We start from the raw sequence: 67,857 nt of genomic DNA on the forward strand, positions 1-67,857 counted from the left end.
AGTTTGAAGTCAAATTGAGAGGAAGGAATATTGACTGCACTGGAGATTTCAAGGAAGGGGTCCTTAAGTGGGGAGACCAGATGTGAATCTAGCTTTACTCTAGATGCTGGGCGTGCATCCTATTATTTAATCTTCACAACCGTGAATGTATTGAATGTATGTGTTCACAGCAACCTTAAAACAGAAATGAAGAAACCTAGGCTTAGAGAGGTGACAACTTGTAAAGGAAGAGATGGGACTTGAATTCTGGTTGTTCTGACACCAAAGCCTTTGCTTGTTACTCTTCATCTGGGCCTAAATGGAAGGAAGTTAAAGGGTAAAGGGAGGAAGGGATTTGGGGATTTTTACAACACTGCCATTGGGAAATCCCCAGAATTAAGTCCACAGCTGTCACTTATATACCTGGTATTGAGAAATAGGCTCAGACCTGAGATAAACTCTGGGGAATTTGAACCTAGTCAGCTAGCGCAGGGTGTCCCCTGCCAAGCCAACCCCACCCCATTTGGGACCAGAGATTTTTTTTCTGCAGTTTGCACATGTGGTAGCCCACATTTCTCCTCTCATCTTTCCCCAAACTCATTACTTTACAAATGATCTATGTGCAAGAAATGGCCTGGCCTCTTCTGAGGTTCCTCTATTAGGATATTTCATCTAAAATACCAAATATAGTGGCATAAAGTTGCTCAATGTCATTTGTTATTCTTTTAATAGCTATAGGAACTGCAGTGATATCCCTTTTGCATTCCTGATACTGACAATTTGTGTCTTCCCACTTTTTTCCTTGGCCAATCTGACTAGAGGCTTATCAATTTTATTTTTTAATGATATTCTGTACTTACCTTTTTTCCATTTCATTTACTTCTGATTTTATCTTTATTCCTTTCTTCTGCTTGCCTTAGATATAATTCGCTCTTCTTCATAAGCTTAGATTTTTGATTCTGTCTTTCTTGTTTTCTATTATAAGTAGTAAATGCCATACATTTTCCTCTGAAAACTGCTCTAGCCACATCCCATAAATTTTGATATGTTGTGTTTTCATTTTCATTTAGTTAATGTTTTAAAATTTCTTTGTAATTTCTTCTTTGATCCATTATTTATTTAAAAATGTTTTGTTTCCAAATATTGGGAGATTTTCAGCTACATTTTTGCTATTGCTTTATAGTTTAATTTTATTTTGATTATAAACATAATTTATATAACCCCAATTCTTTTAAATTTGTTGAGTTGTTTCATGAATAGAATTTTGATGAATTGTCTGTCTTGGCAATTTTTTTTTTTGCCAGTCTTTAAGGGGTACTTTAAAGAAGTGTTATTCTGCTGTGTTTGTGTATAGTGTTCTATAAGAGTCAGTAATAACAAGTTGTTTGATATGATTATTCAGTTATCATATGTCATTCTGATTTTCCATTTGCTTGTTCTATCAACTAATAAATAAAAAGAACATCTAAAGTCTCTTCTCTAATTGTGGATTTGTGTATTTTTTTCTTTCAATTCTCTTGGGTTTTGTTTTGTGTATTTTGAAGATCTGTTATTAAGCTGTGTGAATTTAGATTTATTTTGTCTTCTTGATGAATTGGCTCTTTTAACATCATATAACATTCTTTTTATCATCATATAATATCCTGGTAATACTATTTTGAGACCTACTTTGTCTGATAGTAATACAACCACCCTAATTTTCTTTTGGCCACTGATTATTGATAAGTAGTGTAACTTTTTCCAATCTTTTACTTTCAATCTGTCAATGTTTTTATATTTAAAGTGAAGTTTTCCTAGTCAGCACATGGTTGGTTTTTATTTTTTTTTCTTTTCTTTTTTTTAAAATCCAATCTATCCTCAGGAAGCTGAGGCAGGAGGATCACCAACTTCAAGGTCAACTTAAGCAATTAAGTGAAGCCCTAAGCAACTTAGTGAGACCCTGTCTCAAAATAAAAAACAAAAAGGGATGAGCTCAGTGGTAAAGTACCCTTGGATTAAATCCCCCAAACAAAAAACAAAACCAAAAAAATCCAATCTGCCAATTTCTGCTTTTCATTGTTAATAAAATTATTAATATGGCTGGATCTAAATCTACTACTTTGCAAGTTGTTTTCTGATTTTTTTTTTTTAAAGAGAGAGTGAGAGAGATAGAGGTAGAGAGAGAGATAATTTTTTAATATTTATTTTTTAGTATTTGGCGGACACAACATCTTTCTTTGTATGTGGTGCTGAGGATCGAACCCGGGCCGCACGCATGCCAGGCGAGCGCGCTACCGCTTGAGCCACATCCCAGCCCTGTTTTCTGATTTTTTCATCTCTCATCTTTTGTCTGTTTTCTCTCTTTTCATACCTTCTTTGGATTAACTTAGCATTTTATTATTTCATTTGATACCACTATTTTTGCTTTGGACAGTTGATTATCTTTCGAAGTTATTAAAGATGAGAACAGATATCTTAGTCTATTTTCTGCTGCTATAGCAGAATACCCGACACTGGGTAATTAAAAAAAAAAACAGGTTTATTGTGGCTCATGATTCTGGAGACTGTAAATTCACACAAACTGTTAAGTTTGTGTGGCTCCCTGAGAGAGAGACTTATGCAGCTTTGATTCAAGTCAAAAAGCAGAAGTACAAGCAAATGTGTTTGGAAGAGTGAAAAGGGGGACAAACTCTCATGATAGCTCTCCTATTCTCAGAAGAAAGGCCTTAATCCATTCATGAGGTCCCCACTCCATGACCCAGAGCCCTCCTAACACCACTGCACTGTGGAATTATAGTTCCAACTCAAGAATTCTGAGGGATACAAACAAAACCAACAACCTTTTATATTTTCTTTCTTGAGTGTCCTTTAACATTTCTTGTCATGTAGGGCTGCCAAAAAATTCTCTTATCCTTTATCTGTAAAAGTTTTTCTTCTACCTTAGTTCTTTTTTTTAACCATTCAATTTATTTTTATTTATTTTAGTCATACATGACAGCAGAATGTATTTTGACATATAATACATACATGGAATGTGCATACATCAATCATATTGTCTATTCTATTCTGCTGCCCTTCCTATCCCCCCTACTCCTCCCCTCCTCTCCCATCCTTTCTCTCTATCCAATCTAATGTGACACACTTTTTTTTCCTTTTTCTCATCACAACATCATATATGTATTCTGTATAACAATGAGATTCTCCTTCCATCTTCCGTTATCTTAGTTCTTAAATGGTATTTTCACTGGGGATGGAATTCTGGGATGACAACTTTTTCCTTTCAGTACCTAGAAATCTCTCTCTATTGTCTTATGACTTGCAAAAATTCTGACAAAAATCTAAAGTATTATCTTTGTTCTTTTGTATATAATATTTCAATTTTTTCCTCTGGTTGCCTTTAACGCTGACTTTTTATTTTTGTCTTTGGCCGTTTGTATACTTAGGCATGTCTGTTTTGCATTTATCCTGGTTAGTGTTCTTTGGAATTCTTAGACCTGTGATTTGTTGTCTTTCATTAAATTTAGAAAATTCTCAGCCATTATCTCTGAATATTTTTGCTCTTCCTCCTCTTTTCTCCTCCTGGGATGCCCACTGCATACAACTTGGACTTTGATGTTATCCCACAGTTCTTAGATGCTTCATTTTCCCCTTCCCATATGCATTCTTTTTCTCCTTATGTTTCATTTTGATAATTTCTATTGTGAATATTCACTGATTCTTTCCTCAGCTGTTTCCAACCACTGGTGAGTGCATCAAAGAATTTGTTCACCTTTGATAGGTAGTTTTTTATTTCTGGCATTTCATTTGATTAAAAAAATATATATATATACACACACATATATATACATATGCATCTATGTTTACATAGGTTTATTATTTAGCATAGAGATTTTATATATATATATATATATATATATATATATATAATCTATGAGCCATTGCTCTGGAGTTAGGGGTGAGGACAGAGGCTCACTTCTTTTGGAGTGACAGTCCTGTTCTATTAGGAGACTGCTAGGTGAAGACAGTAGCTCTGGCCATCTCTACCAGCCTGCCCTACCACCATGGAGCCCCCATTATATGTATAATTATATATAATCTCCCCTCAGTTCATATGGTTATCCATCTTTTCTACTGATCCTTTCACTTGTTAATCAGAGTTGTTCTAAAGTCTCTGTCTTACGGTAACTATTTCCTCAACCTCCCCAGCAAAACAGTCCAACTCCATAGACAAGAAGTAAAGGCAGGGATTCCAGAGTTAGGTTGCCTGGGATTGAATTCAGCTCCATCCTGTTCCATCAGTGTGACCCTAGGTGAATTACTTGACTTCTCTGTGCCTCAACTACTTCCTCTGTCCCCAATGTAGATAATAATAAACCAACCTCGTAGAAATGATGTGAAGATTAAATGACACCATGTAAAACTCCCTCCATAATGCCTGGCACATCAGAGTAAAGGTAGTTGTGGTAGGACTGTGCCTTGCTAGTACTTTCCATGTCTCCAAGACTCCAGTGCTAGCTGTTTGAAACATGGTTGAGTTTTTCTTTATTTTGCTAAGAGGTAGGCCAGGTAGTACAGTGACTCACTTGGGAAAGGGAGGGTAGGACTTTGTTTGCTTTGTGACCTTTGGCCCAGTCCCTGGTGAATTCTGCCCATCTATCCATTTCTATAGTGGGAGTTGAACTGACTGTCTGGAGCTGTTTCAATCTGTGGCAGGGAGCAGGGTGGGGAAGGAGTTAAGGGAGGGCTTCAGAGGAGTCAGTCACCAAGATGGTGTCTGACTATCTACAAATCACATAAATTGCCAATCAGAGAACTTGGGGGAGCTCATGTTCATAGAGTGCTTTAATTGTCAAGGTTCAGTCGTATCAGGATCTAATTTAGCTGTGACAGGGTTGTTTGGGTGTGTGAATTGGGGATTGTTCATTCCAAGTGGACAGCAGAGGGAAATCCCAGGAGGGGATTAGGCCAAGGTCACCCAGTGGGATTTCATAGAGTTGCATTGACTCCAGGCTCCTGTTTCCCATGCAGTGCTCTTTTGGGGGCCTCCAGGCTCTGGGGTACCTGCTCCCCAGAGTTTTTGTGGCAGCTGGTACTTCTTTCAGTTAGAGGGTGGGTAGGAGTTGGCTCAGTAGAGAGGCAACGAGGTGGGTGCCCAGGTGGCTGCAGGTGGCTCACACCAGACAGAAGCACCTCCAGAGGGGAAGGGGTGTCTTCCATTGCTACCTCCTGGCCCCATTGGCCTGATAGGGTCATAAGAGATTTGTTGAATGAACAATTTTAAAAATTTCTCTCTCTCTCTCTCTCTCTCTCTCTCTCTCTCTCTCTTCCAGGTTTACTGAATCCTAAACTTTCTGAGGTGGTGATGAGCCTTGAGTATCTGCTGTGTTCCAGGCCTGGCACCGCACAGGCACATAGGAGGCCATTAGTAAATATTTATAAAGGGATCATACTACCAGACTGGGTTCCTACAGGGACCAAAACAAAATGACAACTAGTACCCTCAATGTCTGTGAGACTCCAGTACTAGAGGGGATTGGAGGGAATGGAAGGTTTTTGTCTAATGGGTGCAGAATTTCGTTTTGCAAGAGGAGAGAGTTCTGGAGATGGGTGGTGGGGGTGGTTGCATAACAATGTACTTGAATTGCGCACTTGGTGAAGTTAGGCCGGGGTTATGGCTCAGTGGTAGAGCACTTGCCTAGCACGTGTGAGACAACTGGGTTTGATCTTCAGCACCACATTAAAATAAATAAAATAAAGGTGTTGTGTCTATCTATAACAAAAAAAATTTCAAAAAAGGATGGTAAAGTTTGTGTTACTGTATTTCACCATATTTATCAATGAAAAAGAGACAAGAAAACGGAAGAGAGACCAGGAGATTAGAGGAAGGACCAAGGGAAGGGAGAGAAGATACTGGGGAACAATATTGACCAAATTATATTGTTATATCTTGTGCATGTTGAATATATAACAACGGATCCCACTATTATGTATAATTTTAATGCACCAGTAAAAATATGGGGGAAAAAGAAAAAACATTGGGAAAAGAAATCTGACAAAAGAAATACATTTTCTAACCTGAAGAAATAAAATCAAATAGCAGCAATAAAGCCCTCTGTGAACGAACACTGGTAGGGGAAGACGGGGGCGTGTGGGGGAGGTTAAACCTGCATTATTTCTGTCCACTTCATTAAATAAAGGAACAGGCTGGGCGGTGCCAAACAGTGGGTCCTGTCAGAGACACACACCCACCCCACCCGGGTTAGCTCTCCTGCTCTGAGCACCCACTGGCACCCAACCCTGGGCATTCACTGGAGGCTGGGCAGGAGGGACAAAGAGATGGGAATCCTTTAAGCTCTTCTTCACCCAGGTCTCTTTTGTGCAATGTCCTTTGACTTTCACAAAAGCCTGGGAGTCGTGTCAAGCCAGTGAGGCCACAGGACTGAGCCAGTTATACAACCCTGGGACAGTACATAACAAGAACAAAAATAGCCACAAGCTCTTCAAAGCTCACCGTGTGCCAGGGGCCTGCCAAGTGTGCTACGTGCCTTATCCTGGCTAATCCCCACAGCAATCTGTCAGGTTGTTCCTGTGGCCATGTCTCCATTGACAAATGCAGAAACTAAGTCACAGACGTGATACATAACAGGTTCATTCATTCACAGAGAGTGCCGTGTGCATAGGGCATGGAACTGAAGCTTGAGTCTTGTGCTCTGAGATGCTGCTCTCGCTGGAGTTCCACCGCTGGCCTTCCACAGGTGGGGAATGGAGTCCCCTGGAGCTTCAGCTGACTTCTGAAAGGGACTCAGCCAGGTGATGGGAGAGTTAAAGTTGGCATCCAAATCTCTCAATTTCCAGAACCGTATCTTTCTGCTATGCAAGTTCTTATCTGAGGAGAAGGTCTAGATTTTATCACTTGGAACACTCTGGGCCTCCAAGTTGCCCACCGCTGAAGGCAGCGTGGTGATATGGATCAGATTGGAGAGGAATTCTTGCCTTGCTGACCCCCATTCTGAAAGATTTTTTTTTTTAAATTTCTGATCTCAAGTGCTTCATTTCCCAAAAAGAGATGATAGTTTAAGGATATACCACCAGGATTGGGGGACCCCAGAAGGTTCTAGAACACTTCTTAGCCCAGGGCTGTTGTAGGGTGTTGCAGAGAGAGCCTCAGGCCTTCAGGGGAGGTGAAGGTGAGCAAATAGCATGCAGGAGAGAACCTGAAGGCCTAGCTCCCCTCAGGAGCCTCAGTGTCCTCTTTGGGTTGCAGGAGACAGTCAAGGTAGTGGCTCTAGGCCCAGCCTCCTTGGCCTTTTTGGCAGCATCCCTGAGATGAGAGGTCCCTGTGAGACTGGCTTTTTAGGGAAAAGCCCGAGGAGAATCTGGAAGAGAGCTGGGTAAGCAGAGCAGGGAAGGGCAAGAGGCTAAGCAAACTGCAATTCCAGGTCCAACAGCTTCAGTCCACTCCTCAGGGAGCCCTGGTATGTGACTTGTGCCCTGGAGTTTGTTCAGGCAGCTGCCTTTAACCACTTAGTCTTGACTAAGGGTCACCTGGGGTAGTAGCGGGCAATGTAATTCTCAGGGGTTTATCACTCTTTACAAGTGAGGAAAGTGTCTTCAGTAGTCTGGGGCAAGCTCAAGAGAGGTGTGAGGGCAGGGGGTGACAGAATGGGACACTCAGAAATGGTAAAGCAAGTCTGAGAGCTGGGGTGTGGCTTAGTGGTACAGCACTCACCTAGTCTGCACCAGGCCCTGGGTTCAATGCCCAGCACCATGAGGAAAATTTTAAAAAAGAACCAGGCATGGTGGCACACACGTGTAATCCCAGCAGTTTGGGAGACTGAGGCAGGAGGATAATGAGTTCAAAGCCAATCTCAGCAACTTAGTGAGGCCCTAAGCAACTCAGCAAGACCCTGTCTCTAAATAAAATACAATAAAGGGCTGGGGGTATGGCTCAATGGTTAAGTGCCTCTGGGTTCAATCCCTGGTACCAAAAAAAAAAAAAAGAAAGAAAGAAATAAAAATAAATGAAAAGGGAGTCTGGTGGTTTGGTGGGGCACATCAGTGCCCCTGCACTACCTCAAAATTCACCCTCGTCATTTCAGGATTCTTCTCTCTCCCCCACAGCACTGGATCACTGGGAGAAGGGGTGAGGGTCTGTATAGACTAGGACCCCCACTTTTTTCTGCATGGGAGCTTTGAAATGTGGGGGTACAGTCTGGAAATCCCCAAAGAACTACATGTCACAGTTTGGTAGGGCTGAGGGCACCTGGCTGTCCTCTGCCTTCTCCACTGCTGCCCATGCACAGAGCCTGCACAGCTGTACATACTCTGACACATGGGGGCACAGGTGCCCTAGTGTACACAGACTTGTATTCATGCACAAGCATGTGCAAGCTTTCACACAGTCTTCGTGTACCATGGACACCCTTGCAGAAACATGTCCATAGACCTGCATGCACTTTTGAGTGCATGCACTCCTGAGCATGTAGTCAGAAGCATAGCGGGTCAAGGCACTTTCCCCCCTAACTCTCAGGGAACAGAAGGGAAGGGGGATGGGCAGAAAGGGTCCAGGGCCAGGCCTGTTGCATCTGGTCACTGAGGATTGACCTTTGGCTGGAATGGCCTAGATCACGCCAGTCCCAGAGCCCAGGCTCTTGTTTGTCTAGAGTTGCCTCTGGAGGACTGATAAAGGTGTTGCCCCACAGGACTCCCCACCTTAGAGGCCTTAGAGTCAGCCAGGAACCTCCTGTTCCCCGCCCCTCATTGTACAGATGAGGAACTGCAATCCAGGAGGGAAATGAACTGAGCTTCCTGATACCCAGCTCCAGAACCAGCCCTGATTCCTCTCCAAGTGGTTAGAACCAAAAGGAGCCTTGTTGTTGGGAAGCAGGGACATAGTGCAGAATGGGACAGCTCTGAGGGGCTCCCAGTCTAGTGCAGGCCACAGGTGTTTAAAGAGTGTGATCAGCTGGTCAGTGCTGGGCTGGCAAGAAGCAGGGTCTGAAAAAAAATCTTTTTAAACATTTAAAAAAATGCTGTCATGAATGACAAAAAAAAAAAATAATAATAATAATAAAAAGAAGCAGGGTCTGTGGAAGCCCAGAGGGAGCACCTAACAGCCCGCTCTGAAGGCGGGAGGGATCAGGGAAGGCTTTCTGAAGGTGATTCTGAGATGACTCAAAAGAACAAGGGGAATTAGACTTGGGTGGTAAAAGGCATCTTAGGCAGAGGAAGCATCTTACACAAAATGAGCGTCAGAAGCTAGGAGAAGCAAGGCACCCCAGAGGAAGAATTGCATTCTGGCTAGAGAGGAGGGAGTGACTGGAAAGGAAGACTGGAACCAGAGAGTGAGGATGGTAGACATCCAGGGACCTGGACCATCCAGAAGGCACGTGGGGACCTCAGGAAGTTTGAACCAGGGTCTGGTGTGGTCAGAATTTTTCTGGGAAGCTGCCTCTGGATGCACTGGGGAGGGGAGACAGGAGCCTGGGAGATAGAGCAACTGATTAAATGGGGCCTGGTGGAAGTTTTGCAGGCCAAGGGGGAAAGTTGAGGTTGTCATGAACGGATTCATAGAATAGAGGACACACATTTCCTCAAAATTTTAATTGACAAAATTCAAAATAAATAATCAAGTGTAATTTTTTTTGTAACAGAGGTCTACTCATAAAAAGGATGGAATTCTTTTATGGAGGACAACATTTCACTTAACTGGACTCAAATTTTGTGTTCCCTGTCACCAAATTGATTGCAAATCTAAATCTGTGAAAACCCTCCTTAACTCACTGGTCATTCAAACAGAATTGGTTGCTGAGCCGTGATCTAAACCAATGGAGCCTGGGTAGACATGGGCCAGAAACAAGAGACTGTCCCCTTGTCAATGCCTGAACCTCTGCCATTACTACCATTATCCAGCATTACTCAGTCATTGGGAGGAACAAAACCCTCTTGTCAATAGACAGATATCAGAATGAAATCCTATAATTATGACATCTCAGCATGAGAGGGACTTGGGTCCCTCTCCAGCCCTCACCCAGGGAAAGACTCACATGCATATTCCTCTTGGAATTGTACTGTATGCCAAGTCTGGAGAGTCACTTGCTTAAGGTCATGGTGCACACTGCTAACAGAGCAGGGATTTGAACTCAGGACTCTGGAATCCTCAGTGCTGTCCCTCCCATTCCTTTGCCCATGCCACCATGTCCTCACCATAGATCTTAGCCAACATGGAGGGGAGGAACAAGACACAGAAGGAGTAGCATTATCTCATCTGCCCAGTAGAAGCAGACCTCAGGCTCCTGCCTTCTCCTTTTACCAGTCCAGTGACAGAACTATCTTTCTAACATACTTATATTAGCACATTTAACTTCTCAGTGAGGAATCTGAGGCTCAGAGAGAATAACTCACTTGGTATCTCTGATAGTTGAAAAATGCTTCCCCCAAAGATACCTGTGACTTACTCACTAGAACCTGTGAATGTTATATGGCAAAAAAAAAAAAAAAAGAAAGAAAGAAAGAAAGAAAAAAAAGGCCTTTGCAGATGTGTTAAGGGATGAGGAGATTATCCCGATGGGGTCTAAATGTAGTCATGTCCTTATAGAAGGGAAACGAAGATTTTACCGGACACAGTAGGCAGAAGGTGAGGTCAGGATGTAAGCGGAGGGATTTGAAGATATTACTGATTTTGAAGATAGAGAAAAAGTTCATGTGTGATTCCAGAAGCTGGAAAGGGCAAGGAGGCAGATATTCCCCTAGAGCCTCTGGAAGACAGACAGTTCTGCTGAGACCTTGTGGAGATGACACTGCTACCACTGATTTTAGACTTCTGGCCTGCAGAACTGTAAGAGAATAATTTTTTGTTTTTGTTTTGCTGTACTTGAGTCTGAACCCAGGGCCTAGCATGTGGTAGGCAAGTGCTCATCCCCTGAGCTAGTTGTATGTTAAGCAACTAAGTTTGTGGTACTGTGCTATGGCAGCCTCAGAAAAAAAATACACATCCCACAGCAATTTTCTTAATGTGAATAAACTTCTAATTCTAGAATAGATTTATATTACAGAAAAGTTGCAAATATAGTAGAGAGAGTACCTATATACCCTTCACCCTAAAATGCTGCCCTATGTAGTATTTTATATCACAACTGTACATGTGTCACAACTAAAGAGACAACCTGATAATTTAATATTTTGCTCCTAGTTTTTTCTAATGATTTTCCTCTGTTCTGAGAACCCATCCAGGAGACCATGCTACAGTCAATTGTTACCTCTGAGCCTTCTCTGGTCTGTGACAGTTCTCAGTTTTTCCTTCTTTTTGATGACCTTTAATTTTGAGGGGGACAGGTCAGGTATTTTGTGGAATGTTCCTGAATTTGGATTCATCTAATATTTTCCTGATTGTGCTGTGATTTATGGAGTTTGGCGAAAGACCACAGGAGTGAAGCATTGCCTTCATCACCCCCTATTAAGAGTATGTATTGTCAACTCAACTCACCACTGGTGACATTAACCTTGATCTTTCCATACTCTACCCTTGGAGACAAGTTGCTAAGGGTCTCTCAATTCAACTGGGAGACAGCTCAGCTCCTCCTCCCTGAGGTGAGAATATCTGCATAAATTATTTAGATTTTTTAGGATCTTTCTTTCTTTCTTTTTGTTTTTGGTACCAAGGATTGAACTCAAGGATGCTTTACCACTGCGCCACATCCCAGCCCTATTTATTTTTTTATTTTGAGACAGGGTCTCACTAAGTTTGCTTAGGGTCTTGCTAAATTGCTGGGTTGTTTGTGATCCTACTGCCTCAGCCTCCGCAGCTGCTGGGATTACAGGCATGCACCACCTCACCCAGTTTAGGATTCTTCTGTAAGGGAGATTTGTCTCTCTTCTCCCATTTACTTATTATTTAATCATGTCTACCAGTATATGCCCATGGATGTGTATTTTATACGTTAGATCATAATCCCAATATTATGTCATTAATTTTGTTGCTCAAATTGTCCCTGCCAACATCATTGGGAGCCTTTCAATTCAGCTCTTGTAGGGGATGACCTACCATTCTCAGTTTTAAGCATATCTTTATTTTCTTCAGACTCATCTTGTATTTTCCCAGCCCCCGTTCTAGAATAAGCCATTTTTCCAAGCATTTCAGGAATCCCCCATTTTTAGAGAGTGGTATTAGAAGCCAAGATTTGAAGTTTAGGTGTGCTAGTTGCTACTGGGTGCCATTGCTTCTCTCAGAAGTCAGAGCTAGGAAAAGCATGTATGTGTACTGACTGGGGGTGGGGGTATATACATATTTGTAACTATTTCTGTATCTTCATAAACTAACCATAAGTTTATACTGTTGTATATCCCCACTCTAATGCCTGATCACATGGGCCAAGAGAGCCTTTCTCCCTCTCCAGCAGTGAGAACATGGCTGCCACCATCCAGTCACCTATTTGTTCAACCTCATATGCACGTCCAGTTTCAGAATGGTGAAGTTACAGCCCACGAGAAATTCAACACTACCAACTGTGTTTCAGTGTTTATGTACATTTGTCACGCACTTTCCCATCGAAATACATTTTTCAAAGTTACTTAGGCCCAGCCTTCCTCCTCCCACTCCCTTTAGGATGTTTCCTCATGTGTTTACATGACAATTAATATTCTCTCATCACCATAGTCTGCATCCCACCCTGGGATTCCCCAACATGATTGATCTTTAAAATGTCACTTCTATACTATTGTTCACTTTGGGGTTTGAACCAACACAACATGTCATATAGACAGCACTACAATACCACGTGAATTCATTGAGCCATGGGAGAAGAGATGACTCCAGAGAAAGGTCCAAGGAGTTCCCAGAAGAGAGGGGGAACAACTCTGGACCAGAGGGGTTCTTGGCCTATGTGTCGCAAAAGAATTTCAGCATGAGCCAGACAAAGGCAGAGACAGAGGTTTATTTAGGAAGGTAGATACACATTCAGGGGAGAACGCAGGCTGTCTCCAGAGCAGAAAGCAGCCCTGACTTGTAATTTGTTAATCAGTTGTAATTCACTTTTTAATTTGGGAGATAGACATTTCTGAGATCTTCTGGTGTCATCCCCAAAGTCTGGATTACTTTGTTCCTGTGATGAGTGTGTGTTCAAGGACAGAAAACTAGGATGGGGAAGAAAAGTAATCCTGTTTTCCCTGAGACTGGGGAAGTGGAGAGATTAAGAGAGGGAAGGGGAGAGATTAAAAGATGGAGGGAGAGAAAAAGAGAAACACATTCTTTTGAAAATAAGTCACAGTGGCAGAGCAGCAAGAGCTATATTCAAATCATAAAGAGGACCACTGTTACAAGAACAAGTTAATGAACCTCTCTGAGCCTTACATTAGGACTTTACTCTTTAGATGTGCAGCACATGTCACAGGTTGGGTTTTCCAGGAAACAGATTCAGAGATGGTGTGTAGCCTGCAGGTTGTTTATTAAGGACATCTTGGGATTAACAGTGGTGGAAGAAAGTGGAGGCTGCAGAGTGGCCCGGAGGGAAAAGACGAATTTCAGTGGTCCTTCAGAGCCACCCTGCTATGGGCCGGAGTGACTGCATAATCAGGGGGGCTGAAGGCACTTCCTGTAGCTGAAGCAACAAGTTGTTCCTCATCCTGCCATCCACTGCGCCAGCAGAGTGGAAAGAGCTCCAGGTGAGAGCCAGAAGACCAGTCCTGGCTCTCCCACCTTCCAGCTGTGTGACTTGAGGGGCCTCCTTGACTTACCTGGATGTAAGTGGCTAAGATGACAAGTCCTACCAATCCAATTACCAAGTCATTTTGTGTCCCTCAACTCACAACAACCTTAGAAAGCCAACAATGAGTCACAGAAATGAGTTCCAGGGCAGGGCTACTCCTGTGTGGTCTGGGGCTGGTTCATCCACCAACAGCTTGTCACTGGTTCCTGATAAAATCAGTGCAGAACTGAAGGATTGCTCAGAGGCTTCAGGGAAAGGTGGCAGGGCAATTTTATGGCCAGTGAAACTAATAATAAAAAGCTTATTATAGCTTGGTTTTCTTTTTTCCATTTTTCTTTTGATAGATAGGTAGATAGATAGTAGATAGATAGATAAATAAATACATGCTTGTTTGATTTTTGGTACTGGGCATTGAACCCAGAGGTGCTTAACCATGAACACATCCTCAGTCCTTTTTATTTTATTATTTTGAGATAGGGTCTGGCTGACTTCCTTAGGGCCTCTTTAAGTTGCTGAGGCTAGCCTTGAATTTGTGATCCTCCTCCCTCAGTCTCCCAAGTCACTAGGATTACAGGAATACACCACCATACCTGGCCTTGTGGTTTATATTTTACAAAATGGATAGGCCCGTGAAGGATTAGAAATAGAGAAAAAGTAAATAGCTGGTCTTTGACCACAGATAAAATATTAATGCCCATACATTGGTCTAGGGCACCCCCAAACACAGGCTGCTGACAGCTTTTACTCTTTTTCCTTCAGTTTTGATCCTTTACCTATTGATGTTTCATCGACAGAGTTAGGATTTTCTTGCTGTTTTATATTTTGTTCTGTTCAGTATTTGCTTGCGCTGAAGACTGAACTCAGGGCCTTGCACAAGCTAGGCAAGTGCTCCACCACTGAGCCACATCCCCAACCCATTTCTTGCTTTTTAATTTAGAGACAGGGTCTCTCTAAGTTGTTTTGGCTAGCCTCAAACTTGTGATCCTCCTGCCTCTGCCTCCCAAGTAGTTGGGATTACAGGCATGCACCTCTCTGGGCCCTGATCTTTGTTCTGGTAAGGATCTGCTTGCCCAGATTTTTTAAGCTATCGTATCCATTCTCCTGCTAAAATGTAACTGCATGTACACTGCACCAGTTCAGCCTGAAATGGGAAATACTCAGGTTTGGTTCCAGGTAGGGAGCAAAGGGAACGTATAGGATCTAAGACAAGAAAAGACTGAAGACACAAGCCCTCAGGATTTTCCAAAGCCTGGCATTTATAAAGGGGAGAGGTAAAGTAGAACCCGTTACTGAATGCCCATCTATAGACAAAACCATTTACAAATGAATGAACTGACTCAGTGAAGGGAGGTGACTTATACAGGGTCACACAGGCGACCAGGGGTCAGGGTAGGGAAGGACCCATACCTGGCTAGCTCTTGGATCCCTGGCCGTTTTCCTCGTGCCATTCTGGTAGGTCTGGGGCCAGAACTGGGCCAGATGGGAACAGTGGGTGATAGTTGCCTGGGCAGGCAGCCCTCATGCTGGGCCAGAATTCTAGAAAGTCCTTTAAGCTCTCTGACAAATAAATCTTGTCAACTATGAAGATGTCATTGTGCATGTCATTAAGACAATGCAGGTAGAGCCTTCCTGACCTAGCACACAGTTGGTTCTTGGTCGTAGGGTGCTGAGTCCTCCCTTGCATGAGGCCATTTAGACAGATGTCCAGTTTAGCCCACAGCGTCTTCCGCACGCACCAGCTCAAGGACCTTCCAGGGCTCCTCCCAAGTTTGAGGAGAAACTCCTGGCTGATTGATAAGGGGCAAGGCAGAGCCAGGGACCTGGTTTACCTTGGTCACCACTGTCTATCTCGGGCACATCACAAGGGCTTGATAAAAGTTTGCTGAATGAAGATCTAAACTCCAGCCTCCTTTCCTCTAAACCTCACCCCTGTGCCCCGAACCACGCCAGAACCTCGGCCCTGTGCCTGTGCTTTCCCTTGTGTCTGCCTTTGCTCACTCAGCAGCATCCCTCTGATGTCCTCCCACCTCCTTGGCAGAGGAGAAAGCAGATTCTCCTTGTGCCGTGGAGCCTTGGCTCATGCCACGTGGCTGCCGGCTGTGCTGTGCTGGCTGACCCCTGTCCCACCTGCCACCCTGGCCAAGTTACCATAAAGCAGTATCAAGCAGGCTGGGCCTCAGCAGGCCCTTTGTCCCCACTGGTGATATGCCTGAGAACTTCTCCCCAGATCAAAGGGCAGCCTGATTTCCAGAGGAGACTCAAGCTGTCCCCCTGCTTGAGGACCTCTGACCTTCTCTATCATGCCTGACAAATCCTCTGTTGTGTGTGTTGGGACAGAGGAGACAAAATGTGACAGGCTCTGAGGGTGCCTGGCTAAATTAATTACCAAACACTTAGATGAATCGGGCCTGGCACATTGGTTAGGGAGGCCCACAGAAATAAAAAGAATTCTCCAATCTCAGGGGCTTAGCACAGTAAAAGTATTTCTTTTTCTTTTCCTTTCTTTCTTTTTTGTACTGGGAATTGAACCCAGTGGTGCTTAATCGCTGAGCCACATCCCCAGCTCCGTTTTATATTTTAGTTAGAGACAGGGTCTCACTGTGTTGCTTAGGACTTAGCTCAGTTCCTGAGGCTGGCTTTGAACTTATGATCCTCCTGCCTCAGCCTCCTCAGCCGCTGGGATTACAGGCATGTGCCTCCGTACCTAGCAAAAGTATCTCTTTTTGTACACACAAAGTCCAGTGTGGCTCTTTCTGTTTGGGTGGCCTTCCTCTGAGATCAGAACTCCTTATTCCTATCAAGTACTACTGTTGTCTTCAACGTGGAGGCCTCGAGGCTTGTGTGAAGGAGAGTTCTTTCTCCCCTTCCCTCTATTTCCCATCCTGGAAATCAATAGCCACCTTGTTATGGTCATCATTTCTTTGCTCAAATTGTTGTCCCCACCCATTTGAGTATCCTCTGCCAGTACCCTGGCACGTGGGTGGAGATGGCTGGGTCTAGTGTCCAAGAGCTCATCTCCGTTACTACAGCAGCTGTCTGCCATGCTGCCCCCAGTGAATCCAGCTTCCAGTATTCACACCCTTAGATGGAGTGTGAACTGGATCAAGTGAGTCACACCTAACCAACTGACCAAGGCACAATCCATGGCTAGTGACTCAGAGACTAGGTCGTAAAAGGCAGGATGGCCTTTCTCTCTTTCCACTCACTTGCTCTGGGAGAAGCTATGTCATTGGCAGCCCCATGGAGAGGAACAGAGCCCCCTGCCCTCAGCCATGTGAGTGAGCTTGGAGGTGGACCCTCCAGCCCTGAGCAAGGCCTCACAGACTGCAGGCCTAGTGGACAGCCTGGTTGCTGCTTGTGAGAACCCTGAGTGGAACCACCAGCTAAGCCACTCCCAGATCTCTGTGAACAACTGTGAGACCTGTTGTTTATAGCAGTTAAGTTTTGAAACGATTTATTATATACAGCTATAGCTAATGAATTTAGTTATCTCTGATGGCAAAGCCCTTGCTCTTTCTCCCTCATCCCTGCCCCAGGCCCAGCATGTACTGGATTGAGAAAAAGGAAGACAATGGATTTCTTCAGCCAATCCCCATTTCCTGGGGATTCTGCGCTGCGTCAGGTCCTGTGGGGAGTGGGGCGGGGGACTGAAGGCAGCAAGGCTATGTCCTTGGTTCTCATGGGTCCTCATCCACTGGGAGACAGAGAAGTCCACTCACACACTAGTGACCATGGTCCTTCTACCCCCAAAGCCCATAAGAAGGTACCAGCTCTGATTCAAAGAACAGGGCAACTTGAGGTGTGTGGAGTGGGCTGAGACTTGACAAAGAAGGTAACCTGAGGGACATGGAACATTGACCAGGTCAAGAATTCAGAAGAAAGGGAGGAGTGTGCCCAAGCCCAGCAAATGTGGGCGTTGTGTGCACCCAGAGCACAGTGAAGGGTCAGGGGTGGTAGGTGGCAGGGACAAGGCCCAGGTGAGGCTGGCTAGGTCTAGGGCAGATGATAAAGGGCCTGGAATGCCACCCTGAGCAGGAGTTTAGGCACTATCCCCAGCATTAAGAGTGTCTTATAAAGTTTGGTTTTGTTTGAGAGGAAACAGGTGCTGTTTGAGGCTAGGCAGGTGGAAGTGACCACAGGCAGAGGTAGCTGTGCATAGTGCTTCCCAGGGTACTTAGTGTTATGGCAGAGGAAGGGAAGCTCTAGGGAAGACAGAGGAAACCCCTCTTCATCAGGGACTTAGAGAAGACTCCCTTGAATAGATGAAATCAGTGTGATGATAAGGAGGAATTCCCCAGGCAAGGCAGAAGTGATGGGGTGGGAGAAGATGGCATTCCAGGTTAACGGAACAGTGTGAGCTAAAGCCAGGAGTGGAAATGGTACATGGGCCTGAAAATAATTCAGTGTGATGGGAGCCTAGGGATAAGGAAGAGAGAGAGACAAGGATGAAGGAAATTGGGCCAGATGGTGGGGAATGACCAATGGTAGGCTAAAAGGCTTAGGCTTCAGGTGGACATCTTCTGTCTTCCATTGATCCCTCTAGTCTACTCTCCGCCTGGCTCTGGACTGCAGCCACAGGTCCTCCTTCCCTCTAGCTTCCAGTTGGGTTCAGGCAATGGGGAACTTGGCAGGAGATAGGATAGAGGGAAGAGTGGGGTGGGCTCTGGGGAAGACAGTGAGGTGCATGTTCTTGGCTCCTTCCCTGCAGGGTCACCAAAAACTGCTTGTGCTCCTTGAGCAAGGATGGCACATGGGCATGACCTCTCTAAATTGAGATGCCTGCTGTGCTTGTCCTTCCAGGCCTCAGGGCAGTAACAGTGCCCCACCACCATGGCCCTGACTTATGTCACCATTCTCAGGAAATTCTTTCTTAATGACACCCTCCTCAAATTATCTTCTGGTTCTTGCTGACATGGGACTGGTACAAACCTTAGCCTAGCAGCGATGGGGAGCCACAGGACTTCGAGCAGGGAAACAATGTGGCTGACTTTTAATAGGGACTAAGACTCTCCAACTTTTGCCTGCAAATGTCCAATAGGTAACAGGATTTAAAAATTGGTCTGTAATTCCAGAGGCTCAGGAGGCTGAGGCAGGAGGATCACATGTTCAAAGCCAGCCTCAGCAACTTTGCAAGGCCCTAAACAAATCAGCAAGACCCTGTCTCTAAATAAAATATATTTTAAAAAGAGCTGGGGAATGTGGCTCAGTGGTTAAATGCACTAGGGTTCAATTCCTGGTACAAAAAAAAAAAAAAAGTTGGCATCTCTGTCTCCATTTTGCATCGGTCTCCTTTGTTCAAAATTGCTTTGGATTCCAGAACAACAGGTCTAATTGATAAATATTTTGTGAGAAGTCAAACCACCTCCAGGCAACAGCAACTTTCTTATCTCCGACAAGGCCCCACCTGGCCAATCCTGAGGTAATGATCAACTAAAGCCCAGTTTGACTAAGTCTAGTCTCCTTGTTTATGTAATCTGGAGCTCATGTCAGTACCTTGAAGACAGGGCTGAGACACTTGCTCTCACTTTGCTTTGCCCAAAGAGCCATGATTAAAGTTCCTTTCCCGCTTTTCACTGTTACTTTTTCTGTTTCATTTTGGGACAAGTAACTGGACCTGATTTGTTGGGACCTCCAGGGTTTCACCTCTGGCCTGGGACTCCAGTGCCAAGATTTGTGTTTTTGAAAGCCCACCGTGGCTGTGCGTGTGGGTGGGTGGGGGACAGAGAGATGGAGACAGGGCAGAGAGGCAAGGTTGAGCTGGGGCTGTTGGCTTTATCGAGGCCAGACGGGGAATGGGAGAGAGACAGAGTTGGGGATGGGGGAGGACACTTTTAAATTTTTGGTCAATTGCAAAGATGGCCTGTAGAACCCTCTCTGTGTCCCTGCCTTTCGTACTGTGACATTGCAGCACCTCCCATCCCGAGGCGGAGCCTATTCCTCGCCCCTGGTCTCCTGCCTTGCTCCCACCAATGGACCAGTGGAAGCGACTCTGCAAGTTGTGTGGCCCAGGGCTTGAGTCCTCGCAGCTGTGGCTGTCATTTTTTTGGAATCCAGCCACTCTCAAATCCTCAAAGACCAGTCAGGATAGAGACAGGCCAATGTCCCCCACATGCAAAGAGAGGCCCTGCTGTCTCAGCACCCTAGCTGTCCCAGCTCCCTCTGACCCACTGGCTGAATGCAACATGGTGGCCCAAGAAAGACCCAAGAAACCCCCAAATTCTGCAAACCCACAGAATTGTGAGAAATAATGAATCCTTGCAGTCTTCAGGCAGTACGTTTGGAAGTGGTTCACGACCCAGCAGCAGGCCACTGTGTATCTCCTTTGAGACTCTTGCCCTTCCTTCCAGGCCTGGCTCATGGCCACTTTCTCCAAGGCTTTCCCTGGGCTGGAAGTCATCACTCCCTTCTGCTCCTTATTCCCAATACTATTGTGACCCATATGACAAATAGCATGGTACCAGGCCCCTTCATGAGACCCTGGAGTCACCTGACTGCTGCATGGCATGTATAGTGCATCATTCCATAAGGACATGAAGTGGCTCATTGACTTGGGAACCACAGCAATGGAGGGAGATGTAGTCTTTATTTGTCAGATGACAAATTTGAGGCTTGGATGTGATTTTTCTCAGGGTCTCTGAAAGTAGATGGGACCAGATTGGAACCCAAATTACACTTCTCCAAATGTCCGCTCCCAGGTTACAGGGATCTGCTCTTGGAGGGAAGGGTCTGCTTCTTCGCTAGAGGGGAGGGGGCCTCATGCCTCCTGGCCACCCTCCTGATGCATGTCCCTGACCCAGGAATCCAGAATTCTCCTGGTCAGGACATCACTCTCCCCCAGACACATGCAGTCTCACACACCCCACACCTGGTTTTTGTTCTCTGAGTCAGCTGGCCATAGACATCTAGTTTTCCCCTATTTCCTAAAAGAATAGGACCAGAGGTGATTAACTTAGGTGATGAGTCAGGAAAGAACATGGTCTTCTGTGGACCAGAGTAATCCAGGTCTTGGGAAGATGGGTCAGGGCCACAGGGCCACAGGGCCTAGCTGAGGGTCAAAAGCTTTGACCTGTGTCCTTGATGAGGGTAGGTGCAGGGGCAGGCAGGAATGAAAAAAAGCAGGGGGGCTAAAATAGAATGCTTTAGTTTATTGAACTGACATTTGTTGGGTCCCTCCTTTTGTGCCAAGGTCTGAAGTTACAAAGAATGAGCAAGAGGAGTCCTCCTGGAGTTCTCAAATTATGCGATGTCAAAACCGAGACTCAAAGGTCATCTTATTTGGGGAAACTGAGGCTCAGAGGGCGGGGGGGCGGGGGGGAGGCCTGCCCCCAGTCACAGTCAGTCAGTGACGGTGGAATTCTCTTTGCCCATCTTCCAATAACCTCTGGCTGCCACTCCACAGCTCAGAGGGTCCAGAAACTTGAAGGTGCATTGGGTGAGTGCAGGGACTCACTGCCCACCACCTTCTCTCCAGCTGGGGGAGGGAGGGACATCCAGGGTGTGATACAAGGGGGCAGGTAGGGGAAAGGGCTGGAGCTGGGAGCTTCTTTTGTGCTGTTACTCAAGCGTAGAGGAAGAAAAGCCTCGTTACTCTTTTTCCCTACATGCTCTTTTGTAATCTTTGAGTGACATTACAGGAGAGGACAGAGCCCTCAGGAGTCATTTTCTTCCAGTTCTCTCTCACGTTTCATAGATGAGCATCCAGAGGCCAAGGAGAGGGAGACTGGCAGAGCTTTGGCTGTAGAAGTGCAAATCACAGATTTCAGTCTGGTCTCCTCTTCCACGTTGCCAGCTGTGGTTGGACTTGTAGAAGCCTGGGGAAGCTCTGGAGATGTGTTCAAAACACATGCAGGACGCCTCCTCAGGTTCCAGCACTCTGGCTGGGCTCCCAAATGCTGGTTTGCCCTGGGAGCAACCTCCCTCCTGGCTGGAGGTGTTCAACAGAACTCCAAGTGTTGGTCAGCAGGGATGTTGAACTTGGACTTGTGGGCCTCAAAGAGGTTGCATAGCTCATTGATATAGCGCTGGTGGAGCTGGTCCACCTCCTCCTCTGAGGGCCTCAGTATCTTCCGCACCTCGATGGGCTTTCCCACTGCAAGACACACAGGTGGGCAGAGGAGCAGAGTGGGAACCACTGGGGTGGCAGAAGCCCTTGGAGCAGGTGCCCAGCCCCACTGCCATGCTGCAGGAAAGTGCCTTCAGCTACCCCTTCCAAACCCAACTTCAGGAAACGGATTCTAGGTGGTAGGGCAACTCTAACATTCTGATAAAATCTATCAACAGACAGGTGTCAATGTGCCAGGAAATGTGCTAGGTGCTCTCCATGTGTTTTTCCCTTTAATCCTATGGGAACAAAACCTATCAATATTCCTATTTAACAGGTGAGGCATTGAGGCTCTGAGAAGTTAACTAACTTGTTCAAGGTCACATAGCTAGGAAGAGACAGTACCAGGTTTTAAGTCCTGGGTGTGTGCTCTTCCCTTCTAGGCTATATGATTCTGGGAGCCCAGGATGCTACAGTCAGAAGTGCCGTATTGCTGGGATAAGGGGGTTCACAGCCCAGGCAGCTTTTCTTCCCTTACTGCCCCACAAACTGACCTGCACTTCACTCCTTATTACAGGGAAGAATCAGGAAGGCTATTAACTAGCCCCCTTCCTCTGGTTCTGTCTGGCTGAGAAAGCAGCTCCCCAACCTTCTCCACTTAGCAATAGCTCTGAAGGCAGCAGAAGTATTAAAATTTATGAAAACACTGCCACACGACACAGAAAGGTTCAAAATATAGGGATTTACCAAATCTGCACAACTAACAAATGATGGATAGAGATGAGATGAATGGACCTCTCTATACATTTTGTCAGAGGAACCTACTTGGAATCCAAGAAGAAAACCAAAAGTGTCCAGATAGCTGAAAAGATGGTGTTAAGTCTATGCATTAAATTTCATGTCCATTTCTTGCAGGAAGATACCTTAGGCTCTAATTCAGAGCCTATTGATTTTTACTTTGTGCAAAATTTTAGCATACGCAGAGTGCCCTTCCCCAGTATCTATCTTTTCAAATAAGCTTCATCAGATCCTCTGAGTCAGAATTAAACCCTCCTGATTCAAACTTCAACTTTGTTACTCAAAACTCTGACCCTCAGTTTATCATCAGTGAAATACATAATAACCCTGCCTCAAAGGATGTTAGAATAATTTGGGCTGCTGCACAGAAGGCAGCCGCTAGTGCCGGGTACACAGCAGGTGCTCAGCAACCAGTAGTGACTGTTCTTTGTGTCTGTGTCACAGCCCTTATCTAAGACTGCCTTATATTAGGGCCATCTGCCAGTCTCTGTGCCTCCCAATCTAGAATGTGAGCCCCATGAGGGAAGGGATGGACCTGGCCCACCTCCATGTGCCCTGGCACCACATAGCCCAGGTCCCTGTTCCTGTAACCTCCCTCTCGCAGACTGGCTCTGGGCTTACCGATGGTGGTGATGGGCTGGCGGTAGGGCAGGAAACCAAAGCTGTACTGGAAGATGCCGCGGCCGTGGAAGAGGGGGAGGGAGATGCCCATGATCTTCTGCAGCCGATTCTGGACTCGGCGCAAACAGGAGCCAGAAGAGTTCTGCACCTGGTCAAATAGGTTATTCTCCCCAAAGGAGAAGATCGGCACTAGAGCTGCCCTGGAGGGAAACAGAAGAGGCCTGTGGGAGGAGGCTCCAGAAAAAACAGGAGTGGGAAGTTCACTGGGCTTCTTGCAGGGACTCCATGACCAAGAGCGGGAGCAGAGGAGCCAGCCTTGGACTAGAAGTAGGAGGCTTGGATCGCCTCCTAGACCTGCCATGGCTCCCTCTCTGACCTCGGTTGCTCCGTGACATGTGGACAGAGTGCTGCAGAGAGTCCTCCCAGACAGAAAACACCTGCATTCTCTCCTAGAAAACTCTCCCCACACCAGTTGGCTCCTTTCCTCCCAGAAGCTTCACCCAAGGTGGGAGAATGTCTCTTCCATATGCTCCTATCCCCATTCTTTCAGATCCCATAGGTCTCAGCTCTCCTGCCAGCATTGGGGAAGATGTCCACTCCCACCTTGAACTATGTCCATCAGCCATCGAATTTCTCTGGAAAAATGGAAACTTTTCCAGGAATTTGGGCATGAATCATTAAAAAGATAATCTTCATTGTGAATGAACTGAGAAGCTCTCTGCTAAAATAGAATCTGGTTAGTCTTTCTTGCCTCCCCACCAAAATATCATCCTTGTCAACTTCAGATTGAACTGAGTGCAGTCCCCAGAGCCCCATCCATACCCATGAATCAGGGCCTGCCTGACAAAGCCCTTGCGATTCCGCAGTAGCAGCGTGAAGGCCCCGGGCCTGGCATCCAGTGCCTCCTGGGAGCCCCCCACAATGATGGCCAGCAGGTTCCCGTTGCCCTTCTTGTTCAGAATGTAAGCAGCGCTCTCCTTATCTGATGTGACCAGCCCTGGGGAGAGAGGAAGGTGGTCAGGTGTGTGGTGAGGGGACAGGGACTGTGAGGGGGGGTGTGCCCAAGAAAAAGACCACCAGCAGTGCCCACAGAGGCCTGGGATCCAGCTGGGAGTCTCCTGAGTCCTCTCCTTCTTCCCAACCTCCTCACTGGGCTCAGTGATCAGCACAGCACTGCAGAAAGTTCCTTTGGGTCTAGCCACCTTCTCCTCCTGTGCATGTTTTTAGAAGAAATACAGAACTTTTGGAAGCCCTCCCTAAAGTCCCCCCACCCAAAACACCAATCTTATGTTCCTGAGCTACCTGGAGCAGGAAGACTCACCCCCAGACATGATGTAATCTCGGAAGAAGGGGGCCCGGAACCACAGGTTCAGCATCATCAGATGGGGGCGGATGCCCGGGAAGAGCGAGGAGAAGCCCGTGCTCTCAGTGCACAGGTTGATAAAGGCTCCGGCTGCCAGGACTCCGTGGGGATGGAAGCCCGCAATGTAGTTCTTGGAGGGGTCCAGCTCAGCAGTCTTGACCAGCTGCAGGGACAGCACCCTGGTGAGTCAGAGCTGGGTCTGTTACTGATCTTGACTCTGCCACTCTAGTGTGACCTTGGGTAAGTCGATGCCCCTCTCTGAGCCTTAAGTGCTTCATTCATAAGTTGGACGCTCTGTGCTGTGGTGAGGGACCATTTCTGGTGATACCAAGGTGCTGGCTTTGGATAAACTGTTTCCTCAGGCTCCTCTTCTGTAAAAGGGGAACATTTGGCTCTGCCCCTCTCCCTTGCCTGGCTGCTGACAAGCTGTGCTATGAGGAGGGTTCCTAGAATTGCCAATCAGCCCACAGGGTGTGATGTGAAGGAATCAAAGGGCCACACGGGGGCGCCACCACTCTGGAAAGCCCATGCTAACAGTACTGTGCACTTCAGACCTGGAGCTGAGCATGCGCAAGCTGTAAGAGGCGTGGATTCCTGTCAGGTTGAAAGAGCATGCAGACCCCTAGACTGGCTCTGTTCTTGACTGCCGCCCTGTACTGCACAAGTGTCTCACCCGGTGGCTCTCTCCTCTCCCCGCCACCCTGCAGGCCAGACCTTTGTTGCCCTTTGTTCTCTTCCCCTGCCAGGACAGAGGCTTGCCTTGGTGGGGCCTGTGGCATGGAGGGTGTGCCAGGGTCCACCAGACACTGAAGATGGAGAGGGAGAAAGAACTGTGTGTCCTTAGCAGCTTCTTGATGAAATAGGGCGAGGAACAACGGGGCGGGACCTGAGCTAACAGAGGCTGTACTGGTCACCTGGATCTGCAGAGATTATTGCTGGAGGCCAAGGTTGTTAGCAATCTTGGCCTCACTCCACTGGGAACCCTGGAGCCCAACCTGGCTCTGGGAACCATTGCCATCAGGGTGGGGCCAGGCCTAGGGCAGGAGGCTCCCTGCCAGCCTGCAATTTGCACTCCCTGGGCCAGGGCAGCTCCTTCCGCTCAGACTCCGCTTTGCCAGGGTAAGCGGTCTTTCTGTCACCAAGCTGAAAGGGTCAGGGATAATTCCCTGAGGATTCTCATTGCTGCCTTTGGGGCCACTGAAGCCGGGCTGCTCACCCTCAGAGCACTGGAGACAGCACTGGATCCTGTCTGCCCAGTCCAGCCTGAATAGCTCTAGATTCTTCTTTGGCTTTGACAAACACCCCCCGCCCCACCATCACCAAGATGGTCTCCCCAGACCAGGACAAACCTCTTCCCCTGGGAAGTAGGGGACTTAGTAGATATGGCAAGATAGAGACCCTGGTTTTTCTCACTGGGAAGGCACTTGCTCTAGAACCCATTGAAACACTTCCTTAGAAGTTCCATTTCTGATAGTGGGAAGAAATTTTGTACCTCCATAAAGGCAATTTGACAATATCTATCAAACCCAAAAAACAAAAACAAAAACAAAACACAAACAAACAAAAACCCAGTGCAGTTGCACATGACTATAACAAGCATCTCAGGAGACTCACGAATTGAAAACCAGCCTCATCAACTTTGAGAGGCCCTAAGCAACTCACTGAGACCCTGTCTCTAAATTTAAAAAGGGGGATGAGGGGCTGGGGATATGACTCAGTGGTTGAGTGCCCCTGGATTCAATCCCTATACAAAAAATATATAAAAGAAAGCATTTGTGCATAGAGAAAAACCTTGCAAAGGTAGGGACCTGTGTCCAGGCGAGTAGGCCAATATTTGCATGTGTATCTACATGTGTCCACGTGTGTGCACTGTGAAGCCATCATAGTCCCAATGAGGCCTAATCTGTACCTCCCCCAGATGTGGTCTCTATTTTATCTTTCTGTGCTTGCCCCTTCTACATGACTCTTGACCCCAAGTCTACCTGGCCCTCACTGAAGATCATAAATCACTGTGTCCAAGGTGTGTTCCCAGTGCTGGTCTGGGACAAAGGAGATGCTCTGGAAAGTGTGGAAGGAAGGTGGGAATGAAGGAGCCAAGAAGATGAGACTGAAATATCCCACCTCAGAAGGAGGGGCCCTGACTCGAATCCTGTCCCAGCAGGTCACCTGCATCCCACTAGCATGGAGTCAGGAGAACCCTGAGCAGGGAGTCAGGAGACTGGATTTTACCACTGGCTCATCCCTGGGACCTTTGCCAGGCTCTGGCCCCCTCAGTGCCTCAGTTATCCTCTTCCACAGGACAATGATGACACTTCAGGTTTACTACAGGGTTCAGAGAGATAAATAAAGATAAATAAAGAGGAGGAGGCAGTTGGTGAAGAGTTGTGGTTTGTCTTGCTTCCTCCATTCTGTTGGGGGAATATTGATTGTGACTGAGCAAGATGGTGGGGGTCTGGGGATACCCTGGCTACATGCCCTGAGGCTGGCTGTGGTACACTGGGCAGTGGGTCTAGAAAAGGGCACAGCCAGCTTCCTAAGCTTTGAAGTTTGCTATTTTTTTTAAAGAGAGAGAGAGAGAGAGAATTTTTTAATATTTACTTTTTTAAAAGTTTTCGGTGGACACAGCATCTTTATTTTATTTTTATGTGGTGCTAAGGATCGAACCCAGCGCCCCGCGCATGCCAGGCAAGCACGCTACCACTTGAGCCACATCCCCAGCCCAACTATTTTTTATTGATTTCATTTATATACAATAATATTCATCCCATTAAAATATACAGTTCAATGCACTTTTTTTTTTTTTTGGTACTGGGAATAGAACTCAGCAGTGTTCTACCACTGAGCTACATCCCCAGTGCCCCCTTTTTAAAACTTTTTAAAAATTTGAGGCAGGGCCTTGCTAAGTGGTCTAGACTGACCTCAAACTTGGTATCCTCCTGCCTCAGCCTCAGGAATAGCTGGGATTACAGGTGTACACCACCACTCTCAACTCAATGCAATTTTATAAGATTGTGTAAGCATTACCACTACTTCCAGATCATTCTCAACACCCCAGAAAGAAACCCATACCCATTAGGAGTCATTTTCCCTCTCCCCGGGGCCCTAGCACTGCTAATCTGCTCTCTACCTCTCTGAGTTTACCTGTTCGGGAAACCTCATACAGATGGAATCTTACAACAGGTGGACTTTGAACTTGGCTTCTTTCTCTTGGTGTCATGTTTTCTAGGTCTATCCATGTTGTAGCATGTATCAGAACTCCTTTCACATTTGACTGGATGACATTCCATTGCATGGCTAGAGCACATGTTTGTCCATTTGTCAGTTGATGGACAGTTGAGTTTCTACCCTTTGAAGCCAACCCCAGTAAAAGTGAACTCTCACTAAGCACCTCAGTGAGACCCTGTCTCTGAATAAAATACAAAAGAGGGCTGGGGTGCCCTTGAGTTCAATCCCAGGAACAAAAAAAAAAAAAAAAAAAAAAAAGCAAGCACCCGTGCTGCTGGCTTGTTTAACACCCACTAAGACCACAGGAAGGCTGGCTGTGGTATGATAGCCCTACTTCTCAGTTAAGCAAGCTGAGAGGTTTGCTGAGGGATTAAGTGACCTGCACAAAGCCACACAGGTGACTGGGATCTGAATTCTGCCATCTATACAGAGAACACAAAGAGGCAGGAAGCCTTTATTCCAGACCCAGGGAGACAACTGGCACTGAGGACTGACTTTGGAACTATCTGGTCAAACTTGATAGAGTCGACCATGGGGCTCATTGACCCAAGGAGGCCTACTCAGGCTAGGCAAGCTGGCTCATGACTGGTTTGGGATTTTTCAAGACTCCAGCCTCGCTCTCCTGGGAGAGGTGATTCCTGCATCGGCAGCCCACCTCTCACTCCTCTAGGGCCCCAGAGGGAAGAGCCTGTTGAGGGCCTACTTATGTACCCACATTATTTGGCATCAGCAGGGTGGGGGACACTCCAATAAGGCACCAGAACAAGTGGTACAGCTCATGCCTGCCGGACTGGAATGACAAAGGGGAAAGGAGAAGCAGGTAAGGGCTCAGAGTGCAAGTACTAGCAGGCTGCAGAAAAAATAGGTTTTATTCTAAGTAAGAGGTAGTGTGGAGGATGAACTCCAGGGGGCGCCAGAGGACATGGAACCTAGACAAAAAGATAGCTGTGGTCAGGACTGTGGGTAGAGGGGAGGAGGGAAGAGTCAGAACAGGAGTGTAGGACCCAGACCCCATGCTCTAGATCAGTGGTTCTCAGCTAAGGTGAGTTTGCCACCTCCTGCTCTCTTGATGTGGACATCTGGTAATGTCTGCAGACAGTTTGGGTTTTACCATTGGGAGAGGGTAGTACTTCTGGCATTGAGTGGGTAGATGCCAGGGATAGGAACAGTGCCCCCGACACACACACACAAATTATCCAATCCAAGTGTTGATGCTGTTGGGGTTGAGCAAGCCTCCCAGAGATCTACCTGGCTGGGAGCGGAAGGGGACAGTGTAGGAGGCCCAGTTCCCTGCAGGGCAGCCCTAGGGCTGGGGAACCGCTATGCCCCATGCTAGTTCCCCTTGCCCTGGACTCCTGGGAGAACACTGGAGCCAGACCCAGCTTCCTGTGAAGAAACACCTCCTTACAGGCATCTCAGTGAAGCCAGGGTTCAAAAAAGACAGTCAATATCGATAATAAATAATTAGGTCCGATCGGGAAGGTGGGGTCTGGTTGGAAAATAAATCAAATGTTGCCGTTTCCCCCTCCCCCTTCTCCTGTAAGCTAGAGTTCCTGTTATGTGAAAGGTGGCTACCTGAGCCCCACTGTCTCAGGTGAACAGACCCCAGTGTACCAAGATGTGGCAGACAGGAAGGAGAGGCCACTAAGTCCCTAGTAATGCCTGGTGGGCTACAGGGGAACTAAGGGCTTGTCCCAGGTATGGGTATGGGTGGGGAGTTGTCCTACACTGTCCCCAGCCTGGTTCGGATCATGACCAGCAAGCACATTATGGGCAGTATTTCATGACCCTAGGTCATAGCCCTGGCCACAGAACTTGGTCCCTCCCAAGGCCTTGGCCTGTCTAGACTATTTACTCTGGGTGATGAAACATTCACAGTGGGGGACACCCAGCTCCTGGGCCAGTCTTGGCATGAGGTGGGGACAGCTACATGAATGGCCTGACTCCTACATGAATGGCCTGATTCTCCTGCATTGTCTCTGTAGAAAGCCAACAGGATGACTTCGGAAAGCTTCAAGGCCAAGGCACAGTTTTCTAATTTTGCCTGAAAGTTCATCACTAGAGGCTAGTTCATAAAAACACAGGGAGAACTGACAGAAGCTGAGAGATCGTGGAAGGACCTCACATTCCACAAGAGAGTGAGGAGGCTTGTGAATGCAGGGAGAGCTCAGTAGAGCCAGGACAGCCTGCCTTTTGCTCATTCCAGGGTCTCTGCAGGGCCTTGCTGCCCAGGTGTGCAGAAAGAAGGGGGAGTCTGCAGCTCCCAGCCTAGGAGCCACAAAACAGAAATGAACAGCATCTCTCCCTCTGCTGGCCACTCATGGTACTGCAGCAAAGGGCCTTCAGTGTGCAACAAGCCTGAAAAACTGTGCACATAGAATTTCTGCAAATCAAGTCCATCCAGTGCTGATAGTAGTGAGGTTGAGAAACCCTCCTTGAGAGCCACCAAGGAGGGAAGGAGCAAGAAAGGCAGTGGAGCTGCCTCAGCATCGCCTCTGCCAACCTGCTGCAGGAAGTACGCCAGGGACAGAGCAGCTGGACACTGTCCTTTGGAGGCCAGTAGGCTGTCAGAAGACATTCCCCATAGAACTTCCGGTTTTCCAGTTCTGCAGGGTGGCCTCTAAGACCTCTGCAGTGACCCGAGCTCCTCTCCAGCCTCCCCACAGGTTTACTCTGCTTTATTCTCCCGGAACCCCAGGCTGCTGCTCACAACCCTGAGGCTTCTGGGTCTGTGCTTGCACCACCCCCTTTGTAGGTGGCCTTTCTTTTCATGGTGTGAGGATCCAGCACACATGGGACGAGAGGCCAGGGTCAGGACCTGCAAAGCTCAACTAGGGGCTAGAACCTGCTGCAGGTGACCTGATGTCACCTACACCTCCCCAGGCTACAGGTCACACTTCCCCAGGAGAGCTCTGAACTTCCTGGTTCAAAAGAAGGAGCCTGGGCCTGGAGAAGGGAGTTCAGAGCCTCAGAGCTCAGAAGTCCTGGGGAAGGGATGGGGATTCCGCCCACAAAATACCCATGGCTGCTCTCCAGACCCCATAAGCCTTGCTTGTCTTTGTTGACAAGATCCTGGGAGGGGGCCCTGCAGAGGAAGCACAACTAAGGGGTGGAGAAGATTGCCTTCCACCTGGGTCCCCCCTCGCTAGCCCACATGTTCTGCCCTTTGACTCCTGTGGCCCCCATGGGCATGGCAGCCTCTGCCAGCCCACTTCAGCTCAGCCCTACCCATGCTGACCCTATACCTTACAGGCCCTGCTCCCTGTTGTAGCCCAGCCCTTTCTAGCTCCAGGGGACCTCAGGAATCTCAAATCCCTGACTTTGAGTTCCCATGACTTTGGCAAGCTATTCAACCTCTGCAGGCCTATTTCCTCCACCTCCCCTCTTTTGCTACCTGGAGATCTAATTCCTGGAGGGGCAGGAAGTGGTGGGGCTCCTGGATGGGGTGGAGAAGCCAGGCAGGTATGAAGGTCAGAGCCCCAAGACTCTAGGTTCTCAGAGTCCCTTGGACCTGAAGCCATGCCCAGGTCTCCTCAGAATCCCGCTGAGTCTTGAGGTTCTGAGAACCTATGAGAGCTGTCCCGCCTGATCTCATGGAATCCACAAGGCCCAGTATATGACATCATCTCCATTTTACATATGCAGAGAGTGAGGCTCTGAGAAAATGTGTAACTCACCCAATGTCACACATCTGCTATGTGGCAGACCTGGGATTAGAATCTAGTCCAACTAACTCTAAAGACCACACTCCACACCTACCTTCTCTCCTGTTTTCAGGCCAATTAGCCCTGCCTACCCTCCTGTGTCCCCACTGCCTTCCTCCATCCTATCCCATTTGTTCAATAAATCGTCTCTGCCTGGCTGTGTAGACCACAAGTTTAGTTTTTCTGGGCTCAGTTGAAGGAACCTACAGGTCTTTTCAGATCCAGAGATCTGGTCCACTCAGGGCCAATCTTCAAGTCCAGGGACAAGTGTTCACAATCACTGTGAGGTGTCATGAACCAGAGAGAGAGAGAGAGAGAGAGAGAGAGAGACGAAGGCACTCAGAGCAGGAAGATCAGTTGGCTTACTGGATCAATGGGAAACCAAGGCTCAGAGTGGGACAAGGCCTTGTCCAAGGACACACAGCTTGGCAGAAATAGGAGCAGGTTAGAACCTGAGGACCGTTCAGGGCTCTCTTCCTGATACCCTTCCTCATCCATACCAATGCAAAGCTTTAAAATTTGTTGACAACTGACTGACCGACCTTGGTCACACCGGTGTCCTTCTCTGGTCGGCAGAGTATGACTGTAGGGCTAGCTGGTCTCTTAAGACCCATAGTTTGTTAACTTTATTTTAAACTGGGCTGCTGATAGGATTGCTCCCTGAAGGTCCACATGAGGGACACAGTACATGTCCCATAGAGCTCCTTCAAGTCCTGTATGTTCATCAACCTCACGCTGGCCCCACGTCCGTGTAAATGGAAAGCCATAGCTAGAGAGGAGCTGGTCTCTTCTCCAGGTCTCTGGGTGGCGGGGGACCCAGGCCTGGGCCTTCCGGTCCAGCATCCTGAACAACGCACACAGGGCTGCACTGCCCCACAGAAACGTGAGGCACTGGGGCCCTGACCCCACTCAGCCAGCTTCTCCCCCCATCCCCCCCAAAGCAGCCCCAGGACTCACCGAGACGGGGAAATAGTCCTTCATGTGCTTCCATATGACCCAGCGCCTGAAGGTCTGGATGGGCCTGCCGCCCCGCCACGGCTTGTCCCAGTCCAGGTACCACCAGGTGGCATACAGGACGGTGAGGAGCCAGAACCTTGTGAAGAGGAGGCCTATGAAGATGACCACACAGACCTGGGCTGGGAAGGGAAGCAGGAGCCATCAGGGGTCTGCGAGGAAGGCAGGTGAGACACCCAGGCTGAGCCCTGCTGCCCCAGGTGGCCTGACCCCTGCCGTCTCTCTGGTGCTCAAAAAATGGGAGCTGCTGACTGCAACAAGGGTTCTAGTTTCTATGTTTGAGGATCCCATAGAAAAAGGAGCCCCCTTTCTGCCAATTCCCCCTTCTGTTCACCCTCTACTTCATCTTTCCAAAGGTAAGTGTGTTGGGGTCCCTCGCTTCTCTTATGAAAGAGCCCTCCTGTGGCTTCCGCACAACTTCAGGGCACAGCCCAAGCAGCTCAGCCTGGCATCAGGCTCCCAGGAGCTGGCCCCGTCTCCTCCTGCTCTTCCTTCCCCTCTCCCAATACGCAGTTCCAACGCTTGCTCTTCCTCAACCCACCATGCTCCATTGACCTCGCCTCCAAAGCCCTTGGCGAGGAGTGGGGAGGCAGGAAGAGGCCAACCCCTGACCGCCCTGTGCGTACAGCAGGGCCAGGACCAGGCCCAGCATGGAAACCCTCTGATCTGCAGTTCCCCATCCCTGGCTGCAAGCTAAACCTGGCTTCACCTCAGGGTCAGGAGGTCTTTAGGACCACCCCTCATCTGACGCCAATGAAGCATCATTCCCAGAGAATATCACTCCCTCTGCATTCCATTTTCTCCACACACTCATCTCCTCCTCTTTCTTCTCTCTGGCAGGGCTTGAGTTGGAATTCTGAGTCTCATGCACACCAGGCCAGTGCTCTGCCACTGAGCCTCAGCCTCAGTCCCTACACTGTTCTTAAAGGAGGCCAGCTTCTGGTTGTGTAACTCCTCTTGGAAGTAGGGTGGACTGGGCCTGCCCCTCCTGCCAGACTTCCTGGAGGAAGGGACTCTTGAGCCAGTTTGAACAGTAGGAAAAGTTTGGTAGCCAGCAGATACAGACAACAAATATTCACTCTGCATGGAGCACCTACAAAGTGCCAGGTGCTGGGGTCCAGCTGTGAGCAACGGATGACTTCTGGCCGTCACAAAGCTGACTTTCTAGAATTGTGTTTGGGGCACTTTGAATACGTGTTTTCCTTTAAATTTTTTTTTTCTCTAGTAACACACATGACATGAATTACCATCTGAACAATTCAGTGGCATTAAGGACCTTCATACCCTGTGCAGCCAGTACCACTATCAATCACAGAACTTATTTATCATCCCAGTAGACACTCCCACTGCCCCTCCCTCCAGACCCAAGCAACCAGCCTTCTATTCTCTGAAATGTTGACTACGCTGGGTACTTCACATAAGTAAGATCCTACAGCGTTTGGCTTTTGTGACTGGCTTATTTTATTTGGCGTAATGTTTGCAGTTCATTCAAGTTGTGGATGTGTCTCAATCTCCTTTCTTTTTAAGGCTGAATAATATTCTATTTTGTTTATTCATTTATCTGTTCATGGACATAGGGTTGCTTCCACATTTGCTCTTTGTTTTCAAACACTATTGAATAATTCGCTAGTCTGTAATCCCAAGAGGACCTGGAGTTCAAGGTCAGCCTCAGCAATTTAGAGAGGCCTTAAGTGACTCTCTGAGACCCAGTCTCTAAATAAAATACAAAATAGGGCTGGGGATGTGGCTCAATGGTAGAGTGCCCCTGAATTCAAAAAAGAAAGGAGATTGACTTAAATTGTTTTTAATTTTTACATTAAAAATATTTACTATAAAAGTAAAAATAATTTTAAACTCCCAGCTAGGATTCTTCCCTTGGGCAAAACCAAAAGTCTGTTCATGAGCTTCTTTAAAAAAAGGAGCTCTGGAAAATAAAGATGAATTGTTAATAGTGGCTACCTGGAGGCAAGAGTATGGGAAGTCTTTGGGCAGGGTGTGGGTGGGGTGCTGGGGACTGAACTCAAGGGCCCTCTACTTAGATCCTCCTAGCCTCCGAGTCGCTGGGATTACAGAAGTGTGCCACCATGACTGGCTGGAAGTATTTTACTTTAAGGGCCCATGTTTTGTTTTATTATGTATTATTTTTGAAGTCAGGAGGAAAAAAGGAAAAGTTAGAAGAAAACAGGGTATCTACCCTGACCAGAATGACTCCCACCACTGCATTATGCCTCGACCATGGGCTCACCCTTTAACCCCTGTTAGGAAGCAAACCCAGTCTGTAGGTCTTTTCAGTAATTTAGGAAGGAAGACACCACCTTCTTTCACATAATCCTCACGACCTGAGGGGGAAACACTTAAAATGCCCACTTTAAGGCCTAGATGTGACAGTGGTCCACTTTATGTTTTGAGTATAGCCCTTGTTGTTCTGCCATGTGACTTTTTTTTTTGGGGGGGGGAGTGGGTACCAGGGATTGAACTCAGGGGCACTGGACCACTGAGCCACATCCCCAGCCCTATTTTGTATTTTATTTAGAGACAGGATCTCACTGAGTTGCTTAGCGCCTTGCCATTGCTGAGGTTGGTTTTGAACTCATGATCCTCTTGTCTCAGCCTCCGAGCCACTGGGATTACAGGCGTGCACAACTGCACCTGGCCCGATGGACTTATTTTTAAATGACCTGTTTCTTCCTCTCCCTTTCCCCCTGCTCTTCCCTAACTGCTCCCCCTCCCTAATCTCAGGGAAACAGGATTACCTTTCTTCCCCATCCTAGGCAGAGTTATCTGTCCTTGAGCACATACCACTGAAACAAGTAACTCAGAGTTGGGGGTGGCAGCAGAAATGACTATCTCCCAAACGAACAAGTGAATGACAACTCCAAAAACAAATGTGGAATGTGACCTTTGATATACCTCTTTAAGAGCCCCCTGTTCCCCTGATGGGCAGAATCACAGCCTCTGGGACAGGAGTCTCCTGTGCTTCTTCTTTGCAATGATAAAACTTCTTTTTCTCAAAACTATGTCCTTGTTATTGGATTGGCATCGGGGACAAGAACAGAGCTTTCAGTACTACAGAGAGGGTCTATAAATTGGCTAAGGTCACACAGCATACTAGTAAGGGGGGACCTGGGATTCAGTCCTGCTGCTTGGACCAGATCATGCTCCCAGCATTCCTCATTCACTCAACAGATGTTCTGGATTCGGACTCTTCATGGAGCTGTAGCCATAGCCAAGAACAGCACAGGCTGTGAAGAAACACCTTCCTTTCCCATGTAAGAGGTGGGAGTTGTGGAGGAGAGGACAGGACACAGCCAGCAAACAAGTCACCCAAGAACGCATTTGACTTGGGGCTCTGAGCCTTTGGTGAGTGGTCCTAGTTGACTTTTCCAGCCACTTCTGTGCCATTTTGCAAAATGTGTCCGTGACCTCCAGCATGAACTGTGTACAAGGTCCCTTATTCCTCCTCTGCTCTGCACAGGGGGTTCCCTGCCTGGGGGGCTTGATTTTCCTACCAGTCTTTGAAACCTTAGTGTTCTTTAAAACCTTAGTGTTCTTTAAAACTTTAAAAGCTTGGGAGAGTGAGGCAGGAGGATTGTAAATTCAAAGGCAGCCTCAGCAACTTAGCAAGACCCTGACTCTAAGTTAAAAAAATAAAATAAAATAAAAAGGGCTGGGGGCATGGCTCAGTGGTTAAGCACCCCTGGGTTCAATTCCTGGTACCAAACAAACAAAAAATAGTGGCTGCCTGAAGTGCTACCTCTGCTTGTCACCACCCCTGCTACTCTGTTCCCTCTGTTAGATCCCTTTGAGGTGATTAAGCAACCCCCCATGCGCGCCAAAGAACCGCCAATCAGGCACCCACAGAACTGCCTGTCAATCAGCAGGGTCTCCTGGCCAATCCTGGATCTTAGCCAGCTACCCCCAACCAACCCCAGTAGGACAAGGGACTCTAAAAACCCCTTTTCCTGTCCCAAGCCCTCCCTTCCTGCCCTAAGCCCAATAAAAATTCCAGCCCCATGCACTTTTCCTTAGACCCACTCTGCTGGTCTGAGGGTCCCGCCAGGGAGCGAAATCTCAATAAAGCCTCATTCAGAGCCTTTTAAAATCTGCCTCCTGTTGGTCACTGCTGCCTGACCTTACACTCTCATCCCCCTGCTCACAGGGTGACTTCTTGGCTCCAGGCTCCACAGCCCCTCAAGAACAGTGACATTCAGGACTGAACTCCTAATCTCTCAAGCCTGCTCCTGAGTGCCCAAGTTCAGTGACGACAGCCAGCCAAACGTGGGTGAGACTGGGCATCAACTTGGCCTTCTCCCTCCACCCATCCATTCCTTCTGCTCCTGCCCAGGAGCCCATCTCCTGAATATCTCCCGACCCCAAACCTTCTCTCCACCCACTGCCACCCTTTCCAGACTTTTTCTTAAGGGTTCAGATGGCAAATATTTTAGACTTTGCAGTTTAAGGGGCAAATTGGAGGATATTATGCATGTACTTAAGCAGCTATTTTTAAATGTAGCCTTTAAAAAATATAAAGACCATTCTGAACCCTTGGACTGAACAAAACCAGGGGGCTGGATGTGGCCCATGGGCCCTGATTTGGTGACTTCTGATCTAGACAGAATGCTCCTGCTTTTGGTCCCTTCCCCACACCCCCAGCACAGCAGACACATCGACAGCAGGCATAGGGACCTTTAACACCCAGGCTGGACCTTGTCACTCCACTACCTGAAACTTCCTCAGCTCTCCTTTGCCCTCAGGTTAAGGGACAAGGCAAAACCTCCTGCTCTTGGCACAAAGGAGCCCAGATCCTTTTTTTCAGCTGTCCTCCCTCTGGCCCTCCAGGCCCAGGGCTGCTTTGACCCCTACGCTGCTCCTGACCTTCCAGGTTCCTGTGATAGTGAAGGAGCCAGGCAGTGCCACAGGGCTGCAGGGTGGGGTGGGCATGGCCAGCTGGAAACACTCTTGCCCTAAAAGACAACAGGAGGCAGGCTGGGCACCATGTCCCTCGTCTTCTGTGATCTGTTGGCTACAGTCACCTGGCACTGGGTCCCCAGAGCCCTTGGACTTGACAGCTTAGGCCTCCCTCCTTCTGCTCTCTTACCGACTGTGGCTCCCACCTCCTCCCACCCCAGCCCCTCTCCCCTCTTCTACCTCCTTAGCCCTTTCTCTGGCAGGAGGAGCCCAGGACTTTGGCTCTGCAGCCTGGGCCTGTAAGGCACTTTCTCTGCTCATCTACATAGTGGAAATAACCAAGTATGTGTAACATGTTTATCAACCCTTAGGGCAGAAACCCACGTCAATTAGAAAGGATGCTAACGTAGGGTCCAGGAGAGCCTGCCTTGCTGGGGATAAGTTCTATGGCTGTGAAACCACAAAGAAATTCTGAGGAAGCGTGGGGTGGGCACATATATTGTGTGTTAAAAGGCCGCTGACCACAATGTGTCGACATTTTAGCAGCCAGGAGAGAGCACAGGCTGAACCCTAGACCCAGGGGGAACAGTTCTTCCCTAGTCCGGTGCCAGCAGATGAAATGAAGAAACCCATTCATTCACTTCCACCTCCCAACACTGCCCCAAACTCTCCTTTTTTTTTTTTTTTTTTGTACTGGGGAGTGAACCCAGAGGTGCTTAATCACTGAGCCACATCCCCAGCCCTTTTATATTTTATTTAGAGACAGGGTTTCCCTGAGTTGCTTAGGGCCTCACTAAACTGCCAAGGCTGGCTTTGAACTCATGATCCTCCTGCCTCAGCCTCCCGAGCTGCTGAGATTACAGGTGTGCGCCTCAGCATCTGGCCCAAACCCTCCTTGAAAACGTTCCCTTCAGCAAAGCTGGAGTCTGGGCCACACATTGCTGCAGATGACAAAACCGAGGCCCGGAGAACCTAGTTCCTGGTTCCCCTCTCCTTCCTTACCCCAGTTCCCACTCATCCCTTCAGAAAGGAAAGAGCAGTCTGGAACTTTCCCAGCATCAACTCGATGCCTCCCACACCCTCAGCAGCCTGCAGCAGGGTCTCCTTGTGTCAAGGGGGAACGCTTGGCCAAAAACTGCTCAAAGCCACAGGCAACCCCACCCCATGGCCCAGTCTCTCTGGGCAGGGCTCCGAGGCCTCCAAGAACCTCCCACGACCAACATTCTGGGTGCAGCTGGGTGGCTGCTCCTGGTCTCCCATCTCACCCAGCCCGACTTACCCAGGGCCAAGAAGGAGAAGACCCACTGTAGGACCGCCAGTGTCTGCAGCCTGCGCTCCCAAGGCACGGACAAGGGAGCAAACTCCACCATGCTGGCCTGGCTCCCTAGGCCTCTCCACACTGCTGTGGCAAGGTGTGTACAAACCTGTGGACAGGGTGCCGTGCTCAGCTCAGCCCAGCCCAGCGCCAGGCCTCTGTCCTGCCCAGACAGGGACAGCTTCCTAGAAGGAACCTTTGAATTCATCTGCTGGGGCCTGGCTGAAGGAAGTTGTACAATTCTTATCACTGCCTTCGGCAAGGCCTTATCTGACAGGCCACCTCTGTGACTGGTTGAATCTTGCTCTTCCTGCCACTTGGCCCTTGAAGTCCCAAGTGTCATGTAATCCCCTCCCCTTCCTCCTGGTCAGTACTTAGTTCCATCTCTTGATCTCCCCTTTCTTGCCGTGTCCATCGCTCCCCCTCTAAGAACATCTGCAATAGTTCCTGTCTGAAGGCCCCGACCCCACCACCTCCTGCGCCACTTCTCTGCTCACCCAGAAAGCAAAACTCTTAGAATGACTGTGCTCCCTGCTTGCCACCTTCACCTCCCATCTGTCTCCTTCTACTCCACATTTTGGAGACCAACATTCCACAAAACTGCCCTTGACCTCCACGTTGCCCAGACCTCATCCTGGCCTAGGAACAGCCTTGGACATGGCTGATGTTCCTTCTTCCTGCACACCCCTTGGCCTAGGGACACCACGCTCTCCTGGTTTTCTTCCTAGCTCTCTGTCTGCTCCTTCTGGTGTCCTTGTGGCTGTCATCCTTTATCAGACTAAATGTTTGAGCCTCCCCATATCCTCCGCCCTTGGGCCTTCTCCCTGCTATCCACATTCACTCTCTTGGAGATTGCATCCAGGTTCTCACTGTGTAGTTTACACAGGGGGAACTTCCGAACCTGCATCTCTAGCTCTGACTTCTTCCTGAGCTTCTAAACTTGAAAATCTAAGTGGCTATTTGACATCTTCACTTGAATGCCTAGTTACCTCTATCATAACATGTCTAAAGCTGAACTCAATTCCTGCCTTTGCCCATACCAGCTCTTCCTCTTCTCCTTCTCATTCCAGTAAAGGGTAACTTCAGTAGCCTGGTGTCATGGCATATGCCCAGTATCCCAGTGGCTCGGGAGTCTGAAGGCAGGAGGATTGCAAGTTCAAAGCCAGCCTCAGCAACTTAGTGAGGCCCTAAGCAACTCAGCAAGACCCTCTCTCTAAATAAAATATGAAAAGGGCTGGGGATGTGGCTCAGTGGGTAAGTGCCCCTGGGTTCAATCCTTGGTATAAAAAAAGGAGGTGGCGGGGTAACTCCATTTACCCAGTTGCCAAAATCAGAATCACGCTAGATTCTTTCTGTTCCTCTCCATCCATGTCTATCACTCACCATGTCCTGTTGGTTTCTCTAAATCTCTCCTTTTACATAGAAACAGTGTTTGTCAGCTTTCTGTAACTGTAACAAAATATCTGAAATTAATAAACTTATAAAGAGAAAAGGTTTATTTTGGTTTATAGTGTGGGAGGTTCAAGTTCATTATTGATTGGCTCCTTTTCTTTTGGGCATGTGGTAAGGCAGCAGTACAACATGGCAGGAGGCATAGAGCAGAGCAAAATCATGTACGTCACGACCTGGACGCAAAACAGAAGAAGAGAAAGTGAGTGGAGTCCCACAATCCCTTTCAAGAGTTTGCCCCCAATAGTCTAAAGACCTTCTACCAGGCCCCACCTCTTAAAGTTTCCATTTCCTGCCAACAGCACCAACATGGCACCTGGGGACTAAGCCTTCAACATGTGGATCTTTGTAGGAACTTATCCAAATGAGAGCATCAGACACACAGAAAGATCACAAGTGTATACAGAATGGTGTATTTTCATAAACTAAACACCCTCATGTTGCCACTACTGAGATCACAGATAGACCATCACCAGCACCTCATGTCTCTGCCAGTTACTGCTCCTCCTGTAGGCTCACCATCCTGTCTATGATTTTGAAATTTATAAAGAGTAAATCATGTACTACATAATTTTATTTTATTTTGGGGGAGTACCAGGTATTGAATTCAGGGGCACTCGTCCACATCCCCAGCCCTATTTTGTATTTTATTTAGAGACAGGGTCTCACTGAGTTGCTCAGCGCCTTGCCATTGCTGAGGCTGACTTTGAACTTGCGATCCTCCTGCCTCTGCCTCCTGAGCCTCTGGGATTACAGGCGTGCACCACCTCACCTCCCTCATGTACTATATAATTTTTTGAGACTGGCTTATTTGATTCATGATGATGTTTTTCAGTGTCTCGAGTATCTGTTGTACACTTTTTCTCGTTGTACAGTATTTGGTTGTGTGAGTACGCCACAGTTTATCCATTTTACTGCTGATAGGTATTTGGGATGTCATTGTTTCTGGCTCCTAAGAACTGTGCTGCTATACACTTTCTCACACGTATCTGCTGATGCACATTCTTACACATTTCTGTTGGTACATGCCTGGAAATAGAGTCGCGGAGTCTCGAGGCATAAAGCTAGATACTTTTCTCAAGTGGGGACACAAATTTATGCTTCCACATGCCTTATCTGAGAATTCTGGTTATTGTACATCCTCCTCCATTTTTGTGGGTGTGCAATGGTACTTCATTGTGCTTATAGTATTTTCCTAACAACTCATAAGTTTGAGCACATTTTAATATGATTTTTTGGCCATTTGGGTATCATCTTCTGAAAGTTCTTCTTCTAGTCTTTTGTTGATTTACATATCCTTTCCACCTCCATGGCCAGCCTCTCATACACTGTGATTCCAGCTTCCTTATGGAGTCTCTGTCGTCCCATCTTTCCATTATCAATCTCAGCACAGCCACAGGGACCGCTAGGTCTAAGGGTATGTACACATTCAGGTTGGGGAGTAGTACCAAACTGCTTTCCAAAATGCTCCAACACCAACATTCATTCTTCAATTTACATGTATGAGAGAACCCCTTGTGTCCATATCCTGACACTTGGTGTAGTCAGGCTTCTTGTTTTTAGCTGAATATAAACTGTTTTTGTAGTTGTTGTTGTTGTTTTGGTACTAGGGATTGAACCCAGGGTGCTTAACCACTGAGCCATATCCCACCCCATTTTATATTTTATTTAGAGACAGGCTTTTGCTAAGTTGCTTAGGGCCTTGCTAAATTGCCGAGGCTAGCTTTGAACTCATGATCCTCCTGCCTCAGCCTCCCAAGCCACTGGGATTATAGGCTTGTGCCACCGCATGTGGAGTGAAATGGTATCTTGCTTTGCATTTCCTGATCACTCATGTTGAACATCTCTTCTTTTATAGGTATTTTGTGTGTGTGTGTGTGTGTGTGTGTGTGTGTGTGAAAAGTTTAGTCCTAACTTTTGCCTATTTCTTTTCAGTGTTTTTTTTGTGCTTTTTGTACAAGCTGGAAGAAATTTTTATGCAGTTATGGCACCAAATATCTCAGATTTAACTTCTCTTTTAAGGTGTTATTTGATGAACATAATTAGTCTTTTATTAGACAGACATTGTTTGGTCTGATTCAGGAAACCTTTTCTTACATACCATTAAGAATTTTAAAGTTTTGCTTTGATATAAGTTTTAATTCCTCTGGATTTTTACATAGTATGAGTTAGGTTCCAATTTTATCTTTTAACCTAAGGATAACTATTTTTGCAATTTCCACTTGATGAACGTGTCCTCTTTCCCCCATGATACCGTATGCCACCTCTGTCATGGAACAGAGTTCCACACAGGCCTGGCCTGTGTCTGGGCTTTTATTCTCTCCCATTAGTCAGTTTGTCTGTTGGTGTCTTACTGTCTTAATTATTTAATTCTAATATCTGGGGGTGGGGCCACTTTCCTTGCTTTCTATCTTGGAAGTGTCCAGGCTAACATCGATCCTTTACTCTCTATATATATTTTAGAATCATCTTAACAAATTTCAAGAGAATCTCTCTTGGAATGTTGGACTTTGATTGAACCTATAGCTCATTTGAGGAAACATATATGAAAAAAATGAGAATGTACTAAATGTATAAATTACATAAGGAGGAATTAACTTTTGTGCGTTGACCTTGTATTTGGAAGCTTGCTTTTTGAAATGTATTAGTTTCAGAAGACTTTGTGGCCTCTTTGGAGTTTTCTAAATAGATAGCCAAGTCACCTGTGAGCAAAGAAAATTTTATTTCTGCCTTCCCAGTCTGTATGCCTCATATATATATATATATATATATATATATATATATATATATTTTTTTTTTTTTTTTTTAATCACATTAGCTGATAAGAGAGGACATCCTTGCCAGGCTCCCAATTTTAAGGGAAAGTATCCAGTGTCTCACCATTGAGTATTCTGCTAACTACAGGTTACTCATGGATGTTATGTACCACACTGAGGAAGTTCCCCTCTGTTCCTAGTTGTTTGAGAGTTTTGATCATGTGTGGGTATTGGACTTGGTCGAATGCTTTTCAGCAGCAGTTAATATGATTTTTTGTCTTCATTAGCCTTTCAATGTGGCAGATTGATTTTTGAGTACAGAATTAAGGTTCGGTCTGCGTCCTTCTTACTCTAGAGTTTTCTTTCCCCATGGTCACACTCTCCATTCCATGATTATAACTGGTTTGCTTTCTAGAACAGTCAGTGAAACGGTGGCTCAAAATGAGAGAATCTAGTGCAGAGAGCTTTGATGAAAGATCCAGAAAAGGCAGAAAGTGAGTAGAGGGGAAGTGGAAATGGGAGGAAGAGGAGGAAACAGCTGAAGAGCGCTCCAGCACCAGAGCCAGGAGCTGCTCCCTCTAGTGGTCATTCTGCTGCAGATAAGATAGACTTGGTTCCTAGGGTGGGGCTGGAAAGGCTCACTCAGGAGGTGGCTAAGGGGCGAGCTGCTGGGTGGGATTGGACAAGGGCTGTCTGTCCCTCTCCAGACCTTGTCAGGATGGAGGCTAGTGAGATCCTTAGGACTGTATGGTATCATGTATGCTTTGGAGTATGGCTCTATGAGGAGGAGGAGGAATTATTCTCCAGAAGAGAATAACAAATGGCTCCAGATCACCACAATAATAACTCCTTTCTTTGCTTGGTTTTTATTTGCATTTGTTTGTTGCTTGTTTCTATGAGACTGTTTTGAACCCACTTAGGTCCTAGCCTAATGGTTTTAAAACTCATCTGTATATGATGACTTCCAAGATCAGGGCTCCAGACTGCCAATGTGGTGGCCTCACTTGGACATCTCGAAGGTATCTCCAACTCCATGTGCCCAGCGTGAACTCCTGGCTCTCTTTCCACCCCATCCCTGGAGCATGTTCCTTCATCTCTCAATCCAGGAGCAGGACTGACCCTTTCTGCTCCTTACAGGCTGTTCTCCAAAAATGTGGCTGTCGTTGTGTGTGTGCGTTTAACGTGGTGACTACATGATGACTTTCAAGCTCCTCACCATGGCCCACAAGTGCCCCCTTGCTCTGGTCTCTCCAGCAGCTCTTCCAGCCAAGCTCCTCCTCTTCCCACCCAGGTTCCCTGGGCTTTGGCCTTCCTGCCTTTCTCTCATCCTTCCAGCTCCTCAAATGTTCCACCTTCCTTGCCAGCACAGGGCCTTTGCTTGCGCTGTTCCCTAGGCCTGGGGTGTTCTTTCCCAGCCTTTGGGCTGCTGACTCCTCCTCCTTCAAGTCTTGGTTTAGGTGGTGCCTTCTCTGAGCAGCCGTTGCTCCTTCTCCCTGCACCCTGTATATCTCTGCCACAGTCCTAATCTCTTGAAATCATTGCATCTGTATCTGTATCTACATCTATTTTAGTGAATGGTAAACTCTTCTGAGGCAGCAAACCCAATGACGTAACTCATCCACCTCGTCCCTGGGAGATGTGTTTGTTGAGTAAAGGAATGTGGAACTGAGGCTTTCTCTTCCCACTGTAGTCTTTCTGAGAGCTGATGGAAGTGCCTGCTCTTCTGATGTTTCCTACTACACCCCGTGTAGTGGCCTGGTCTGTGCAGCAGTGTCTAAACTGTGTTCTGTGGAATATTTTGATCTCAGAAGGGCTCCATGGTGAATTAAGTTTAGAGGGTCACAGGACACAGCATAGTCAAGGCTCAGAGAAATCCTACTGTAAAGAGCCCATTTAGCTCTGAACCCAGTTGTTCCCGACCTTGTTTGCCTAATTGTTGGGATACGATTTGGATGGGCTCAGGGTCAGTGGCCAGAATCTGCCTAGAAATTGCTGCAGAGGCAGCCTGGACTAAGCACTTGAGCCTGGGTGTTGGGCCAGACAGGGTCCCAGGGCTGAGTGTGGTCCTCTGTGACCTGGTGGTGATGAATATGCTGGGTGCCTATAGTCGGCTGAATAAAGCACCCCAACAATGTCCACATTTTTTTCTTTTGGTACCAGGGATTGAACTCAGGGGCACTTGACCACTGAGCCACATCCCCAACCCTTTTTAAATTTTATTTAGAGACTGGGTTGCTTAGGGCCTCACTAAGTTGCTGAGGCTGGCTTTGAACTCTTAATCCTCTTGCCCCAGCCTTGCAAACTTCTCGGATTACAGGCATGTGCCAACTGTGCCCAGCTTGATTTCCACATTTTAATCCCAGAAACTGTGAGCAATATTTTCTACCTGAAAAGGGATTTTTTCGGGTATAGCTAAATTAAGGTGTTAGAAATTGTCTTGGATTACCCTATCTTATCTGGATGTGCCTGATGTAATCACTGTGGTCCTTGTAAAAGGCATAGGGAGGTGAGAGTCACAGGAGAAGGCTGTGTGACCAAGGAGCAGGGACTCTAGTTCTTACTTGGAATGTGGTAGGAGGGGCATGCCAAGAAGCTAGAAGATTCTCAGGGCCTCCAGAGGGATGCAGCCTGGCCACACCTTGACTTCAGCTCAGCAATGCTAATTTCCAGACTTCTGGAACCACAAGAGAATGAACCTGCATTGTTTGAAGCCACTCCACTGTGGCCATTGTTACAGCAGCCATGGGAAGTGAATCCACATGGCCTCACTGTGGCTTGCTTCTAAAGTTTTTCCTTTTTCTCTCCCTAACATCCCTGACAACATTCTTAGCCAACAATCTGTGCTCCTCCAGCTGGCCTGCCCCACTTTCTGCCCAGAGCTGTCCTTTCCTGCTCAGAGCCTGGCCCACTCTCAAGGACCAAGTCAAACAACACTTCCTTCAGGAGGCCTGCTGTGACCCCACCAGGCTGAAGCAGGGATCCACAGGACTCAAGTGGGAACCTTCCCACTCTATGTCCCTGCTTCATCCCCTACCCTGTGATGGCAAAAACAGACTTGATTGTAAAATGAAATTATGAAAACGTTATGGTAAGGAACCAATGCCTGGGTAAAGGGCCAGTTCCCTCCCCTCCATCAGCCTTTCTCCAGGAACCCTTAATTAACCATGGGTCCTAACTTTTGGATCCTAAATTCCTGTCTCTAGGAGACTGACTACTCCCTTTTGAAATGTAAACAGCCCTGTGCCAGGATTTTAAGGCTAGAGATTTAACAGAAACCTGTAAACAGAGCTGTTTCTTATCTGTTTCTGTGAGCATGCTTTATGTTGGAGACCCTGCATTGGCCTTCAGCCTTGTAGATTAGGAATTTTTTTTAAAGAGGAAAAAAAGCCCCAATGACAGGACAGGTCTAAGATGATGCCAAATAACCTATAAATGTGAAAAGCTGTGGATTAGGTGTCAGAATTTGGAGCTTGTTCTCTGCTGGGCCTGCCCGTGTAAAATAAAGTTTGGAGTTTGCTCCCATCCAGGTGCTGCTCGCTGCCTCTATACAGGTCTGTTTCCCGCTACAACCCCACTGTGGGTGGGATAAATGAACAGTGCACGAGCCAAAAGCCTAAGTGGAAAGGTCCGTCCCCTCCATGCTCTGTACCCTCACCTTGACCCACCTTGGGAAACCAACACGGCACTCTGCATCCTGGACAGTTTCCTTTGGACACGCCACAAGTCCCAATGTGACATCAACAATGCCTAAACACTTGAGGCTCCCATACTTGGGGTCACCCCCACTCTCCCTTCCTCTAGGCCCCACATTCAGTTCTCTAGAAGGTTCTATCATCTCTCAAATCCATGGTCGCGTTGGTGGTATAGTGGTGAGCATAGCTGCCTTCCATGTCTTCCCTCCCTGTACTGCAGGCCGGACCACTCGCACCTCTTCACTGGGACCCACCACAGCTTTCTCCTTGTTCTTTCTGCCCTTGTCCCCCACCCCAGCCAACTCCCCTCCGCTTGGCTGTAGGCAGAGGAAGTTTCTAGAACCCATGCCTGACAGTGTTGCTCCCTTGCTCTGGCACAGCAGGAGACAGACAGGGGCTTTGGTCCCCTCCATCAGCCAGTGGGGCTGCCTTGCCCTTTGCCCACATCAAGGTTTCTGAGAGGCCCAGCGTGACCCTGCCTGCCGAACTATGATACCCACTTCTCCCAGGAAACAGCTGCAGCCTCTTTCCTCCCCAGCCACAGCTGCGACCTGAAGGGACCTTGCACGGAAAGGCTGGCAGAGTCCTTTTGAGCCCTGCCGAGGCCCAAAGTCCATTCTCATCCTGACAAGCATAATAAACTGCTTTTACATTAAATACCATTTACTGCAGTACAATTTTTAAAAGGATTTTTATCTTTTGGGAAGAGTCAATTATTCATCTTGTTTTGTAACTTGAGCCTGTATTTATAACTAAGTAAGAGTTGATCTGTGCTGCCCTTGACTAGTTGGCATAATACCGTGTGTGTAGACATTTAATTAAATGTATTAATTTTGATGTTACTGTTTTTCTGCATGTACTTTGGAGCCAATATATTTCTCTTCTCAGGGCTTAAATATTTGTGTAAGCTCTTGCAAAGCTCATGAGCCCTAAGCCATGAGAATATTAGTCCCTGAGTATCTGCAAAGAGGCCTGGCCCCCAAAGAGCTTAGGGTTATCACCGCAGAGCTGGGTGGTTGGCACCTCACATCCATAGGCATTAGGGCCACATCTGCTGTGCCTGAGCGGTCCTGGGGAGGAAAAGGGGGTTAAAGAGGAGATCCCCACTCCAGGGGCTCTAGGAAATTCTAAGCATTCCTCCCCACCTGGTACCTTCCTGCTGTCTTCTCTTGCCCACGCTGGCTCCACCTCTGCCCCACCTTTGATGCTGGCTCTGATCCAGCTCTCTAGAAGTTTGGTTCCTCCAAGAACCTACTGCCCTAAGCTGAGTAGAGCAAGGTCAGAGCCACTGGCTCTGGCATAAGTCAGTCTCATTTTTAGTGTCCCTCTCTCCCAGAATCCCTGCCTCACAGGGCCATAGAATGGGATGAGTAGAGGCTTTGGGATCAGAAAGACCTGGATCAGAAAGGCTGGCTCAAAAGGGAAGGAAGCTGGGAAATGAAATAGTTCCATGATTTGGGGCAAGTCATTTCCCTGTCTGAGTCCCAGTTTCCTCACCTGCAGGATGGGGTAAATTATACCCACTCGGGGGTTGCTCTGAGGATCCGATCCGATATGGATCCACCAGCGCGATGCTCTGCCGTCTGTGTAGGTGCTTGAAGAGTGGTTTCTTTTCCTCCAGCTGTTCCTGGTTCTTGAACTCCTCAGTCACTGTCCCAGCTTCCTTCCCTTTTTCAGTGGTCCTTGCCACCAAGGCATCCTGAAGCGAATCTTCTGTGAGAAAGGGCTGGGAAGTCTGTCTGCTTGTAACCAATGCCTGCTGAGCACAGTGCTAGGCAACTCATACAGGTGATATGAAGGTGATATTCTCATTCTTGGCCAGCCTGGTAGAGTGTGTAATGTTTCCCCACATCCTCTGCTCCCCTTCCCTATCCCCAGTCTCTCCATGCCCTGTCCCCACAGACATGCAGAAGGCCGAATGTGGATCCTCTTGGCCAGGTTTCAAGCCACAGTTCCCCGTATTCATCAAAAGCAAATGGACTAACAAAAACTACTTCCCTTGACCATTGCACTTGACCCTACTATTTAAGCCCAGTAAGAAGGCATATCTTTTAAAATAGAAAAAAACACAATTACTTAATTTGAACACTCATCATGAAAGATTCTGAGTCAGCAAACCATTAAGTGGATTGCAGTTAATGTATTTTCCTTGCAGAGAGTGGATGGCTGGCATCCAGCTTCTGTCCAAACTGTAATCACCTGCAAAAGATGGCAGCACCAATCTGGTTGACCCTTATCTCCACCAAAATTTCATGTGCTTTTCTCAAAACCATGGACAACGCCTTGCTGCTTAACAAGCAGGATCTCTAACGTGCCTTCTAGTCACCAACCTCATATGCATTATTATCACCACTGTCACCATCAGCACCAGCAGCACCATTACTGTTATCATCACACCATCCAATCACCTGCTAGGCATCAGGCAGTTACCCCATAACATCACTACCAGGTTACTACTATTATCTCTATTTTCCAAATAGGAAAACTGAGACTCCAGAAGATAGATAAATCATTTCTCTAATTGCCCTGCTGGTAAGAAATGGGGCTGGGCCTTATTGACTCCAAAGTCCAGATTTTTTTCTACCATGATATAATTTATTTCCTGTTTTCTCTTTGACCGCCCCCCCTCTTTCTTTACTTGTTAGCTGCTCCTCTACAGTGCTCCCAAATTCCTGGCATGCCCTCAAGATCAAATATTCTGTTTTTATCCACATGCTTTCAACTCCGAGCTACATAAGGTACTTGCAACTCCCTTGTACTAGAACTTACTTGCTGGGGGGCTTAGCCCTTCAACATCCACTGTGAGGAGCCTGAGGGCATGGAGAAAACCCCACTGGAGTTGGTTTCAGAGAACAGTGTCTGCTTTATTTTACAGCAAAAATAGGTTTTATAGTGAGTATGTGCCAATTTACATAGAACAGTCCTGATTAGCCAGGGGTGATACATACATATCATCTTAGGGAAGTCCAACACTAAGAGTCCTGAAACTGCCACATAGCCTGACCCCACACTGTTGAGAGCCACAGCCGAAGGGGCCCCAGCAAACTTCCAGCTGCCAGCAAACTTCCAGCTGCCAGCTGATGATTGGCTCACAGCGGCCCCAGCAAACTTGTAGCTGCCAACTGATTGGCTCCTCTGCGGTGATGCTCATTGGGCTGTTTCCCAGCCCTTTCAGACCACGGAGCTGCTCATTGGGGGACTTTTTTTGGCTCTGCCCACCGGACCCAGCCAATCAGCTTCAAGAGCAGGAGGAGTGGGGGAGGTTGAGAGGCTTGTGGGAAGCCGGTGGTGGCAGTTGGGCTCCGAAGGTTTTTCCTGAGGAGCTGTGTGGTTTGGTGTGTGTGTTCTAAAAATAAAGTTCATTTCTTTTGACAAGTGGCTCCTGAATTGTGCCCAGCCAGACTGTGGCACCACACCAACAGTGGAATAACTTCTTGTCAAAGGAGCAAGGAAATGTCGCTTGCCAGTGTTCTGACAACACTTTGTCCCAAAACATGGTGTTCTATGTTGGGACTTCCCTGCTGCACAATGAGCAAGATAAGTGTTCCTCCATGAGGGTCCAAGGTTAAGCCCTGCAGCACTTAACTAGAATCTGTTATAAATTTACATCTACTAGTCTCCTAGTCCCTTAAGACTTACGCTAGTTGAAAGCAGAGATGGTTTATTACACAGTGTATCAAGGGTCCAGGGTGTGACTCATGATGTACTCAAAAGTTTGTGGGATGAATCTGTCAATGAATGTATGGATTATGAATAGATGGATAAAGAGACCAATGGATGGACAGAAGAAGAGTTGATGAATAAGTGCATTAATCAAAGATTAAGGATAACTCTTAAATCTGCATTCCCAACCCTCTCCATTTCCCTCCATCCCCAAATGCATGTCAAAATATCCACGTGGCTCCTTTGCTGTCATCTAAAACCAAACCTGTACAAACCTGAACTCTCTCCTAGCTGATTCCTTCTGATCTCTTTTGGACAACAGTATAGCCATTCCTCCTGGCTGATCCTCTGATTCATTCAGTCAGTACTTTGATGGGGGGAGAGGTCATGTGCTATGTGCCAAACACAGTTCCAGAGAATAGAAACAGAGAATAAAAGAGGCAAGATCCTAGGGAACTTGAAGAATTTCTCAGACAACAGTGGGGTAGAAGGTGAAGAATCAAGCAAAAAGCAAGTAAAAAAAAAATGAGTCAAGTAATTCTAGAGCAGAATGAGCAACATGTTAGGGAAACAGACTGATGAAAGAGAACTAAGAGACCTCACACTAGAAAGATGCTTAGGGAAGGCTTCTTTGAAAATGTGACATTAAGCAAGACCTGGAAGACGAGGATAAGCTAGCCATATGAAGAGCTGAAAGAAGAACATTCTAGGCAGAGGAACCAGCAAGTGCAAAGGCCCTGCGCTGGAAAGAACCTAAAGTGCTTCAGTAATAGGAAGGCGGCAGTGGGACTGGAGAGCAGGGAACACTGGGAGGTTAAGCCAGAGGAGGGCGCTCAGCCTGAGCAAGGTCCCGCAGGATCTGGAAGATCATGGTAAGGAGTCTAGATTTTATTCTAGGAGCGGCAGCAAGGCACTGAAGAGTTCTGCATAGGGGAATGACATGATCCCCATGGCAGGTGGGCAAGGAGCTCCAGGCTCAGGGGTCCATGTCAAGTCACTAGGAAAGGGATAAATCCAATTCCATGTGCGTGGCCGCAGAAAGGATGTCATCCAAATGATTTTTTTTGGGGGAAGTCACCATAACACCGTAGCTTACCTTGACAAAAAGTGCAGCAAAAAGAAAAGGAAAAATCAAGCTCATTTATGCATATTAACAAAAATCTTCAAAGTTCAGTGAAAGGAATTCTGAAGCACATTAAAAAAACACACATCACAACCAAATGGGCTTTCTGCCAAAAAGGCATGAATGTCTTAATATGAATAACTGATTTGGTAATTAAATGTGTTGACAAATCAAAGTGGAAAAGATATGATCATCATTAATGTGGCTGATAAAGCATTTTGTACATTCGTTATCTGTCCTGGATTTTTACAATACTTCCTTAGTCAAATAAAAGAAGATGGATACTTCTAAATATTTTATGCCAAAAGTCAACAACATGCCTAATGGTGAGTTACTGGAAACTTTTTAATTAAAGTCAGGGACAATAATTCTAGAGATATAGGAAGAGCAATTGGATAAGAGAGGCATAAAATTGAGAAAAAAGGAAAACTGTCATTAATTGAACAATAAATTCAAGATAACCTATTGTACTAGAGAGTTTAGTGTGATTGCTGAAAAGAGATCAGTACCTGTAAAGAATTCAATAATCATGTTGTCTATAATTATGATTAAAAACAATGCATGCAATTTTTAAAACATATCATTTCAAAGAAGCACTGAAAAGATGTTCAACATCACCAGACATTAAGGAAATGCAAATTAAAACCATAAATTCTAAGGTTTGGATCTTAAATATCCCCCAGAATCCCATGTGTCCTCAGCTCATGATACTATTGGGAGGTGGCAGGTCCAGTAGGAGGTGTGACCTGGTGGAAGGCAGTTAGGTCTCTGGGGGCATGCCCTTGAGGGGATATTGGAACCTTCCTCTTCCTCTCTCTTTGCCTCCCCGTTGCCATTGGTGAACAGGCCCCCTCTGTCATATGCCCCTGCCATGTTGTGTTACTTCCCCACAACCCCAAAGGCAAGGGTCCCAAGTAACCATGGACTGAAACTTCTGAAACTGTTAGGTAGGAGGTTAGGGATGCCAAGATGGTGGAGCAGGGCACAAGAAAAATGCCACTGGAGCATAAAACAGGGGGTGAGTTATCATATTCCCATTTACATAAGTCCCATTAACAAGACAACTCCCACCACCAAGGACTTATGGCCCATGACAACTCCTGCCATGGTTTGTTATTCTAAATACCAGTGGGGGTAAATTAGGCGGTATTCAAATCAGGTATCATAGGGTAACCAATGGGAAGGTCTCCATCAGGCTGTAAAGGGAGGAGAATGCCTCACCACTAAGCAGATAAGACAAGAATTCCCAGACACTGGAGCCTCTCTCTCTCTTGCTTTGCCCACTCTACTCTACCTTATGAAGTGCTACTTTTACCTCCACCTTCAATAAATTTGTGTTTTGTCTGTTTCAATTCTTCTCTAAGGACCAAGAACCTAGACCCTAACTGGACACCGCAACAAAACCATGAGACAAAATAACCTTTTTCTCTTTATAAGTTGATTGTCTCAGGTATTTTTTCACCGTGACAGAAAACTATCTAATACAATCAAATATCACTGCACATCTATTAGAATGGCTAAAATAAAAAGCACTGACACTACCAAATGCTGTCAAGGATGTAGAGAAATAGGATCTCTCATCCACTGATAGAAAGAAAATAAATTAATATAGCCACTCTGAAAATCAGGTTGGCAGTTTCTTAAAAAGTTAAACACACTTATTATACAACCCAGCAATTGTGCTCCTGAATGTTTATCCTAGAGAAATAAAAACATGTTCACACAAAACTTGTACATGAATGTTCACAGAAGGATGATGTCTTAATATCCTAAAACTAGAAACAACCCAAAAGTTCTTCCATAAGTGAATGGTTAAACAAAATATAGCCCCTCCACAGAATGAAGTACTACTTGTCACACCCCCAAATAACTTTTTCTTTTCTATTTTTTTTTTATCAGGGATTGAACCAGGGGTGCTTAGCCATTAAGCCACATCCCCAGCCCCTTTTTATATTTTATTTAGAGACAGGATCTCACTAAGTTTCTTAGGGTTTTGCTAAATTGCTCATACTGGCTTTGAACTTGATCCTCTTGCCTCAGCCTCCCTTCTGAGTTGCTGTGATATAGGCGTGTGCCACCTTGCCCCACAAGAATAAACTGTTGACACCTGTGACAACATGGATGGATATAAAGGCATCATAATGAATAAAAAGTCAAATCTTAAAAGGTTGTATGTTGGGGCTGGGATCTGGGGTTTAACTCAGTGGTAAAGCATGTATTTACCATGCATGAGTCCCTGGGTTTAGTTTTCAGTGTGCGTGCTCATGCACGCAGGTACACACACACACGCACACACACACACACACACACACACGAAGTCATACACTCTATAATTCCATCTAGAAAACATTCTCAAATGTCAAGATTTCAGAGATAGAGAACAGATCAGTGGTTGATGGGGGAACCAGAGTCATGGTATGAGTGTGTGTGTGGGGTGACTATGTGGGGTAACACAAGGGAGCTCCTTTGTGGTAACAGAATAGTTCTGTATCTTCATTGTGGTGCTGGTTACATGAATCTATAGATGGGATGAATGTCACAGGATGGCACACAAACAAGAGCATGAAAACACTGGGGACATGCAAGTAAGGTCTGTGGTCTAGTTAATTGTGAAGTGCCAATGTCATTTTCCTCATTTAGATAACATGCTATAATTAAGATGTTAGCCTTAGGAAAGCCCAGACGATGGGACATGGGACCTTCTTGTGCTATTTTTTCAGTTTGCAAGTCTAAAATTATTTAAAAATAAAAACTTTAAAAGATACTCCATTTGTAACTACAACGATAACCACTATAAGAAAACATAAAGAACCAAATAAGCAGAGAAATTTGCCAGCTTCATGAGTGGAAATTCTCAAAAATCACAAATTGGAAATTCTTAAATATTCAATGAATTCAATACCATTCCATAAAGCATTCCGCAAAACTTTTTTCCTGGAAAGTTTTCAAAGAATATGACAAGCTACTCTAAAATTAATATGGAAGAATTGAGGGCAAGACTTTCCACTGCAATATAAGCACCCTGGGAACAGAGATGTTTGTCTATTTTGTTCAATTTTTTATCAGAGTATGGAACAGTGCCTGGGACCTCATACATACTCAAAAAATATTTGTGAAAAAAAGGCACTGTTTGTTTTTTTTTAATAGTAAATAGCAGAAAGATTAGTAGCAGAGAGGGAAGGAAATAGGGGAAAGAAGAGAGGAGAGAAAGTGGAAGTATGGGGACTGAATTAGAGCAAATTATATTCCATGCTTTTATAATTATGTTAAAAACAGACCCTAATGTTATGTATAACTACAAAGAATTAATAAAAAATACTTGTGAAAAAAAATGAATGACAAGTTAAAAGAAAAGATATAGGAGGAGGAGAGATTCACCCTATCCAATATTGTCAACTATAACAATTTGTATCATTTAGTCACAGGAATAAATTAATAGACCAATAAAGCAAAATATGGAGCTTAGAAACAGATCCAGGTACATGAGAAAACTTGTAACATGCTAGAGGAAGCACGAAGGTGAGGAAAGGATGTACTATTCAAATCCCATGCTCAAAGAAACATGGAAGAAACTAGATCCACATCTGTTGCAGGATTCACAAGCCACATGAAGATTACCTAACCACAAATGAATTTATCTTCTGTCATAAATAGAATTCCAAAAGAGAACAAACAAAAGAAGAAAAGCACAAACATTGAAAACATCACGAAAATCCAGAAGGCTAGTTCAGCATCTCCACAACGTCATTAATGTTCCTGTTTCCCTCTGTCTGTCCTTCCACAATCCTTAGGCTGTAGTTTGTGTTCGCAAGCTTGTCGTCTCATGGTGGCCAAAGAGGTATTCAGTCTCGCCTGTGTCCATTTTTTTTTTCAGAAATGTAGATGGAGGAAGGAAGGATAATAGAAAAAATACCTGTGTCAAGAAAACCATTATTTTCCCAGAACTCCCTAGCAGTTTTCTGCTTATGCCTCATTGGACAGAACCATGTCACATGAACACAGGAGATAAGAAAGTCCACAGGCAAATGAGTAAGGACCTTGCTGACCTGAACTGAAGCAACACAGGTCTCTCAGTAAGGAAGAAAGGAAATCTGCTGTACTACCTCATATCACAAACAAAGGTAGATTTAAATACAGAAAAAATACTTAAAAGAAATCATCCAAATGACATCAGATGTAAAAAATGCAAAAGATGCAAAAATGTGAGCCCATTGTGGTAGTGCATACCTATAATCCTTGCTACTCATGAAACTGAGGCAAGAGGATCACAAGTTCAAGGCTGGCCTGGGTAGTTTTGCAAGATCCTGTCTTAAAAAAAAATAAGGCTAGGGATATAGTTCAGTGGTAAAGCATCATTGGGTTCAATTCTCAGTACTGTCAAAAAATTAAAAAAGGAGAAGAAAAGGGAGGAGGAGGAGGAGGAGGAGGAATACAATCCACAGAGTAATAGAGGGACAAGTTTTCCTACATTAAATTTCCTACATTAAGTAAATTTTCCACAAAGTAATGGATGGATAGCTTTCCCACATTAAAATTTAAGACATTTGTATGTCAAAAGATATTATCAACAGGGTGAAAAGATAAGCCACAGCCTGGGAAATGATATTTGCAATGCAAAAGATTAACATGTAGATATATAAATAATTCCTATAAACAATGTAATAGAAAAATGGGCCAAGATATGAATAGGCAAAACATGGAATCATGTTTCTGATAGGCAATCAGCATGTGAAAAGATGTTCAGTCTCACTAGTAATCAATTTTTTTTTCTTTTGTGCCAGGGATTGAACCCCAGGGCACTGAATGCTGAGCTACATCCTCTGCCCTTTTTTGTATTTTATTTAGAGACAGGGTCTTGCTGAGTTGCTTAGTGCGTTGCTGAGTTGCTGAGGCAGGCTTTGAACTCGAAGTCCTCTCATCTCAGCCTCCTGAGTTGCTGGGATTACAGGTGTGCACCTCTGCACCCAGCCAGAATCAAACTTAAATTCCATTATATGACATTTCACACCCATCTGATTGGCAAAAGTGAGCAAGTCTGGTAATAACAGTCATGTGTGGTTATTCAGAAATAGAGATTCTCATATCACAAGTTAGGGTGTAAACTGGTAAAAGTTCTGTGGACAGAATTTGTTCCCATACATTTGAAAAGGCATTCACCCTAGGACCCAGAAATTTCAATTCTGGATTAGCAAGAGAATTACTTAGAGAATTGCTCTCACTTGAACCATGATGATATACATAGGAGAAGAGACCTACTATTTGTAGTAACTAGAAAGCAGAAAAAACTTAAATATTCCTCACTGGAGGTGTGAATGTGCCACTGGGTAACATTTCCATCAGCGACAGACCACGTGTAAAATTGGTGTGGCCATGTGGCCTATCTGCTCTGCATCTAAGCTCATGCAAGTGCACTCTCTGATGTCTGTAGCACAACAAGGTCATCTACTGGCACGTGTCTCAGAATGTGCTCCTGTCATTAAATGATGAATGATGGTGTGTGTGTGTGGGNTTGTGCTTTCCGTAAATATACATGAGCCTATAATAAATGTGTTTTGTGTGTTTGTATGGGTGGGTTTATTAACAACAGACTCGTTGTTAAAGAGTAGTCAAAATGGCCTAACCAGATCTGCATATCAGTATAGATAAATCTCAAATTCCTATTGATGACTGAAAGGAGTACTTGTAAGGGCTTCTGAAAGCATTATAACATTCAGAAAAAAAGCATTCAAACCACACACCCATACAAACACACAAAACACATTTATTATAGGCTCATGTATATTTACGGAAAGCACAAAAACATCTCCCCTCACTGTCTTCTCTCTGGTGGCAACATTGGAGGAAGGAGCCCGGGTGGGCTCAGTATGGAGCTTGGAATGCATCTGTGCCACTTTATTAAGCTACAGAGCCTCCACCAGGGGACTCTCACCAGGAAAATCTGAATGATATGAGAATCAAAATAAAAAGAGAGAATAATAGATTCAATCTATAAAAATAACAATTCATGAAGCCATACTGGTATAAACAAAGAAAGGTATCAACTAGCAAATGTAGAAATCATTATTTGGCAAACATTATAGTCATAATTGATCAGGCAAGAGTCCCCAATAGTTGTTAAAACTAGTGAATAAACATTTGATGAGTAGCAGGAGAGCTAGACTCTAGAGGTATCTGGCCTTAGTATCATATTTGGATATTATAATTAGGAATATTTAGCTAGATATTTAGGGATATAATAGATATTTTAAAATATATCTTTAGATGATGTCATATGGTGGTCTCAAAGACAGATGGAATTTGCAAGAATTCTTGTTTTGGCTCAAGAAAAGGAAGAATTTTTTAGGCTGGGTCTTAGTTTGGGCTGCTATAAATGGAATACCATGGAGTGGATGTTTCAAAAACAAACATTTATTTCTCACAGTTCTGGAGCCTGAGAAGTCCAAGATCAATGTGTTGACAGATCTGTTGTCTGGCAAGAGCCTGCTTCCTGGCAGGCGGAGGCTCTTCACAGTGCACAGTCACATGGCAGGAAGCACCAGCACTTGCTCTTTCTCTTCTGATAAGGACGCTAGTCCACTGTGGAGGCTGCACCCTCATGACCTCATCTGTCCCAAAGCCTCACCTCCTAATACCATCACCTTAGGGGTTAGGGTTTTAACAAGTAAGTTTTAGGGGATATAAGTAAGCAGTCCATAATAGTCTGCAACAACCAACTAAGAGATATATTCTAGAATTCCCAGATTCTTGGATTCTTAATGTTTACTTATTCTAGGATCTAGGGCTGTATTGTTCTATTATACTGAGATTCTAGGATTCCAAATAAATATTTTATGGTTATAAAATTCTGCCATTCCTTTGATTCCAGGATTCAAGGATATCACTTTTCTGCTCTAATTCCTATTTCTGTAGTCATACTGCTCATAGAAAAAGCACTGAGTTATAAAACCCTAATCCTTTAGTAGTTTCATAACTGATGATCCAAATCCATCAACCACCCCCCCTACCCAGCCTAAAAATTGGATCCACTCTCCCCTGGTTGTGTTCCTAGTAGTATTAGAAAGGCTCCCAGTGTTTCACAATAAAATACACTATTTGTGATAGGTTTTATTTTTTGATAGTCACTCTTTGACCTGTTAGGGAAGTTCAAGTTTGCTACGATGCTTTAAAAATTAATTATTTGGTGTCAACTTGCATCATATTTTTCAAAATGTCTATTTGAGATTATCATGTGGCTTTTCTCTTTATTTATTTACTTATTTATTACAAAGGATTGAACCCAGGGGCACTTAACCCCTGAACCACATTCCCAGTCCTTCTTTTTATATGTATATATATTTTGAGACAGGGTCTCACAAATTTTTTTAGGTCCTTGCTAAGTTGTTGAGGCTGGCTTTGAACTTGTGATTCTCCTGCTTCAACCTGCAGAGCCACTGGGATTACAGGCATATGCCATCATGCTCAGCTTGACTTTTTCACTTTAATCCATTGTGTGTGGTATTACATCTACAGGTTTTCTGTTATTAAAATAGTATTTATTCCTGGCATAAACATTACTGAATATTGACAATTGTTTTATTGTACAGCTCTAAATTGTTTGCTGATGTTTCAATTATGATTTTTGTACCTATGATTAGCCTTTAATTTTCCATCTTCGTGCTATCCTTGTCTAGTTTTGGCACAACTATTATATCAGCTACCTAAACTTTGATGGAAAGTTTTCCTTTTTTTTTTTTCTGTTCTGCAGAATAACTTACTCATCATAGATACGATCTAGTCCATTAAAGTTTTGTGGGACTCACCTGTTAAGTTCAAATGGACCAATTTTATTTTATTTTGCTGTTTTTGTGTGCAGATTTTGAACTACTGGTTCAATTTATTGAATTATTCAGGTTTTCTTTTCTTTCTTAAATTGGTTTTAGTAAGATATATTTTATCCTAGAAAGATTGTTTATTTATTTATTTATTTATTTTTTTGGTACTGGGGATTGAACCCAGGGGCACTTAACCACTGAGCCACATCTCCAGCCCATTTTTTAAAATATTTTATTTAGAGGCAGGGTCTTGCTGAGTTACTTAGGGCCTTGCTAAGTTCCTGAGGCTGGCTTTGATCCTCTTGCCTCAGCCTCTTGAGCAACTGGGATTACAAGCATGCGCCACCACACCTGGCTCAATTCAATCTTAATTAAAGCTATTGACAAATGGATTCTAAATCTTACTTAACCTGGAGCGGCAAAAGTCCAGAATGGTCAACACAATATTGAAGGAAGAGAACAAAGTTGGGGGACTGAGGTTACTTAACATCAAGACTCATTATAAAGGTACAGTAATCCACACAGTGTGGTACTGGTGAAAGACAGACAAATAAAAGGGACAGAATAACGAGCCCAAAAGTAGATCCACATAAATACATTCAGCGGATCTTTGACAAAGGAGCAAAGGCAATACAATGGAGCAAAGATTATCTTTTCTACAAATGTTACTGGAACAACTGAACATCTACAAGCAAAAAAAAAAAAATGCACCTTTACAAAAATTGACTCTAAATGACTTATTGACCTAAAATGTAAATGTGAAACTATAAAACTCCTAGAGGAGTTATCACAGGAGAAAATCTAAGTGATGGTAATGACATTTTAGATATAACACCAAAGGCATCATCCATGAAAGAATGAATCAAAAAGATGGAATTCATTAAAACTGAATGTTTCTGCTTTTCAAAAGACACTGTGAAGAGAATGAGAATGCAAACCACAAACTGGGAAAAATTCTTGCAAAAGACATATCCAATGAAGCACTGTTATCCCCAGAATTCACAAAGAACTCTTAAAACTCAACACTAATAAAATGAACAATCCCATCAAAAAATGGACAAAAAACCTGAACAGACACCTCACCAAAGAAGATGTACTGAGGCAAATAGGCAAACGAAGATGCTCAACACCATTTGTCCTTTGGGACATGCAAATGAAAACAACAGTGATATACTACTATGCTAATCTACTAGAATGGCAAAAATCCCAAATGCTGACTACACAAAATACCTGCAAGGATGAGGAGCATGGGAACTCTCATCTGTTGGTAGTGAGAAGGGGTCCAGACACTGTGGAAGACAGTTTGGTAATTTTTTACAAAATTAAACATGCTCTTACTGTATGATCTAGCAGTTATGCCCATTGGTAGTTACCCAAAGGAGTTCAATCTTATGTCCTTACAAAATCCTGCACCCAGGTGTTTTAGCAGGTTTATACACAACTGCCCAAACTTGGAATCAACCAAGATGCCATTCAGTAGGTAAATGGATAAATCAAGTGAGGGGCATCCAGATAAAGAAATGTTAGCACTACAAAGAAATGAGCTATTGAGCCACGAAAAGACACAAAAGAACCGTGGCTGCATATTACTAAGCGAAAGAACAAATCTGAAAAGTCTACCATTGTTTGATTCCACCACTATGACCTTCTGGAAAAGTGAAAATTATAGTCTGTAAAATGATCAATGGTTGCCTAGGGCTGAGGGGGAGGGAGGGATGAAAAGGCAAAGGACAGAGGATTTTTAAGACAGTGAAACTACTCTATATGATGCTATCAAGGTGGATACCTGCCATTATACATTTGTTCAAACCTATAGAAAGTATCACCAAGGGTGAGCCCTATCGTAAGATATGGACTTTGGGTGATAATGAGGTGTCAACATAGGCTCATCATTCATAGTGAATGTGCCACTTTGGTGCACCATGTTGATAATGGAGGAGGCTATATGTGTATGGGGGAAATGGGGCATTTGAGAACTCTCTGAACCTCTGCTCAATTTTGCTGTGAACCTAAAACTGCTCTGAAATTGTAAAGTTACTTTTAAAAATATTTACTTAAAAATATTAAAATTACCCCAAATTTAGTACTTTAAATTACAATAGACCTTATTTCACACAGTTTCCTTGGGTAAAAAATTAGCAGGATGAATCTGGATCAAACTGTCACATGAGATTGCAATCAAGATTTTAGCCAAGTGGGATGCGGTAGCAGACACCTGTGATCCTAATGACTCAGGAGGCTAGGCAGGAGCATTGCAAGTTCAAGACCAGCCTGGGCAACTTAGCAAGACCCTGTCTCAAAATAAAAAATAACAAAGGGTTGGGGATGTAACTCAGCAATAATAGTGCCCCCTCTACTAGAGGGTCAATCCCTAGTACCACCACCACCACACAACAAAAAAAATTCTTAATCAAGACTGCAATCATTTGAAGATTGTTTCCCTCCCATGGCTGATTGCAGGAGGCTTTAGTTTCTCATCATGCAGTTGCAGTGGGGAAGAAGTTCGTGTAATATGGTGGTCATCCTCCCCACCCCATCCCCAGTAAGTGATGAGAAGTGGGAAAAGTGGAAGACAGTGGAAGCCACTATGCCTTTTCTGATCTAGCTGCAAAAGTCACACCCGGGTATTTTTGTATCATCCTGTTGGTTACATAGGTTGGTTCCAGCCAGTGTGGGAGAACTACACAAGGCTGTGACATCAGAATGTCAGGGGTACTGGGAACACTCTTGGAAGCTTGCTGCTGTGTAGCCTTTTTCAAACTTGTCAGCAGAAAGTAATTCTTAGTCTTTGCCAATGATTCTTTCAATCTGCTATTTCTGCAATCCTTACTATATTAAAATCACTGATGCATGATTATTTCTGTTTCAAGATAAACATCTATTTCAAAGAAGCTATTGATTTTTTTGACAAGTCTTTAATGTATGTTTGTTTATATTTAATCACATTGCTCTTTTCTGTAATGTTTCCCTTTGGTTTGGGTTTGCTCTGTACTGTTTTTTACATCTTGAGTGTAATCTCTAGAAGATTTTTAATCTTTTATTGTATCTAAAATAAGCATTTAGACCATAGATGTCCCTGTTAATACTGTACTTAGTTGCATCTCTCTTTTTTTCTTTTCAGAGCTGAGGATTGTACTTAGGACCTTCCAGATGTTAAGCAAGTGCTCAGCCACTGAGCTAAATCCTCAACCCCAACATCTCACAAGCTTTGATAATGTACTGTTTTAATTTCCTTTCAGTTATAAATATTTTCTAATAATAGTAGTTTCTTTTTAAACCCATGAACTCTTTTCAAAGTTGTTTTTCTTTGCTTCATTTCTAAGTAAGTTTAGATTTGTGATTAATCTTTTGTTATTGACTTTTAACATTGTGCTGTCATGCATATGATTTGTATGAATTTTTGGTTCTCATTTATATTTGTGTTGTAGTCAATTTTTATATATTCCACATAAGTTTGAAAATATATATCCCCCAGTTGTTGGATGCAGGACTCATTAGATCAAGCTTATTAACAGTTTAAACTTTCTGCATCTCTAAAATTTTATGTGTTTCATTTGTCAGTTACCAGGAGGTGCTTTTTAAAAAATATCCCTCGGGGATGAAGTTGATGATGACGATAAATGGTTTGTGTATTTTTTTTCTTAAAATTCTACCAAGTTTTGCTTTATGTATTTTGGAGCTCTATTGTTAAATGAAAGCCACAATACATATTTCTGGCAAACTGTTTCTTCCATTTTAATATGGACCTTCAGTATCCCTAAAATGCTTTTTATTTTAAGACCAATTTTGTCTGATATAGACCGTGGTGCCATCTTTCTTATTTACCTAATACATCTTTTCAAACCACCTTTTTTTTCAATATGTATGTGTCACCGGGTTTTAAATACTGTATGTTTCTTGCAAATAATGTTTAGTTGTGCTATGCTTTGTTTTGTGTTTTACTCCAATCTGAGATTCTCTTTTAGTGGGAAAGTTTTGATCATTGATATTTACCCCAATTACTCATATGTTTGGAAATATCTCTACTCCCTTATTTTGTATTTAATGTTTGCCATGGTTTTTTTTTTTTTTCTTTTCCTTTCTTAGTCTTTTAGTCAGCTTTTTCACTGCTGCCACTAAAAGATCTGACTACAGCAATTTTAGAGGAAGAAAAGTTTGAGGGCTCACATTTTCAAAAGTCTCAATCCATAGACAGCAGGCTCCATTCCTGGGGGCTGGAGGTGAGACTGAACATCATGGCAGAAGAGGATGGCAGAGGGAAGCAGCTCATATGGTGATCAGAAAGCAGAGAGACAAATACAAACATGGGCTGGGATTGTGGCTCAGCGGTAGAGCCCTCACCTAGCGCGGGAGGGACCAGGGTTCCGTCCTCCGCATCACATAAAAATAAAGGCATTGCGTTGTGTCCATCTACACCTAAAAAAATAAATATTTTTGAAAAATCAAACATGTACCCCCAAACCATGCCCCCAATGCACCACTTCCTCCTACCTGCCCTAATTACCTCTGAATTAATTCACTGATTGGGTTAAGGCTCTCATAACCCAATCATTTCTCTTTGAAACCTTCTTGCATTGTCTCACACACATGAACTTTTGGGAGCTACCTCACATCCAAACCATAATATGTAGTTTTGGACTTATGTTTTCTATGAGCTTTATTTATGAATGTGTTATATTTATATAAAATGTACCACATATAACATATCACATGTATATAAAATATTTACACTTAGACATAGTTTCCTTTTTCTTTTTAGTGTTAATTTTTATATTAATAAACATTATAAGTTAGTAAGTTTATACTTTACTACCCTCACAAACAATAAGAACTTTAGAATACCTTGATTCTGATCCCTCATTCCCATCTTAACTTGGTATTATCTGCCAGAGTTTTTGTTCCATGTCATTTTCATACACCTGAAAGTTGTTCAGGCATGATTAGATCCACACGCTTAAATTATTAAAATACTAAAACAGATCCTTAAAACAATGGCTCAAATGAGAGATGTATGTTTCTTTCTCACATCACAGTCCAGTAGTGAATGGGTGGGCCAAGTGCTAGACCCCATGAGGTCATCACCTAAACAGCTTTCTTCTATCTTGTTTTTATGCCCTTCCCTCCCCAGGATTAAATTCTGACCACAACATTCTTAACCATCATATTGTACTCTTAAAAACTTGTTTTAACTACCCGTATGATAATTGCCTCTACCATGTCTACATTCTACCCTCTAAGGAGGAAGACAAAGTTGAACACAAGTAATTATTATAAGGAAGTGACCTGGAAGTATATGTGGTTGTTTTATGCTGCAAGGAAGGTTGGGAAATGTAATTTCTGGCTGGATGACCAAGTTTCCATCTAAAAGTTGTGGGCTTTGTTACAGCAAAAGAAGGAGGGAATGGGCTTTGGTGTACAAACATCAGAATCCTGTGTTCTCTTCTGATGTTTTCTGTGTTTATTTTAACTGTAGGCAGCTACCCCCCAGTGACTGGAAAAAAAAATTACTAACAATAATAACCTCATGGTCATTAACAACAATAATCTCATGATCTCTCATTTTAGCAATTCCAATAAAAAAGAGAAAGTATCTATTTAGGATGATTTCTCCTGACTGGTTCAATGTGGATCATATCACTAAACAAGTTGCTTTGATCAGACAGATGCAGTCCCCTGGTAAACAGGTGTGTCATTCATCTGCTCACAGAGGTTGGTGGGATAGGCCTACCCCAAACCACATAGCCTGAAAGTAGAAAAAAAAGTTGTCTTCAAAAATCAAATATTAAGGTGCTGTTAACACCAGAATGAATGCTGAACAAGCCACATAATAGATAATCGTTAAAATTGTTCCATAGGGCTATTGGATGGTCTAAGGATGTTGTAGAACTGAATGTATTTTAAAAACTCAAGTAAATAAATATGGAAAGTGACTTGATGACAAGAGTTGTTTGAAATGCTTTTGCTTTCTGCTGTCCAGTTTAGGTGCCATTCACTCAGCACCTATGTTCACCTGTTACACTGACCATATTGTGTGCCAATTATTTACTTATGTCTGTCTCCCAGGCCTCCCATAACACACACTTCCAATTGACGGCTTCTCTAGACCTAGATTCCGTTTCTGTCTGATAATGCCCAAGGCACAGAGTAGGCATCAGGGGACCAGACTTATTTAAAATGAAAGAAAGATAAATTCTCAATGACCCCCAGAAAGTACATCCCCCTTCAATTCTTGGCTCTCCTTATTGCCTTTGTAGATCATTATTTCAAAGATATTAGTCAAATCCAGGGATCTGCAGGATTGGGGTAGGAAGCATCAGAACAAATTATGTTGCTTACAGAAATTTATCTCCTAAAGACTGGAAAATTGTAGCAGCCATCCTTTTATTTATGGAATTCAAATCAAATCACCAAGAGGAAAGACCCAAGTGGGAGGAAGTTCAGGAGATAATTGACTAATCCAGCTGTCTTATCATCCTGTTTGATTCCAAGGTTAAAAAATCGGGGCTGTGTTTTGCAATCAATTCCTAATCTAAACATATAATGATTTTCTCTCCCAGAAACACCAATGCCAGCTTAAATTATTCTGAAAAATATGCCTTTATTTGAGGGGAAAGAAGCTGAACATCAGGCAATGTAACTAGGGGTAGGAAGTGGAGAACAGTGTGGGAGATGCATGTGGAGAGACATCAAGGACAGACCAAAAGGTAACCAGAGAAACAAGAACCTTGCCGGAGAAGTATCTAAGTGGCTTGCTTAGGAAGTGCCAACTATGTGTCTTCTGGGTGTGTATTTTGAATATAATAGCCACCATTTATATGCCACTGTTATATGCTAGATGTGGTAGCAAGCATTGTAAGTGCATGTTCTCATTTTACTTTTCAGAACAACATTGCAAGTTCAGAGTTGGCACCCTGGTTCATAGATGAAATTTAAGACCAGAAAGTTGCAATGATTTGCCCATGGCCATACAACAAGGACTACAAATGCTGGGATTTGAATCCCTGCAGATTGGATTTGACTCAAAGCTTTTGCTCTGAGTCCTTAACTATCACAAGAATATCACTTTATGGCAAGTATTATTTCCTCCATTTTCCAGAAAAGACCGAGGCCCAGGGATGACCCAAGACACTGACAAGACCCAGGGATGACAAAGACACTGCCTGATTCCAAAAATCTATTTTTCCTCCAAGGTAGAAGACCAAGGGGAACAGGGATGCCCCCTGCCAGAAAGTCCCTGCAGGTCAGACCCTACACTTTCCTGGGGAATAGTCCCCCTCCAGTTTAACCCTCAATTTCCCCACCTATACCCCTATCCCAGAATCCTATTACCATCGACTTTCTCCCGCTATGGCCTCTGGGCTGAAGAGGAACCCTGTGGTTCTTGGTAAGGTCTAATACACTGCTTCCCAAGGATCCTCTAGGGAACAAATAATCAGGACACCCCAGCCTGAGGCCCCCATTTCCACACATCTGAACAAGGCCTGACACCCATTAAGTGCTTGGATCAGGAGCCAGTCACACTGGGTTCAAATACAGTCCCATGACGGACTAAGCAGCACCTCTCTTTTTAAAAACATCTATTAAGGGACAGACATTTCACAAGGGATTTCCTTCCATATTTCATCTAATATTTCTTCTCCTTCAATGATTGGCTCTATTTTACAAAAGAAGAGCCTCAGGTTCCTGGAGGTGAGGTGACCAGCACAAGGGCAGCAAGTGCTTGAGACTTGAATCTACCAAGGCCACAGATCCGCTGTTGCCTGGGAGCAGAGGAGGGGAGGAGCTGCCAGAGCTGAGGGAGGAGGGGAAAGAGAGGGCAAGCTCCCAGCAGCGCGCGCTGACGACAGCAGGTGATTTTTTTTTTCTGCAGCGCTCTCCCTCTCAGCATCTTTCCTGGGTCCCCCCCAACCCCCCTTGCTGAGCGGCAGAAAAGGGTGGGGCCGCCTCTCTGCAGCAGAGGCGGCGGCGGCAGAGGCTGCAGCATCATCCAAAGCAGCAGCGGAGACCGCGGTGCTCGGTCTGCGCTGGAGGTGATCGCCTCCATGCCCTACTAGGTGGCCGGCTGCTACTGGACCGGCGGAAAGGAGAATCAAGCCCGGTCCGTGGAGCCTGCAGCCACACCGCCCAGCACTTCCTCTGCGCCATGGCTTAAGCCCGCAGTCACCTCGCTTCGCGTCGCCTCGCTCCACCAGGGTCTGTGCGCCGCCGCAGCAGCAGGGAGGGGCGCGTCCCAGACGCCCTAGCCGGGGACTCCTGGACGCCGTGCAGCTGGCCCTTCGGCGCTCGCAGCAGCTGCGTTCCCGAAGGCGTTTGCAGCCGGTAATCGAGGCACTTTACAGACTTTATCTTAGCGATAGCTCTCCCCGGGTGCTCTCTGGGGGAGGAGGGCGAGGTAGTAGGCTGATTTGGGGAGAAAACGGTGGGAATCACATTGGTGGGTAGGGGCCAGGGGCTGAAGGAAGATTCTAGAGACTTGCTTTAAAGATACAAAAAGAAAGAGGGCCAGTTTTGCATCTAGCATCATGGCGTGGCCGTGCATCACACGGGCCTGCTGCATCGCCCGTTTCTGGAACCAGTTGGACAAGGCGGACATAGCGGTGCCGCTGGTTTTCACCAAGTACTCGGAGGCCACGGAGCACCCGGGCGCCCCACCGCAGCGCCACCGCACAACAGCAGCAGTCTCAGCCCCCCTCGGCGCGCGCGGTCGCCATAG

The 67,857-nt window shown here is 45.3% G+C and overlaps 2 protein-coding genes across 3 annotated transcripts in view; one reads left to right on the plus strand and one right to left on the minus strand.

Moving 5' to 3' along the window:
* Nucleotides 1-20,786: 20,786 nt before the first annotated feature.
* Mogat2 (monoacylglycerol O-acyltransferase 2) lies at nt 20,787-39,196 on the minus strand. 2 transcript variants are annotated; one of them, XM_015477399.2, is made up of 7 exons: nt 39,148-39,196; nt 38,615-38,759; nt 32,371-32,549; nt 24,443-24,647; nt 23,944-24,118; nt 23,122-23,321; nt 20,787-21,750 (listed from the first exon to the last, which is right to left on the minus strand). In XM_015477399.2, the coding sequence occupies exons 2-7, from the start codon at nt 38,703-38,705 to the stop codon at nt 21,596-21,598; spliced, it is 1,005 nt and encodes a 334-aa protein (XP_015332885.1). In that variant the 5' UTR covers nt 38,706-38,759; nt 39,148-39,196; the 3' UTR covers nt 20,787-21,595. The 2 variants fall into 2 exon arrangements, with proteins under 2 accessions (XP_015332885.1, XP_048644000.1); XM_048788043.1 differs by lacking the exon at nt 39,148-39,196 and having other exon boundaries at nt 38,615-38,979.
* Nucleotides 39,197-67,017: 27,821 nt separating this feature from the next.
* The window catches only part of Map6 (microtubule associated protein 6), a 72,239-nt gene continuing 71,399 nt past the window's right edge, over nt 67,018-67,857 (plus strand). The window contains 2 exon segments of the mRNA XM_048787881.1: nt 67,018-67,801; nt 67,803-67,850. Of these exon segments, the coding sequence (XP_048643838.1) occupies nt 67,667-67,801; nt 67,803-67,850 (183 nt within the window). The 5' untranslated portion in view covers nt 67,018-67,666.

Source organism: Marmota marmota, unplaced genomic scaffold, assembly GCF_001458135.2.
Source record: "Marmota marmota marmota unplaced genomic scaffold, marMar, whole genome shotgun sequence".
NCBI classification, from domain to species: Eukaryota; Metazoa; Chordata; class Mammalia; order Rodentia; family Sciuridae; genus Marmota; species Marmota marmota.

Coding starts and splice junctions, on each gene's coding strand:
- Mogat2 (XM_048788043.1), bottom strand. CDS start 38,858: ATGAATTCAAAGGTTCCTTCTAGGAAGCTGTCCCTGTCTGGGCAGGAC. Junction 24,648..32,370: donor AGGACTATTTCCCCGTCTCG/GTGAGTCCTGGG, acceptor CTGTCCCTGCAG/CTGGTCAAGACTGCTGAGCT. Junction 24,119..24,442: donor AGATTACATCATGTCTGGGG/GTGAGTCTTCCT, acceptor CTCTCTCCCCAG/GGCTGGTCACATCAGATAAG.